At 40.3% G+C, this 72,089-nt stretch overlaps 1 protein-coding gene and 1 pseudogene across 3 annotated transcripts; one reads left to right on the forward strand and one right to left on the reverse strand.

The window, feature by feature from the left end:
- The first annotated feature begins 12,772 nt into the window (after positions 1–12,772).
- LOC148034595 (mitochondrial Rho GTPase 3-like) lies at positions 12,773–53,411 on the forward strand. Of its 3 annotated transcripts, none has more exons than XR_015691204.1 (4): positions 12,773–13,004; positions 13,160–13,292; positions 13,371–13,519; positions 53,154–53,411. XR_015691204.1 is itself a non-coding variant. In XM_087680547.1 (3 exons), exons 1-3 carry the CDS (start codon positions 12,916–12,918, stop codon positions 13,449–13,451), a joined length of 303 nt encoding a protein of 100 aa, XP_087536673.1. In that variant the 5' UTR covers positions 12,773–12,915; the 3' UTR covers positions 13,452–13,804. The 3 variants fall into 3 exon arrangements, 1 of the variants encoding a protein (XP_087536673.1); XR_015691203.1 differs by having other exon boundaries at positions 53,157–53,411; XM_087680547.1 differs by lacking the exon at positions 53,154–53,411 and having other exon boundaries at positions 13,371–13,804.
- Positions 31,801–32,378, reverse strand: LOC148034596 (uncharacterized; annotated as a pseudogene).
- Positions 53,412–72,089: the final 18,678 nt, after the last annotated feature.

A 72,089-nucleotide genomic window follows, 5' to 3' on the forward strand; every position in this document is an offset into this window, starting at 1 on the left:
CAAATGCACCTTGCGTTTTTGTGAACTTTCTATACCTAGAATTACATGTCAACCAAAATTTCAAATAATGTGGATACAATGAGAAATAGATATATGTGCAAGCCATACAAATGCAACAATTACACACTCATGTACATCCCACTCATTTCTTTACATATACATTGAACTAGTAGCATAAATGCCCCTATAGCATACACTGCTATCAATACTAGATTTTAAGGCTATCATTCCAAATTATTAATATATATAGATCATTGAGATATTTACAAATATTAACCAATAGCATAACTTTTAAGATTTCAAAATTGTATCCAAGAGATATGCAAATAAGCAAAAAGAGAGATGAAGCAAAAAAAGAGATAGGGAACTCACCTAGCGTTGTTGAAATTTCAAATGCACCACCATAATGATATGCAAAGTGACAATACTCAAAGTTGTGCTTGCACATGAAAAACCCGATACTTAAACATTGAATAAGCATGACAATCTTAAAAAATCAATACTTAAATATATTTTAAAAATGTTGGTTTGAATGAAACTAAAAATACTAAGAGATTTACCTCTAACCATTGGTGACTAATATATCAGTAGTAGTGAGGGGAGCTTGTTGCAAGGATTTCAATGTTGATATGTAAACTCCCATGCTAACTCAAGACCACGGAGGTGACAAAAGCAAGGAGGGATGGGGAGAGAGAGAGAGAGAGAGAGAGAGAACACTTGATATATTGCCCTGGATAATGTGAACTAGAGAGATATATATTTGTAGATGATTGTGAGAGTGTGATGTTTGCATATAGGTATTAGTATTTAACATGTGATACCACATTTATTGTGAGAGTGTGATATTTGTGTGAGTGTAACATATTAATATAAGCTCATAGGTATTAGTATTTAATTGGTCCACTTCACATTTATTACCATTAAGTTTACTCACTTATAGAATATCAAAGAAGATTTTAAGAATTAAAGTCAAATTATTATTAAATTTCTACTTTTTAAAATTCTGACTTAAAAGTATTTATTATATTAAAAATATTAACTAAAATTTATTTGAAAGGTTTCATTTGAAATGTATTCTTATGTTGAAGGATGCATTTCTACTGTGATGGTTGACTACTTTTTTTTGCCTTTCCTTTGAAAGTCTATTAAAATGGCACCCTAGAAGGCCATTTTTATGAATGCCATTTCTTTTGAATGTTATGTTAGCCCTCTTGAAGGACGGTAAAACCTTATTTGAAGTGTGTTGCAAGCTTCAATTTTGAGGAGGAAATCTACGATGGCTCACCCTAGAGGAGATTGAGGTGAGATGGAGACATGAAGAAGATGAAATCAAATGGTTTATTGAAATACTTACATGTTTGAAAGAAGGGTAATCCACCTCCTATTTCACCAAAAGTGTTTCGATTTTGAGCTGCCTAAAATCTCAAGGAGGTAAATTACTTAGCCAAGGTAAGAAGACCCAAGATTATTTGAAAAGGGGTAATAGACACTTTCTCAAGACTTGGGAGTGTTGAAAGAAGCCCGCGCACCAAACTTCATACTTGGAAACGGAGGACCATGCAAATCTAGGTATACACACCCTCGACAAGACTAAACCTAGTTCTTTGGGAAACACTAATGAATAAAATTTCTAGTAGGGAGAGACTTAGCAAGGCAAGAGATATGTCTCCCCTTTGCCAATTTGCAAAATTGGATCTATGTACAAAGCAATACTAGTGTTTCTTGCATGTTTCAGCTCATAAGAGCGAAGTGAAGTTGTTGTGCTATTGCACACCAACTTTGCCTTTCTTACTTCTTCCTCGTAAATTGTATTTTGATTTTATCATATTTTTCTTGAATTTCTCTCAACATTTCTCTCTCTCTCTCTCTCTCTCTCTCTCTATATATATATATATTTATTTATTTATTTATTTATTTATTTATTTATTTATTTATTTTTCTTTATGCCTCAAAATAACAATTTTATTATGATGTTCACATACCAAAGTATAGATGCCTACCTCAACGTCGTACATTGATGGGGACTGGCATGTTCTTGGGTGACACCCTTACACCAAGCCAACTAGCCCACATGAGGGAGTGCATGCAAAAAATTAAGGTAGCCAAGGAGGAGGGCAAACTTGCCTTTTACATAGGAGGGAGAGTGGTTATCATGGAGAGGCGCCACAAATGATGGTATGAGACCTATGGGACCAACCTTGCAGTGGCAGTTTGGAGCTATAATGGGGCTCTCTGATTGGATGTGGAGCTTATGAGGAGACATTCAAAGAGAGAGATATGGTGTTCTACTCAGAGACACATTAGGGACCACATACTACACTTCCACATGTGATAGGCTATAGGTGGGAGTCAGATTGCAGGAAGGAGATACACACACACCATAGTAATCACAGGTTGGGAGGAGTGGCAGTGTTATTTAGGCAGGAGCTACAGTAGATGATCCAAGTACTCTGTAGAGATGAGAGAGTGTGTGGTGAGGAATGCACATTGTCTGTTGCCATATGCTATTTCCCCCCTATGACATCCTGATACATCCCACCCAAGGGGAAATCACCATATGTGGCATTGGATGAGGATATTTGGAAGTTCTTGAAGGAGAGAGATACTATCTTACTAGGAGACTTTAATGCCAAGATATCCTCCCATCATGTGTCTTTCTTTGATGCATGTGAGGAGATGCTATAAGAGTAGGATGTGTCAAATCTACAGTTGGAGAGGACATCTCAGGATATAGGATAAGTCACCGAATAAGGGAGGTACCTTGTGGAGATGGGCATAGCACATAGGTTGGCCATTCTCAATGGCCTGGCTAGATACCCCCTATCCGGCGCCTTTACATGTTATCCTCACCAACATGGTGCCAGCACAGTAGACTATATACTTGCTCCACTAATGCTAATATCTCACATCCAAGACCTCTCAATATCACCACACCTTCTCTAAGTTATAGTAGATCATGCCTACCTATCATTCACCATCGACCTCCGATTCATTAATACATAGACCCATTATGTAGCTCACAGACACCCAAGATACCTCTTTTCCAGAGAGACAAAAGATATCTATGAGGCAGAGATCCTTAGATTGTTACATGATGCAAACCCGGATGTACCATTACAGGAGCTGACTTAGCAGTTCAGTGGCCCTACACATCGTCATAGGTGTAGCCTTCTCACACTCACGGCCCACATAGAGAGCCTCCACTGGGGTGACGCCTTGGAATAGTTGATATGATGATGAGTGTCGTGAGACCATAGCATGGCTACAAAGAGAGATAGTACTAGGGTTCACTATCCACAATATAGGCACATATACTCTTTAGATGCCTCACACGGTGAAGAAGAGAACATTATTGGCCCAACTATTCTTGAGCCAAGATTCTAGAGAGGCTTGGAGGCTCTTCAGAGAGCATTGCTCGACAACACCTATTACATCCACCACTACATGGCTGGAGTATGCAACTCATCTTTATACTGTGGAGGCTCAGCCATCTCTTCCTAACCCACCTGAGCCTTGTCCAAAGACCACCACTTTCTTTACAGAAAGTAGGGTTTGATAGGCCATTGACTTAGCAAAGGAAAGGCATAAGATCATAATGGATTAGTAGCCGAGCACTTAATCCATACTAGAGATTTGGTGGTAGGATTCCTAGCTTACATGTTTAATGGAGCCATTTGTGAAGGCATACCAAAGAGCTAGTGCACAAACACTATTGTGCCTATCCTCAAGTCAAGGGACCCTACTTTACCCAATAACTATCAAACTATCATGGTTGGGCACACATTGGCTAAGCTATATGCTTCCATCCTCGAGCATGAGTTAAGCAAGTGGGCAGAGATGTGGGCTTAGAGCATAGGGACATGTTGGCTTTAGGAGAGACTTCTCCACATTGGATCACATCCTCACACTTAGAGCAATCATTCGGAGGAAAGTGCCAATGGCTAATAGACCTACTGCTACTTTGTGGACTTTCGCAAAGCCTTTGATGACACAATACCGAGAGATAGGCTGATACATAGCCATGGGAGTACCAAAAGAGCTTAGTTGGGGTATTTTGGCACTATATGAGAGGGTTGTGGGTAGATTATGGACACCTAAGGGCCTTTCGGCACCTATTCACTTCACCATTAGGGTGAGGTAGGGATACCCCCTCTCGCTGACATTATTTGGCCTATACATTGATGGGAATGCTCATTATATTTCATAGGAAGGATATAGAGGAGCTCACTATAGCTGGCACTTGGATACCTCTCCTATTGTATGTAGATAACATTGTATTGATAGCTGAATCTAGACAGGGCTTTTAGTGAGCCTTGGTAAAACCAAGGTAATGGTATTTAATACTACACCACAGTGGGTCAGGAGATCAGCACCTAAGTTCACATATGGACTTGAGGAACTGGAGTATGTGGACTCTTATACATACATGGGAGTCTTATTCACATGCCCATCTTTTCTATGCGAGAGACATCAAACACTAGATTGACTCGTGGATACATATCATTTGGTGGTTTGGAAAGGATGTGCTCACATGTGCAATTCTAGGAACCCCACACCAAGTATGGCTCTTTGATACACTGGTCACATCCACACTACTCTATGGAATACAGATATGGGGAACCAGTCTTGACCACCGTGATTTGTATGACAGATGGAGGTCGATGGAGAAATTCCTAGTGTCCATGATATCCAAGATGATCAAATGTAAGGCTTCAGTTCCACATAAGATCATCAGAGCTGAGCTAGAAGTTACACCGATTGTGGTGGAGGACCTCGCCCGATCAGTCGCATACATACATTTCCTTTGGGACTTACTCAGGCATAGATATACATGGTCAGCTCTTGAGTCCTCTAAGAAGCTTGCCAAAGAGGGTGATACTTCATGTTGGTATGCACAGATGTCAACTAGGTTTGAGCTACATGGCTTTATTATGGGCAAGTTACCCCCCTTCCAATACTCCCTTGATGCACCATCTCTTGATTTGGGCACGATTGATCATGCCATTTAGCTTAGCCGATCTAGATGTCCTAGGTCTCAACACAAACACCACAATGACACCTTTATAGGCGGATACAATGGATTATTGCTTGAGCTAGAGTTAGGCTCTCCATACCCACATGAGATTGTACCATTTGGAGCTCATTTTTGTTACTAGATAGAGCTCTATGTTTTACACATAGACATAGTTAGTTTCCTTTCTTATTTTGCTTTATGCTGCATATTTTGCCTAGAGAGTTATACCATCATACACATGATTGTAACTCATGGTCTCATAGGCCATTTTGGCATTTTGTAGATGTCAATATATCATTTCATTCTCTCTCTCTCTCTCTCTCTCTCTCTCTCTCTCTCTCTCTCTCTCTCTCTCTCTCTCTCTCTCTCCTCTCCTCTCCTTGTGCAATTGCAAGGGCTACAACTTCGTGGGCTAAGGGTTAAGACTCTCTCTGTCTATGTGTGGAGTTTGTCTCATAATAATGGGTATTGAACGCACTATATTAAATTATGCACTTGTGTGTGTGTGTGTATCTGTGTGTGTGTGTGTGTGTGTGTGTGTGTGTGTGTGTGTTCAAGGGTCATACTTATAAGGTAACTGTCTCATGCACTCAACACTCACTTCATATTTGTGGATGTGGGGGATTGTCTACATGTATCTGTGTGCATGTTTAATCTATTGAGTCATATGCCCTGAAAGAGGTACACACACACACACATTCCCCCACTCACATGTGTTCTCTCTCTCTCTCTCTCTCTCTCTCTCTCTCTCTCTCTCTCTCTCAAGTGCTTCTCTTGTAATAAGTAGAATATAGTGTATTGTCTAGTGCACTCAACACACTCTAGTTTGTGCGTGTGTATTTCATTTATCAATAGGTATACCTTAAAGGAGGCAAGGCTCATAAATGAACCCCCCCCCCTCTCCCTCTCCCTCTCCCTCTCCCTCTCCCTCTCCCTCTCCCTCTCCCTCTCCCTCTCCCTCTCCCTCTCCCTCTCCCTCCCTCCCTCCCTCCCTCCCTCCCTCCCTCTCTCCCTCTCTCTCTCTCTCTCTCTCTCTCTCTCTCTCTCTCTCTCTCTCTCTCTCTCTCTCTCTCTCTCTCTCTCTCTCTCTCTCAAGTGCTTCTCTTGTAATAAGTAGAATATAGTGTATTGTCTAGTGCACTCAACACACTCTAGTTTGTGCGTGTGTATTTCATTTATCAATAGGTATACCTTAAAGGAGGCAAGGCTCATAAATGAACCCTCTCCCTCTCCCTCTCCCTCTCCCTCTCCCTCTCCCTCTCCCTCTCCCTCTCCCTCTCCCTCTCCCTCTCCCTCTCCCTCTCCCTCTCCCTCTCCCTCTCCCTCTCCCTCTCCCTCTCCCTCTCCCTCTCCCTCTCCCTCTCCCTCTCCCTCTCCCTCTCCCTCTCCCTCTCTCTCTCTCTCTCTCTCTCTCTCTCTCTCTCTCTCTCTCTCTCTCTCTGTGAATGCTTTAAAATTCAAGTTGTCTTTTATATGTGAATTTTGGGGATGCTTGGGAGGTTCAAATGCAATAGTTAGGCCATAGAAAATAAACTGTGAGTAGTTTATTTTGTCAAGTTGTCTTTTATATGTGAATTTGGGGATGCTTGGGAGGTTCAAATGCAATATTTAAGACATAGGAAATAAAATGTGAGCATTTGGGTCTTGCTCATCACTTTTCTTTACATTAATAAGTTACATCCATTATCTAAGCTAGCCAAAAATGAGGAAACATTGCTTTCTAATTCCTTCATTGAAAGGTAGATCCACTATACACCAACATTCTTGTGTGCTTCAAAAAAGAGCCTCAAGTATGCTAAGAAAGCCATAAGCCACCTTGTAGCCATATTAGAATTTGCCAATTCTAGGGAGTGCCCAGTGTAATTTTTGTGGTGTGTGCACTTATTAAAGTGTCAATGTAGGATGTGTACACCTAACGTCTCAGGACATTAAAGTAGTGACATTCTACTCTAGAGTAAATAAACATAACTCTAGCTAGTTGGTGGAAGTGTGGTTAGGTCAACCTTAGACCTAAAACTTAATTGTACTTTCACCTATCTTTTTTCAGTCAAGCAAGAAATTTAGACTCTCTTATTAAGCTCTCACACTGCCACTATCTACTCTCTTGTTTCTCTCTCCACCATATATAGATGGCAACTGTTCTTTGGATCAGAGCATTCGATTCTCATTGCTGCTTATGGTTTGTTTAGCTGCTATCTCATCTTGACTCTTGTGAAGGAGGAAGAATTGCTAAGAAATAGCACCACCTCAGCACTAGTTAGCCAAGCAGCAATATGCTTGTTGCTATTGCCACCTGGGCTTGTCCCACTTACCTACTACATGTCCATGTCAGCTATGCCACCTATCTCCCCAACACTGCCACCTCCAATTGCCACAATGTTGCACGCCACCCAGCTATTACTACAGCCCAATGCCAAGTTCGCCAATAGTGCCATGTTCGCTAGCTAGCCAGGCTCCAACCTATCCTATGCACTATCACAACACTATAGAAGTAGCATCTCTACTATGTGCCCGGGGAGTCCACCTTATAGACATGTAAGATACCACATGAGTTCAAAAGAAAGGGCATATTTATCATGTTGACTTACAGTTTTCAAAAAATAGAAGAGGCTTATAAATGTGCTCAATGTACATTCGCATTATGGGTCAATTTATTCCAAATTTCTCAGAGGCACAATGGGGGGGTAATGGGAAGGGGGGTATGCCCAGGATGTATCTATTTGAGAGCCCCAAATAAAAGCCCTGTCTCCTTTACCACCACTCTCTATATTGGTATACAAAGTGTTGGTTTAATTTCAAATCACTAGCATGTTTGTTTGGGATCTCCCTACACATAAGAAGCCTATGCCTCTTTCAACATCCACTGCTAGCTATTAATTTGTACCTTTCTCATTCAAACCAAAAGCATATGGTCTATAAGAAAAAAACTAATGCTTTCTCTTTGTAAACTCCTCAATAATGGACAAAGAGCATTGTACCTTTTTTTCACAAAAAGACAAAATAAAAAGCTATGCCTACAAAATCCTACCATACGGTTTTGTTGAGATAGGCCTCACTTTTACCAATGACTTGGTGCTTTCTCTTCTAATCACCTTATCATCCTTTATATGCTAAGTCCACTTGCTTCAACCTATGAGGATACATCCCCCTCTATGATCTCTCTACAAGGATCAAATTGAAGATTGAGACCCAATATCCTCCTCATAGCCATAGATGATTTTAGTGGCTATATGTCACCAAACGACTATACTTCTATTTTTTCAGATTTTTTTTCTCAAAACTCGAGTAGGTTGAGTTATAACTCCAAAAAAATTTATTTGCCAACATTTCTAAGGTATATCAAGATTTTGAAGGCTCTTTTGCCATTCATGCAAAATAAATATTGAAAGAAATATATTAAATTCACCACATTATTTATAAGTTATGGGATATATATAGAAACATTTGCCACATGTACATATGTACTCATACACATAGTACTTATCCTTGCTCCTTCTTTACATACTCAGACACATGACTCGCACACCACTCCGCCATACATATAGACAATTCTTAGAACCAAAAGGTTTGAGGTACTCATGGACCATGGTCCAATAACTTGAGCTAGTCAAAACTTTGAAGCATGCATCTTGAAAGTTGCAAAGCAAGATAGAGCTCTACCTAAAACCCATAAATGTTAAGGGACTTCCTCTCTTCATAGACTTGAGCACAAATAATATCTCCCCTTCAATGAATGGTTTATCCAAGAGTAAGCTAAATTTAGCAAGGTGCCATGGACGCTCTCCATTTCCACATCTAAGATTTTAGCAACACACTAGGACCAATCAACAACACTCTTGGGCTCAACTTTGACTAGCACTGAGAGACGCTTGTGGAAAACATTAACATATCCTAGTCATTAGTAAAGGTGCATCTATTTTCATCCTAAATAAATGTGCATCTCTCAGGAGGTCCCACCTAACTTAGCAAGAGGATCCAAATTGAATGTTTGAGCTGCTAACACACAATGATAAGTAACAATGTCGATCAAGAGGTTAGGACCCTCAAGGTGGTTAGCTATGTGCAACTCCTTCTCGAGTAGGGTTGTATACAAGAGGGGGTAATGCTCAAATTCTAGACCAGGTTACATGAGAGAATGATGGAGAGAAGAGAGAAGTTGTTGCACTAAGTTGGATTCGATTGAATTGTTTTGGTGGTACATTGCTACTCTACATTGTTCGTGATTTGACAATCCCTACATGCACTGTCAACTCAATGCATATATGATTTCTTCTAAAACAGGCATTGAGAGTTGCATTTTTATTTGATTTTGTTGACTTGGGATTGATCTTGAATTTCTGTGGCAAGTGCACAACTAGGGATAAGCCTAAGTGCTCTAACATTCTTATTGGGCAACATCTTTAGTATGACTCATCATGACTAGCAGTTGTATGGGGCATCCTTCATGTGGTTCACAAGCAAGCGTATGATGCCTTGATTTTTAGGAAGGATGCCCATCATTTTTTTCGCATTGGCCATTTGGATTGAGACAAACTTTTGCGGAGTACTAGGAAACTACCTTCTTATGCACATACTTCAAGCTAAGTTGAGTAACACCTTAGTAGTAGGATCGAGATTCATGCTCTATGCTAGGGTGATAGTTGTGTGAACATAAGCATTTGTAGTACATGGTGCAAGTGAAACTCACAAGTCACTATATGGTCTAGGGACTAAAATAGATGTAGCTAGTTTTCCAAGCAACTCAACAAGATAGAGGTACTCCAGTATTACCTTTTTCAATGACATTTGTATACGTGGTGGTATTACTGTTTTATAATAAGTCACTTGTGGATGAGGGAAGAAGAAATTTGACACAAAAGAAAAAGGCTTGTAGGTGATAAGTCTAGCAAGAGATGTTGAAGACTTTTAGAGCTAGTAATGCGGGTCGAGGGCTAGAAGTTGTACTTTAGGTGTGAAGCACAAACCTGGGTGCATAGAGCTAAGTAAAAGCATTTGCAAGTCTAATCTTTATGTGAAAAAATCTTGCATGACTATTGATTAATAGCTGTGTGCACCCATAATGTTATCCTAATGATAGTAACTCCATGGATTCTTTGTGATCAAAGGCAGAAATATCTTCTACATATGCTTCCTATGGGCCTTAGAGTGTAGGAGCTCATAAGCGAGTAATACTTATACATGGTAAAAGTAATGATCATGGTGATGCCATTTGCTAATCATCTTGAAATGTGGTGTACTCTCTCAAGTGCCTCTTGTTGGATATAAGAAATGACCACAATAGCAAAAATGACATTTGAAATGTTGTGTAGTTACTTCAAAGCAACATTGCACCTTATTTTCCAAAGAGTAATGTTTATGTAGATTTTGATTATACAAATGGAAATGATGATAGGCAAGAGAATGTTTATGTAGATTTCGATTATACAAATGGAAACAGTGATAAGTAAGAGAATATGGGTGAGTTCAAAGCTTCACAAGAGACAAAGTAAGCATTTTATGAGCTAGATTGCTATTTTTGGATTATGCCAGCACAATTTTTGATGCATTTCTCTTGAGATAATGAATATTCCCATGTAGTGTTGCCACCGTACTTTTATCTAAGTGTGAGTTGATAAGGCTTGATGTGGATATGAGACAAGTGTGATACAAGCTAAGGTTCATATGTTGGGGCTAATAGAAAAATGGTGATTTTGTGCTAGGCATTGCATTATAGAGAATGTATGCTAAGTGTGCTACACTTGTAAAAGTGCAAGAAGTGTTCAAAAAAAGCTTATAGCACCACATGTAGTCTCTTGGATTGTCCTAACTACTCGATATTTGGACGACATGGACATTATGATAAAGCTTTGAAATGCTCTGGGCACATTCAAGATGAAGGTCTCTCTCTAAATGCTCTTGTGCAGGTTTACGCATTTACACATGTTTAGGTCTATGAGTCAACGAACATAAATACGCTTTGTCTACATTAGTGCTCAAAAGCGGGAAATGCAAGGAGAGAGAGAGAGAGAGAGAGAGAGAGAGAGAGAGAGAGAGAGAGAGAGAGAGAGAGAGAGAGAGAGAGAGAGAGAGAGAGAGAGAGAGAGAGAGAGAGAGAGAGAGAGATATATATATATATATATATATATATATATATATATATATATATATATATATATATATATATATATATATATATATATAAGTCTATGAATCAATGAATATAAATACACGTTGTCTAAATTAATGTTCAGGTAGTGTGGGAAATGCAAGGGAAGATAGAGAAAGAGAAATATAGATTTAAGAAAGTGTGTATACTGAACTTGCCCACATGCGCATATAAACACACACATACACACAGGGTGTGTGTGCGAGGAAAATTTTAAATCTCTACAAAGGTGGAGAAGTGAGCTATCCATTTTTGCAAGTTGTGATGGTGGCCCTAAGGCTATTGAGCATGAAAAACCAAGATAGTGTGCAACATGAAAATTAGGTGCTCTTTTGCATTTCTCCAATCTTTGGAAGAATCTTAACAAAGATTCATCGATCAACCACCACCCAATGATAAGCTCCAACAACACCATCCCAAAGCTAACAACATCGAGTTCAAAGATCCCTCGGAACGGTGGGACAATAGCACAACAACAAGGTTAGTTTGCCCCAATATATTTTATTATGAGTCATGATGTATTCCACATATGCAAAACATGAAATATTGTGAGCTCTCATAGAGACATGGATTTTTCTTTTGCCCCACTTTAACCATCGGCAGTGCAAGGTCTCCAGTTTACAAGCAAAAAGCGACAATAGATGCCTTGTGGTTGGATTGCCGATACAATCCAACCTAGGTTTTTGAAGAGGTCAAAAAAATTGAATCAATGTCCACACATAATTTGAGTGAAGGGGAGCCTTAAGAGGAGAAGGAGCTATCTTTCCAAAGGAGACTACTCATATTGTGGGACTGACGAAGGCTTGTGCAAAGCAAAAGGATCTAGTCAAGGGCACAAGGCTACATGTGGACATTTACAAATGGGGGTTAGTTGAAAGAAGACCTTATGTTGCAAGCATGTATGTATGGCTTGTGCCTCTTCCAATCATCTCTCTCTCCCTGAAACGAGCAAGTGCGAGTAATTTTCACGCACGAATGTATGGCATGTACTTTAGCTTGGAGCACGCTATTTGAATGGTCTCCGCACAACTTTTTGATCCTGAATAAGAACTTGTGGGAGTGAGCCTATATCTAGTCCTATAAAATGAAGTAAGAAATGAAAAAAACTAGCTAATCACACCATTTAGCAACATCTGTATATAGGAAAAAAGATGCAACTCAGTGGCTTTTAAAAAAAATCTCTAAACCATGATTGTGCCAAAACTGGTGCCATGTGTGTCAATACCTTAGCCATGTATTCCAAGGAAAGCATGATAATTTATTATCTTATAATTTATTTTATTGTTCGCTTACTTCACTTTGTTGTATATTATAATCTAAGCCGTACTCTAAGCACGTTGTAGCATTGGGTCATCTTAGGGTTATTTATTTACAAGAAAATATGGTGTTATTTATTTGCACGAAGTCATGTATCTCGCTAAGGATGGCCTTAGCAAGAGTGCACCAAAGGAAGAGTACACCAAAAATGTCGAATGGCAATGCTATACTAAAGGCAACAATAACAATATGGTTTTTATTTTGTTGCTTCCTATTTTCCAACCCTGGGAAAAAACAGTGTTTTGGCGGGTTAAAGGTTTCAAACGATCGAAACACGCACGCGCGGAGAGAGAGAGAGAGAGAGAGAGAGAGAGAGAGAGAGAGAGAGCAGTGCAAGTTCCTCTAACATGAGCAGCGAACGAGTGGTTGTGGTAGAGGCGATGCAGGCACCGGCAAGTCAATTCTCATCGTTGCTGTTGCGACAGAGAATTTCAACACCATGGTGCCTCCTATCGTTCCGCTCACCCACCTTTCTCCCGAATACTATCCTGACAGGGTCCCTCTCATAATCGTTGATACCTCATCAAGGTGAGCGCAAAAATTAAGCTACACGATTGCCTGTTTGTCTTACGTTTTTCCTATGAACCTTAGACTATTCACATTGTGCTTTGAATGCCTACTTATGTGAGGACGTCTGTATTGTTCATCTCTAAGCTCGCAATAACCACCGTATCTTTTCTCAGGCCAGAGGACAAAGCCAAAACGGAGGCCGAGCTAAGGAAGGCAGATTCTATTATTATCACATATGCATGCGACAGGCCTCAGACACTACAGCGCCTTTCCAGCTATTGCCTGCCTGGATTGCAAAATCTTGGTGTAAGAAATTTTCCAACCAATGGTCAGGTTATTTAAAGCAACGGATCTTCAATCACTAGTTTATGTTCTTCTCGACAGCTGAGGGTACCTGTTACTGTTGTCGGCTCTGCAAACTGGATATTCGCAGTGATCACCAGCTTAGCCTCGAGCAAACGATGATCCCCATCATGCAGGATTTCAGGGAGATAGAAACATGCATTGAGTACTCAGCTTCTAAGAAAATCCAGGTTTAATTTCTCACAGTTCTTGCAGTCAACATTGGTCACTTAGTCAATTGTAGGTCTCAATTTGATCAGAGTATATTGGCTTATAGATTTGCATGTTGTGTACTAATCAATCCACTATGAAGCTCCTCAATCTTTTTGAACGCACGAATGCCTAGGCTTGCTACTTTGTGACCTTGATGCACCACTTTCCATCATACCCCATGAACTTTTACAATGTTAAGAAGCCACTTTTGATACTTGTTTAGGGGTAGAAGCTTTGTTTTTTGCTTTGTTGAGATAAAAAATTGCACATTGCCATTTGCTTGTTAGTTTTAATGAGTAATTGTTAGTTACAACATAATTACTATTTTTCTTAGTATATATGACAATTGATTATACTTTCTTCATATTATGCACAAAATAGAGATGATGACCATCTTGAAAGAGAACAAAACTACAACTTTGCAAACCTTGCCTTCTTACCCTTTCGATAAACTTGGTATAATTTTGAAGGTCCAATGTTCTATTTTGATTCATAGTATCAGGAGTTGTTACTATATTCTACACTTGTTTATCATTAAAATAAATGTTTCTTTAGGGTAGGTCTTCATACTAGAATGCTAGAATTTGTTGGGTCTAGTTGGGCGTGCTTTGAGCTTAGCTACACCAGAATTGTCATTTCCAAAGTAAGTAATATCTTGTGGGGGAGAAAACTATATTGTGAGCTTGTTTATCATTAAAGGAACTGTTTCTGGACAATAGATATTCATGCTAGAATGTTGGAGTTAACTATGCTGGCAATCTTCTTCAGATCAGGTGATACCCCTAGCTAGTGCAATAAAACAAATGTAATTCGTATAAGGACGCTTTGATATTTTTTCTTGGTCTAGTCTATTTCAACTGACTAAAGATGGACGAGTGTGTAGAGTGTGCAATAGGACTAGAGGCTTAAGTGGGATGCTTCGATATTCTTTCTTGATCTGGTCTATTTCAACTGACTAAAGATGGACAAGTGTGTAGAGTGTGCAATAGGACTGGAGACTTTAAGCACAAGCAAAAGGTTATCCCAATTTGCCTTAGGTTTAAGAGTAGTTGAGAAGAAGTATCCTGGTGAAAGTGATACAGCAAGAGTTGTACACTGTATGGTGAGAAAATCATAACTTAGTTTGCTACATTTTGGATCTCTTATGGTAGCATATGGGTTGGATAAGGTGGCTGTGTGATCTACTAAATTGAGCTTTCCAAGCATAGATCTTCCAAGGTAGAGAGGGGGTTCTCAAAAGTCTTGTTGCCTCAGAATTTTTCACAAACTGCAAGTTTAAAAATTTGAATTAACAACAGCTAAGATCATGTGTACAGTAGTGAATCTGTGCACTGTAGTAGGTCTATGAGCATTTATATGAGCAAAGGCTTTGTATACATCAACAAAACCCTTGTCGGCAAGCAATAGAGGAATCACAGGTCTTGAAGGTTAGTAGGTATTGCCACTAGCAATGAGAGGTCAAAATGTCTCTATCATGAAAGGAAAGAAGCAGTTGTAGATATGTAGACAACATTAATAGCAAAGAACTAGACCGCTAGAGTAGAAATTATAGGTATGGATGATGCGGTAAGGAGTAAGAGAGATCATGCCATGTCCAAGGGAAGATTGAAAGCTCAGTGCAGCAATAATAGTAAAATTGCAGGTCTATATGCACAAGCAGGCTCATATCATAATAGCAACAGCAATGACAATGCTTTACAGAGGAGGGGCTACATCAAGGAGTACACCCAGGCATGCAATTTCTTTTTACAAAAAAGAGCTTGATTTGAAACTTCTGCATGAACTACAATAATTCTAGGGTGACTCATAATGTAGAGAAGAATTAAATTGGTTTACACTAGTACTTTTAAATTTCAGGTTTGAAATGCTTTCCATTGAATCTCCTCACATTTGTCATGATGGGTATGCATGTTTAGATCAAGGAATTAATGTTAAATCACTACTTGCAAATGCATTTCACTGATACTATTTTTGCATTTGAACTATCAAGTAGCCTGTTGCTATTATGCTCATTTCTTGAATGAATATATGCAGTATGCCACAACTGACTTGGAAATAGGATAGAAGTTGTACCTTGAGTGTACCAACTGACTTGGAAATATGATAGAAGTTGTTACTATTGGACCTTGGCTTGTAAGTAGTACAACTCCTGCATTCAAGTTCAGTGTGTGAGCTTGGTGGGACATCAGTCAAGGATCATCATACACTGCAGAGCTCTTTAGACTCCCGGCCTAGTGGGACTTCTTGTTGGAGTCCAAAAGTTTTGGAGAGGTATGCTGTTTCATTGGGCCTTTCTGTTTTCCTTTCCATTTAAGTTTAAATACTGTTTAAAAATAAAAACAAGTTAAGATGTTTGGTTACTTTGGCAAAAAAGGTTCTGGGAAAGGTTAAGATGTTTGGTTACTTTGGTTACTTTTGCAAAAAAGGTTACCAGCTTAGGTCTATAGCAGGCAGCATTGGAGATGAGTTTGATCAAAGAGATGTCCGATAGCAATCAACCATCCAGGAATGTCATTGATGGAAAAGTCAAGCCAGACAATCAGAATCTGGAGATTGGTCTTGAAACCCGTGCTCCACTCGTTTATATGGTAAACATAAGAAATGGAAGGGCATTAACTGTTTTTAACAATCCAAAACAGCTAACTCAGAAACATAATCTGGAATCAACATTTGAGAATGAGGTGATAAGTGGAGAGCTCTAAAAAGAAACTGTTACAACTATTCCAATGATGCAAACCTCTTTAGTATCAAGCTTTTCAAGTTCATGCACCTCGTCACAACCTGTTCCAAAGCTTGAAAGTCCACCTCATCTTGAAAAATTTAAGGATTTAGGAATACAAGAGAAATAGGCGCTTGGAATTGGGTAAACAAATCATCTACTTAATTCTCAAGAAAATTAAGGTATTGCAAGTATTGCAAGGCCCTGGGGTAACTGAGGGGGACTTGCTAAAGGCACAACGGACTGAGCGGGGTAGTAGAAGCTCAATAAGAAGCCAAGATAGGTGTATGCATAACTAACAAGACCTCACAGAGGTTGCTGTAAGGCCGAGACAAGTGTCAACTCAGATTTTTACCCAAATATAAAGGTCAAATTTTTGCCATAGCATAGTCAAACGTGTGGTAGCAATGGCTTCCAATGTAATCCCCAAATGGCATAAGTGCTTCAATACATAGAGTTGCCCAAGTAAGTGATAGGTTGGAAGCAATGACCAGCAGTAGAAATCTTTGTATAAATTGACATATGTCAACCCAACATGAAGCTCAAAGCATATCCAAGCCTTATCATAACATCCAACATCATAGCCATGTCCACGAAAAGTGTTAATGAAGCTCGTGACATGAATTAGTGGTGGTTGTCCTTGTGAATAACCAGTATGCTGCCTCGCTTTCAGCAATGATATTTGTGTAAGATTGAGCCGAATGTGGGCTTCGATCAGTCCCAAAAGCATGGAAAAACTTTACCATAATATCCTGTCATCAAGGAAATTGTATATGGGGGGCAATGGCATCATTATATGAGCTCCAAACATGGAGAAGTGTACTTCTTCTGATAGGTTTCAGCAAGGTAACTGTTGTATGCAACAGTGTATTGAAGTACAGGAGCTCAAAGTTAATACATATAATGCCAAAAGCCCAAGACTCAATGCCCAAGAGTACTAACCAATGCTTAAAGGTTTCACAAACTATTAGTGATGAGCAAGAGCTGCAATTTATAACCAGGAGGATCAGTTGAACAGGTACAAGTTTCTTAGCTCACACTGATTGAAGCATGTCATAGAGTATGCTGAAGAGTAGGGAGGGCACAAGGGAGGGCCAATGTGGACTCCAAACAAGCCTTCGGGTGAAGACAAAAAGTTTGAGCAGCACAAATGTCAACCAAAGCAATTGCAGAATTCTCTTGTACTGTCCAATGATTAGGCACCAACAACTTGAGAACACGTTGAGCTGCTGCTATGCTGGCTGGTCATAGGGATGCTCAAGAAGGCTTCAAAGTAGCCTCAACAATGGCGTGAAGCAATGCCAAACAAGTTGGGGAGTGGGGAGGGTAAACACAGTGTATTGGATTGAAGCCATGGCTGCCATGAAACCTCTATTGTAGATATTTGAATGCTAGCTGAGAGGAGGTCGAGTTAAGTTCTGCAATCTTGCTCTGATACCAATTGAAGGGAGGGTGCCCTGAAATGGAAGCTTTAAAAAAACTGTCCTACAGGACCACCCTGCAAAAAACTGCTCGTATCTTTTGAACCATAACTCAGATTGCCAAGATTTAAAAAACAAAAATGTAGCCTCGCTCGTGATCTACAACTTATCTGAAGACACCTGGACCAAATTCCGAAGATTTCAGTCCCTAAAATTTTCTGCGCAACCTGCAACTGTTCATTATAGCATGTAGTCCTAGCTAGACATCGACCTTTGCGACTCTGTATCTCTTGCATACGAACTCGGATGTTAGTACCGGGGTTGTTCTACTAAAATCTTAGTATGCATTATGGCACGTCTTTTCATCCATTTGTTATTTTGAAAGCAATACTTTGAAAGGCTTCTTCCATCGTCATCCATACTAGAATACTTACTGCCAAGATTTCTTTCGTAAGGGGCATCCCATCATTTAATTGATGCTTTGCGTATGCATCCAATTTTATTCCGGTTCTGTGTTTTCAAAAAAGGTAGAAATGTTTGTTGAAATATGTTTGTGATTTTGTTTTCATAGTCATTACAAGTGTCAAAGAGTCGCGCACGTGCAGGCTTGCCATGAAAAGCTAAAATTGAAATTCAGAGTTACGTTCTTTCTTTACTGACCATACAAGATTGAAGCATGATTCTGCATCCCAGACTTCTTGTGATCTGTCACCATAGCATGATTTTGCTGTCCATACAAGAGTGAAGCATGCCAATGGAGTGGAGTTCCTAGCAAAAGCGGTAAGTTGGTTAGCAGGGATGCAAGCAACACAACTAGCATACAAGCAATTGTGTGCTATGTTGCTCGAGTATGTTGGAGATGAAGCACTTTCAAAGAGAAGTGACATCTTCAGTTTTGAGTTCTTGTGCTAGTTATTTTGTCATGTAGACGCCCTGTTCAGGTGATAGTGTCACCTATGAAGGAGTTTGAGAGGGCTAGCCTTATTTCCTGGGCTTGGACCTTATCTTAGCCAGGAAAGCTCCTCGATGTGATGGATGAAATGCCTCACAGAGACTCTGATCAAAGAGTAGGCAATTTTATGCATTAGTCTAGCTTTATTATGCTTGCAATGGGTGGTGGCCACAAGGCCTTTTGAACTGCATATCTACTGCTGTGAATACCTTATTGCCAACCATGCTGACCTCCCCTCCATCATTGCTCAAGTGCAGGGAGAAAGTGAAAGAAGAATTTGCTGTTCGAAGGGCCATAGTAGGAGTTGCAGGCTACAAGGGAAAAGTTGGCGGGAGAGCACTAACAGTGTTGAAGTGAAGACGAGAGTAGGCTGTTGGTTAGTTGGGCTGAAAGAGGCAACAAATCCGGTTTTGCAACAAAGGCGAGAAGAGGAGGAGCGTCTCAGTTGTTTGTTGGGTTGAAAGAGACAGTAGATTTGGTGCTTTTTGAACAATATTTTAGAAGGGGAGTGGGGGATTTAAAAAAAACCCTCCATGTGGCCTTGTTTTTTGGCCAGAAGCTATTTTGTCCTGGGCACCTTTTGGAAAACTATTCCCTTTTGGAAACCGTTGCTAGAATGGCTTCTTGGTGTGGGAGAAGCATATGCCATACTTGCATTTTGAGGAATCGAAGCAATTGAAGACGGGATGGACCTGTGACAAGTTTGATACCGGGGGACAAGTCAAGCAACAGGGGAGGGGGAGGCAGTGGGGCGGACGAGGCGCCATGTGGTCCACCCTAATCATACGCTCATCCAAGAACTGATTATTCATTTTCTATTGTGGACATCTGCTTGAACCTCCTCAAGGAAGGTGACAAGTTTGAAGCCCTTTGACCTGTTCGTCTCGCAGTCCATGATGACACGACAATTAATAATCTCGCTGCGTGCTTGGAAGGCCTTATGGAGGGACTCCTCATCAATGCTGTATGCTAGGCTACTAATAAAGAGGCGGGACATGGCTCGTATCTACTCAAAGCTAAATCCATGTCTGAGGGCTTGGCCTCGCATATTTTGATCCATCTCTTCTCTTGCATATTTTGATCCTCTTTCCTATCCTTGGTACCGTCATGTAAGTCTCAAACATCTTTGTCAAAGCATATGTCACATGTAATAATTTACATCCATCAGATGCAGTCTTATCTTATCTAGAAAACTGTCCTACAAGATCGCCCTGCAGAAAACAGCTCATATCTTTTGAACCATAACTCGGATCACTAAGCTTTAAAAAGCAAAAATGTAGCCCCGCTTGTGATGTACAACTTTGTTGAAGACACTGTGATCAAATTTTGAAGTTTTCAGCCCCTAAAAATTTCCACGCAACCTGCAACTGTTCATTATAACATGCTGTCGCTGCAAGATATCGACCTTCCCGACTTTGTATCTCCTGCATATGAACATGGGTATCAACCAAACTTGGTAGGACCCTTCCTAAGGTATCAAAGCCCATTTTGGATGCATCAGTCACTATTAATCCTCTCCCAATTCAAACAGTTTTACACATCTTCAGTTTAGTTGTGTGTCTGTCCACTATAGTCTCCAACAGCCATATCGCCCTCCTGGGTCGAACATCCACTAGATAGTTGACCAATAAGGCATAAATACATGCAAGACATCCCCTTCGGCTTTAAATAACTTGTATATCACACAGAATATGCCAAGATCAAAGATCCATGTCATTAGCCCACTTAATTTGTTTAGGTTGTCTTTCTTTGCATCTTGAACGATGGTATCCTCTATAACATGCATCAATGTCTCTCTTATATTTTCTATTATTTGTTTACCCTTAATATTATCCACATTCTCTTTCTTAGTATCATTCATTCTTTCGAACCATGTAGCATCTACATCTTCAATCTTCATATTTGCATCATCAAACTCTGTAGCATCCACATCCACAAACTCTGCGTCATATTCGAGCTTGGCTTCACATATTTTGATCCTTTTTCCTATCCTTGGTGCCGTCATGTTAGTCTCAAACATATTTGTCAAAGCATATGTCACATGCAATAATTTACATCCATCAGATGCAGTCTTATCTTATCTAGAAATTGTCCTACAAGACCACCCTACAGAAGACAGCTTATATCTTTTGAACCATAACTCGGATCACTAAGCTTTAAAAAGCAAAAATGTACCCCCTCTTGTGATGTAGAACTTTTCTGAAGACACTGTGATCAAATTTTGAAGTTTTCAGCCCCTAAAATTTTCTGCGCAACCTGTAACTGTTCATTATAACATGCTGTCCCGGCCAGATATCGACCTTCCCGACTTTGTATCTCTTGCATACGAACATGGGTATTAACCAAACTTGGTAGGACCCTTCCCAAGGTATCAAAGTCCATTTTGGATGCATCCGTCACTATTAATCCTCTCCCAATTAAAACAGTTTTACACATCTTCAGTTTAGCTGTGTCTATCCACTATAGGCTTCAATAGCCATATCGCCCTCTTGGGTCAAACATCCACTAGATAGTCGACCAATAAGGCATAAATACATGCAAGACATCCCCTTTGGCTTTAAATAACTTGTATATCACACGGAATATGCCAAGATCAAAGATCCACGCCATTAGCCCACTTTATCTGTTTAGGTCGTCTTTCTTTGTATCTCGAATGATGGTATTCTCTGTAACGTGCATCAATGTCTCTCTTGTATTTTCTATTATCTGTTTACCCTTAACATTATCCACATTCTCTTTCTCAGTATCATTCATTCCTTCGAACTCTGTAGCATCTACATCTTCAGTCTTCATAGCTTCATCATCAAACTCCGTAGCATCCACATTCACAAACTCTGTGTCATATTTGAGCGCTTTTTTCATCCTGAATATCTATATCATCTACAAGATTTTCCATTGTTTTCTTTGCATCATCAAGTTTTTCTGCATCTTGCATGTCATGTGCTCCATTTGCTAATATTGCATCTATAACTATCATTAATGCATTTGTATTGTTAAGCAAGAGTCGAAATCTCTATATCTTTGGTATTCTCCTGTAATGTTTTTAGTGATGTTGGTACCTTGCCTCTATTGTTTGATTGTTCATTGAGCTTTGTTTTTGAGGCCCTACTTGTTCTTGACTTGGGCTTCTCTTTTCTCTCAATTCATGGTCTTCCTAGTCTTGGGACTCGTATTGTATCACAAGACTGTGACAACTATTACCTTTTTGTTGATTTCTTTATTACATATTTTATTTGGTTTTTCTTTTTGGAAGGATCCCTCTTGAAATCTAAACGCCTGAGTTGCATGGCCAGTATGTGAATCGGACAAGAATGTCTAGTGAGTCAAGATTGGACAGTTAAGGTCCAGTACAAGTCTGGAAGAGACTGATGGCACTGTAGATTGACAAACCTGGAAGAGACCTGTGAAAGTGTATATGGACAAGTGTGTTGAAGAACTAGCCTGGAAGAGACTAGTTCAAAGTGAAGATAGACAAATCTTCAAGAGATTAGTCCATGTGGGGTCATCAGTGGAAATTCACTTTCAGTTGAGCTACATTACAGATTTGGATGTAGCCATAGTCTGCATAGATGGTCAGAAGACTAGTGGGGATGCAATGGAAGCAACTCCTAAAATTTAGGGAGTTACTATTTTTGGACCCCAGAATCTGTTCGCGTCATTATCTTCGTTTTTGCACGAGGATCAATCCTTTGGTCTGTGCCGAGGTCAAATTCTGCACCGAGCATGGAGAATTTTAGACCGGAAGGTTGGAACGGGAAATATCTTCCAGTGCTGCTACTTGGCACAAATTTGTGCACTTAACCTCTTTAAAGAGGGGCTGGCGTGCAGTTTTTGGGCTGGAAAGGGGCTCATTTGTGAAAAATAGCTGCAGATGGAGAGCTCTTGAGAGCTGGCCTACCTTGTCTATGATGCACAAAGGGATGGGCTTGCTCCCTACTCTCTCTCTCTCCCTGACAATATGGTTATGCTGCAGAATCAAGGGCCTTTCTTCTGATTCAGGTACAGCTGTGTGGAATATGCTGTTTTTGCATGAGGCAAGAGCCTCGTTTCTCCAGGAACAGGAGCAGTTGTTTGTTGCCCACAAGCAGGAACAGGTGGGGGTGGTAACCTCACCAAGCAAGTGTCTGAAACAACACTAAATCAGTACTGATTCTGGACTGTTCAGAGGTTATTTCAGAGCCCAATTGATGTCAGAATCAAGGGGCACTTGGCACAAATGATGCAGAACAGTGCAGGGATCAGTATGAGCTGAAAACAGGTTTAAGAACAGGTCTGAACCAGTAATTACAGTGGGCTGAACAGTACAGGGAATTGTATGAGCTGAAAACAGGGTTCAAAACAGGTCTGAACCAGTAATTACAGCGGGCTGAAAGGGTCAATTCTGCACTCCAACCAGAAGTTTCAGACTTGGGCAGAGTTTCCCCTCCTGGTCAACTTGTTTTGGGTCAGTAAATGTACTGTTATGTTGCCAAATTTCACCCAGAATAGGTGAAAGACAGCCCATTGTACTTTTTCTCTTTTTAAAAATAAAGAAATACCGCAAGGGGCGCCTGACTTAGGGGCTAACAGGCTGTCTGTGTGGTAACAGGAGCATTCTAGCTTCCTGTATTTCTTCTTGATTCTGTGTCTTTAAGTTCAGGTACAGTGGGTGACTGTGAATTGGGTGAAAGCATTTATATATTTTGGTTGTACACTACCGCCCTTCCCAGTGAACAGGCCGGTTTCATATTGTCTACATCAAGCGAGTCGTCTTTGTTGTAGATTCTTCTACAAGAGCCACTTTTGTGATAGGTTGGTAGGAGAGGGGGCTATAGCACCTCATGTCAGTCTCAAATGTCTCTATCAAAGTATATGCCACATGCAATATTTTATATCCATTAGATTCAGTCTGATCCTGTCAAGAAAACTGTCCTATAGGACCACCCTGCAAAAAACTGCTCGTATCTTTTAAACCATAACTTAGGTCGCCAAGATTTAAAAAGCAAAAATGTAGCCTGCTTGTGATCTACTACTTATCTGAAGATACTTTGACCAAATTTTGAAGATTTCAGCCTCTAAAATTTTCTATGCAACCTATAACTGTTCATTACAACATGTAGTCCTAGCTAGACATTGACCTTTGTGACCCTATATCTCTTGCATACGAACGCGGATGTTAACCAAACTTTATAGGACACTTCCCAAGGTATAAAAGCCCATTTTTGGATGTGTCGTTCACCATCAATCCTCTCCCAATCAAAACAGTTTGACATCTTCAGTTCAGCCTTGCCTGTCCATTGTAGTCTCCTACTTGGTTAAACATCCATTGGATAGTTGACCAAGAAGACACACATACATGCAAGACATCCCCTTTGGCTTTAAATAACTTGTATATCACATGGAATATGCCAAGATCAAAGATCCACATCATTAACCTATGGTCGATCACATTAGACATACATATATGGATTGAAGTCTGCTTCCATACACCCCCCTCTCCCAAAGGGGGTTGGTTCATTGGATGCTATACATCCTTAATCTAGGCATGTTAGGTTTTGGAGACCTCGCTAGTTGGGCAGAGAGGGTGTAGAAGAGGGTGCCTCGCCTTAACTACAACCTACTGACTGATTGGCCTCATCGAATTGCAGTCCCTTTTTGTGTTGTAATCCACAATCAACCCCTTTAGTAACCTCAACATTTGTCGTCGTCATTAACGATTTGTTTCCCTACAGCACCCATCAAATTCTATCTAATAACATTAGGCAAGTCTTGTTGATTTTGGCGCCAGCAAGTGAAGCAGTTTACATATCAATCAATATTGTGAATTTTCTGATTTGTTTGGTGGCTGGAAAAATGAGTACATTTGTTAATTTTGTTAAGGTAGTGTACATGTATCAGACCTTGACCTCTCACTGTGGCCAATTCTAGATATTTTTTTGATTGAACAGTGGTTCCATTTGCCCTCTTCAAAGAACTTTGGATTGCATCTTTACATATGTTGTTTCCATAGAACCCTTTTGTTTCAATTGTATAGACATAATCTCCGATCCTACAAATAGGAGTTTTCTCTAGTAGTCCACTTGTGAGGCAGAGAATCATGGCTTAGACGAGAGAGGACGATGCATGCCTCTAGCCCACCCAATGATACTCTAATCTCAGGCAGCAGCACAACTGTCAGTAGTAAGAAATAGGCTTCCCCTTTGTCAAGCAACATGGGCATGTACACTAGAGATGGGGTCTTCAACCACATGGAAGAACTACTAGCATGGATTGGAGGTTATAATCACAAGCTTTTATTAGGGCTATTTTGAAAATTCATGTGGATTCTTTATGTTTTATTTTATCACTTGTTTCTATGGTGAAGGTCGAGATGATGCTACACCTAAAGTTGGGAAAGCCGTTGGTTTCTTGAGACCCTTTCATAAAGGGGAGGCTCTCACATCATCACAAAATTCTTTAAAATTTGATCCCGAGCCATGGTCTTGGTCTTGAATGGAAAATCTATGTTTTATGTTGTGTAACTAGATCCATGGGTCTAGAAAATCCATGTAATGGGTGTTTCTTATATGGCATGTATTCACTTTTTAAAGATAGAAACTTTTACTCACATGAGAGCCCCTCCAAATCTCCCTAAAGGTATAATTGGTATCATTTCCTGTCTTAAGCTAGTCTAAAATATGTCCCTTGTATATTTTGTTGTATCTACTACTCAAGCTCATGACCTTATATCTTATCTTGGCTCTTGTACCCACGATTTAGGCCATGATTATCTATGGTTGTTGTGCATGGTTCCCAAAGAGGAGTTTACCCTCTAGTAGGTTGCTCTTGTATAGGGTTGTAAAAGTGTACAAGACTTTGCACACTAGTGTTTGGATATTCAACTCAGATTATCATGAAAAACACGACGTAAAGTAGTGTGGCATTGTGTTTTTATTTGAATTGTATAGAAGGGGTTATACGAATAAACCTCATCTCAAAATTTAGATTTACAAAATGAATATAAATATTACATTCAAAATTCACAAAAGTGGTATATAAAATGGTGCAAATTTTTTAAGAAGGGGTTTTAAAAATACCATTTGAACGCATGTTATATAGAGGGTTAACCCAAGGTGGACTCCTCGGGACTATGTGTTGCCTCTATTTTGGATGTCACTACTACCCAACTAGCTTTGCTAGCTGCATTTGGCCTCAACAGTGCTACTAATGTCTCGCCTAGTTGTGCTTGGTTCTTGCCTATTGTTGCCACAACCCGTTGTCAACTCCACCAACTCTACCTCCACCACAGATGCTCTCGGTTCCATTGGTATGCTTTCCAAGAATGTAGAAATACCCAAACCAAGATATGTATAGTGGTATAATAGTGAATTGCTACGTATTGCAGATTTGGCACCATTTTGTGTAGTCTTAGCATGCATTTTGAGACACTTAACAAATTTGGTACTTGCATTCATATCCCTTGTTGGGATCTTGGTACTCGTGAGAGTACATTTTGCAATTCAATTTGGAAGTGTTTGGTTGCGGTTTGTGCATCTATCGCACCAATGGCTCAATAAGGTCACATTGACTACATCAACATTTTGGGTGTCCTCACTCAACAGGATAAATTGGATGGCACCAACTACTCCTTATGGAGTTTTATGGTGCACAATTTGCTTGTTGCAAAGGGTCTTTGGGATTTTGTGGTTGGCGATTCAACCCAATTAGGAGGTTTTGCACCTTAGACACCTCAAAGAGGGGCTAGAGGACAACAAGCTGCCCTTGACATTCCTTCTATAGAAGAACAAATGAAATGGGATGCTAAGGATACACATGCCTTATCTTTGATTGCTCGTTTAGTTAAGAGGGCCATTGTACCTCACATCTGGTCATGCAAGACCTCAAGGGAAGCTTGGGATATCCTTGGTCAGATGTTTGCAACATGCAATGAGGCTTAAATTTCTTGCTTGAGAAGAGGATTGGCCAATGCATATATGGATGAGGGTGATGCTATGACAGATCACCTCATGTACATTCACAACTTGAGAGAGCAATTGCTAAATATTGACAAGGTGCTGATCGATAATGAGATGATGATCATCACCTTGAACTCTCTTCTAGAGTCTTATCTTAGGTTTCACACTTGTTGAATTTATCTTTGAGGGGGACACAACAACCCTCGACATTCGTGGAGTTGATTGGCCTCTTGTTGTAGGAGGAATGGACTCAAAAAGCTATGCATTTAGGTGATGCAGCCATGCTCTCTAAATAGAAAGGTAAAGGCAAAGCAAATCAACCAATCAAAAATCATCAAAGGACTGATGTGGAACAGTCATTTGGCAAGGGTGTCCATGATGTGGATAATAGGAAAAAGAAAGGAAAATCCCACTACTATAAAAAGCTCAGCCATTATATTCAAGAATGTAGAAAAAGTTTAGCCAAGGAGAAGAAGAAAAACACTGATTTGGCTATTTAAGAGACATCAACCACTCGATCTTTAGATGATGATGCTACAACCAACTTTCTTGAGGAGGACTATGCATTTTTGATATGCAGTTATGATAGTTCAATGGCTGATTCTGCATTCAATGCTACTAAAATGTAGCATACTTGGTACTTTGACAATGAGGCATCCAAGCACATCACTTCATGGAAGTTTTTGTTTATATCTATGCATTTAGTCCTCGTGGAGAAGTGAGTTACACGTGTAAATAACTCTCCCTATGATGTCAATGGCATTAGTTTAGTGATGATTACGATTGTAGATGGATCAAACTTCATGCTTGGGGATGTATTCTTTGTGCCTGGGATTACTAAAAATCCATTCAATTTTAGCATTCACTAAGAAAGGTTTTCAGGTCATCTTTGAAGATAACAAGTGCATTGTCAGATGCTTGGGGATGTATTCTTTGTGCTTGGGATTACTAAAAATCCATTCAATTTTAGCATTCACTAAGAAAGGTTTTCAGGTCATCTTTGAAGATAACAAGTGCATTGTCAGAGATAGAGAACTTGATTATGCTCTTTGGTTATCAAGCACGATATATAAGGGCCGTTTCTTTTGGATACATATGAGAGGAGATCTCATGATGATTTGGGAGATAGCACACTTATGCCCACTATGTAGAATGTGGAGCTATGGCATGCTCGTTATGGTCACATAAGTGTTGGGAATCTAATGACAGATATGGTAGATGCACTGTCTCTTGCTCGGGGGCAGGCAATAGAAGAAGGCATGCTTATGATTGCGATTGGTGTTAAGTTGTGATGCAGGGGAGAGTGGGCCTCATGGAAGACCTATAATTCCCATCGCACATTTGAAGAGGAGTGAGCATAGACAATGGAGGAAGTTTGAACCAACCAGCAGACACACACACACACACACACACACACACAGAGGAAAAGAGTTTGAATGTGTGTCACTTGTGAGATATATGTATATATAACACGTTGCAACCTATTAAAGAGTGAAGAAGGAAATTCTTTTACATTCTAATTCTAATTTTGTTAGATTTGGACATATGATAGGCTCAAGAGGTCCTTTGGAGGTTTGGGACCTCCCTTATCCACAATCCAAATAATAATATATATACATAATGCAAATAATAATATAATATATATATAGATATAAATAATATAGATAATAGTAGTATAGATATAGATACAAGGCTTAGGTTGGCTCACACAAGGGGGCAAAAGAAAAAAGGGGAGGGGTACGATCCTATGTGTGTACTTTTCATTTGAAAAGAAAAAGGTGGTTCTCTTCTAGACCCACAAAACTCCTATCATCCTCGCAGCCTCGAATAAAAAATTTGGCTTGATGGAAGATGTTCCACTTTACATGTGGCAAAGTTTGATTCAACAAAAGTGTGCATAAACTTTTGTGATTGGTTGCTTTTAACACAAAAAAATATATTTTTACACACTTTCGTCACTAGTGTGAACGTCCATAGTAAATCTCCTCTAAATTGCTAGAACTTCCGTTGCCTTGGTGTGAACCCAACCTTAGAGGAAGCTTAGCTAGATCGAAAGATTGTCCTGGTCATTCCATCGGAACATGCAAATATCTAATAATAACATCAGATCTATTGTAATTATAATTATAATAACATTAAAGTTCCTTGCCCTACGAAGATCTTTCCATCGAAAGATGCAAATATCTAACAATAACATCATATCTATTATAATTATAATTAATTATAATTATAATAACATTAAAGTTCCCTGTCCTCCCATCTGTCTGTTGTTCTACTTGTAAGAAGAAGTAGGAGGAGGACACGGTGATGACAACAACAAGGCTGACTTTGCAAACCCTAACAGACGCCTGCTCGAGCTCATCTCACCTTCGCCTCTATTTGCATCGGTTGAAGGTAAGGATGCTTTTGCCAAACGGTTATTCATCTGTCCTCCGCGCCGAAACAGTTAATTATGTTATGCCTTTCTATTTGCCCTTTACTCGGTTTGCCTGGTCGTAGATTCCAGTATGTACTTTGCATGTCATTTCTATAGTACTCGCTCAATTAGCCTGGCTTACAGGCAGAAATATGCGATGAGATGGCCAACATGAAAGTGTGCGTTGCTCAACCCTCCATCACATGGATTGTGTAACCAGCTTGTTCACTGGAAAGGGCGGTAGTGTACAACCAAAATATATAAATGCTTTCACCCAATTCACAGTCGCCCACTTTACCTGAACTTAAAGACACACAATCAAGAAGAAATACAGGAAGCTAGAATGCTCCTATTGCGACACAGACACCCTGTTGGCCCCTAAGTCAGGCGCCCCTTGCGGTATTTCTTTATTCATTAACAAAGGGATAATCCCACAATAACCTGCCTACAAGTTGTCCCTGTACAAAGTGGAGAAGGAAACACAATTCCAACCCGATTTCGACACCATAACGGCAGTACAACTTGACCTGGTCATTATCCCTACTCAATTGGTGCCTCCATACACCTAAACACACTCAATGAAGTGCCTGGTAAGAAATTCAGCACGCTGCATTTTCTGGTTTTTGTCTTTAAACTGCTACAAAATACATGTACAGTGTCCTTGGAGCTTCCTTGAAGCTTCTGGAGCAAATAGATACCAAAAATGTCCAAAAACCTAAACCTGCAAAAATTTACAGCAGGCTGTAATTTCCTGTTTTGGGCCCTGTTTTACTTGCCAATCACTTGTGTGCGTAGCCAGCGGGCTCCCGCACCTTATGGGCCACTTGCCCTTTGAATCCTGCGAGATTTCACGCGAGAAATCTCAGGAAAACAGCGTTTTCCATACAAGTATCTGAAGTGGCCCTTTGAATCCTGCGAGATTTCACGCGAGAAATCTCAGGAAAACAGCGTTTTCCATACAAGTATCTGCTTGGGAATGCAATTAGCAAACCCTGTATCTGTTCAAGAGGCTCTTGCCTCGGCAATTATGCATAAACCCACAACATTGTACATGATCCATCTGATCAGCCCACAACATTGTACATGATCCATCTGATCAGCCCACAACATTGACAGCAGGCTGTAATTTCCTGTTTTGGGCCCTGTTTTACTTGCCAATCACTTGTGTGCGTAGCCAGCGGGCTCCCGCACCTTATGGGCCACTTGCCCTTTGAATCCTGCGAGATTTCATGCGAGAAATCTCAGGAAAACAGCGTTTTCCATACAAGTATCTGAAGTGGCCCTTTGAATCCTGCGAGATTTCACGCGAGAAATCTCAGGAAAACAGCGTTTTCCATACAAGTATCTGCTTGGGAATGCAATTAGCAAACCCTGTATCTGTTCAAGAGGCTCTTGCCTCGGCAATTATGCATAAACCCACAACATTGTACATGATCCATCTGATCAGCCCACGACATTGTACATGATCCATCTGATCAGCCCACAACACTGTGCATAATCCATCTGCAAGCTCAACCTCTATACACGAGTCAGAGATGAAGAAGTACCCTCCATAGCTGATGTATTTGCAGCAATCTGCCCTCAGTCCCATGAGTTCCATGCTCCAATCTGCCCCTCATGCATTGAAACTCGTTTTTGTGCTGCTCTCTCTCTCTCTTTTGGGAATTTATGCCCAAATTGTGACACATGGCATACATGTAACAATTTTCGTGTTTAAACATTTTGGTCTAAAATTCTCTATGATCGGTGCAAAATCTGGCCTCGGCACAGACCAGAGAATTAATCCTCGTGCAAAAACGAAGATAATGACGCGAACAGATTTTGGGGTCCAAAAATAGTAACTCCCTAAATTTTAGGAGCTGCTTTCATTGCATCCCCACTAGTCTTCTGACCATCTTTGCAGACTGTGGCTACATCCAAATTTGCAATGTAGCTCAACTGAAAGTGAATTTCCACTGATGATCCCACATGGACTAATCTCTTGTAGATTTGTCCATCTTCACTTTGAACTAGTCTCTTCCAGGCTAGTTCTTCAACACACTTGTCCATATACACTTTCACAAGTCTCTTCCAAGCTTGTCAATCTACAGTGTCATCAGTCTCTTTCAGACTTGTATTGGACCTTAACTGTCCAGTCTTGACTCACTGGACATTCTTGTCCGTTTCACATACTGGCCATGCAACTTAGACGTTTAGATTTCAAGAGGGATCCTTCCAAAAAGAAAAACCAAATAAAGTAGTAATAAAGAAATAAGCAAAAAGGTAATAGTTGTCACAGTCTTGTGATATACCTCCCTCTCGAGATTGCAAATGTCCTCGTTTGCATGAATGTCATACATGCTTCCAGCTAACCCAGTGAACTTACACTTGGCAGCACATGTACAACACATATATGTTATCAGTCAACATTGTGTACTGAACACACTGTTAACACATGTATGTTCTAACTGTGAAACATGGCAGACTATCATCATGTGACTCCACATCATTGTTTCCAGATATAGTGGCTGGTACACCACAATGATATCCCCATAGTGGCAGATTCTCATTTGATGACTCCACATCACCTTGACTAGAGATCTAGTGGCCGGTACATCAAAATGATATCCCCATTGAGTCAATTCACAGAATACATGCCCTATCGAGTAACCATTGTTACAACATGTATTCAATTCAATAGAAGTAAAAACTGTATTCTTGCAAGCAATACTTACTTCTTTAGCATTGAGAAAACCATATGGACACAATAAGTGTTAACCTGTACAAAATCTATTTTTGTACATAATTTCTTTTTTGAGCAATTGTCACTTTGACAATCTATTTCAGCTTAGACATACAAGGGGTCAAGGTAGGTTGCAAGCGAAATGCTTCAAGGTAAAGTTCCAACACATTAGGTGTCTTTGCAAGTTCACCTTCGTCCATCCACTTAGCATCTATAGCTGGATAGTTCTTGAACTTAACCAAATACCTTCTAGCAACCTTGCCTTTCACTTTCCTTTCCTTTCCTTGTGTGCCAATACTTGTTTTGGAACAAGAATTTCATCAAGTTCCTCAACTTCGGGCTGTTCCTCAGCTGGCATATCTTCTGGCACATCACCCACATAGGGTCTAAGAAGACTTACATGGAAAGCATTACGAATCTTCCAATGGTCAGGCAATTTCAACCTATAGCTGACATCACTAATCTTCTCTGTTACTTGAAAAGGCCCATAGTATCGCATACTAAGCTTAGTGAAAAGACTTTCCTTGCCTTTCCGCTTCTTTAAGCGTGCCTTTTCAAACCACAACAATACCCAATCACCAAGTGAAAATAACAATTCACGACGGTGATGATCAACAGCTTTCTTTTGCTTTGCCTGAGTCCTTTCAAGGGCATGCTTAACTTTCTGATACATTTCATCCATACTCTGCACATACTGATCTGCCTGAAAGATCTTATCCTTTGTATGCAAAATGGGAGGAACCTTTTTACCACCTTCAACAATTTCAAAAGGGGCTTTGCATGTTGACGAATGCACAGTATTATTGTATGCATACTCAACCCAAGGCAAATACTACTCCCACTTTGACTTGTGCTCTGACACATAGTACTTAAGCAGATCCAAGACAGTAGAATTTACCTCTTCTGACTGTCCATCAGTCTGTGGATGAAATGACGATGAGAACTTAAGCGCTGTGCCCATGTTCTCAAATATGCCTCTCCAGAATAGACTTGTCATCCGTGGATCACGGTCATTGACAATAGACTGTGGCATACCATGATACTTGAAGACATTGCACATAAACAAATGTGCCATCTGATTTGGTTTTATCTTCTTCTTGACAGGAATGAAATGAGCCTGTTTGCTAAACCTGCAAAGGCGTCAGACAGACTGGCGATCAACAGGCAACTGTAGCACGACGTTATTGATCGACAGGCAGCTGCATGAGGTTACTGATCGACATGCGGCTGTTGCATGAGGTTATTGCCCGATGGGATTGGAGGCGACGTTGTTGTGTGACGGGGCTGCACGACGACCGTTGCGTGACGGGAATGGAAGGCTTCCACGTGACGGGCGACAAGGCTCTTCGGCCGCACAAACGATGGGTAGAGGCGAAAGGTCAATGGCCTACATTTCTTTGATTTACTTCATCTAATTTTTTCCCTTATACCGGGTGTTCACACATACAAGCCTAGTGTGCAAATTTGTGCAAATCTGTCTCTTAAAATTAGGGGCTTTTTCCAAATTTGGTGCCTGACACATATTGCAGTGACCTTTGGACCATAAATTGCAGACATTGAGTGCATAGGCCTCAGAAAATTTTGGAGATTCTCAAATGCAAGTGAAATATTTGCTTGGATGAGCCAATTTCTTGGAAATTGTGCACTGTTGAACCTCGAAATTTGGGGCTTTTGCAGAAATCGTGAAATTTCTGCAACATTAGCCCGCACTTGATGCTCGGGATAGGGGTTTTCACATTGGTGATGTATTTTTGAGTCGTTTTGAGACTGGACAGTGAAATTTGCAGTAGATTCATTGCTGAGTGGGAGTCTTTAGAGTTTTGGATGTTTCAAATGTTGAAAAAGGGCAGCTTCTCTTGGTACATGCATTGCTGAATACTCATTATGCAGTGAAACAGTGGTAAATACAGCATTTGGGTCATTGCATTTGGGAATTTTGGTGATGTACTACTAAAGTGGGAGCTATCCTTAATGCAAATGTATCAGATTTGATTCGTGCACATGCTGTAATCAGTACTTGAGACTGAAATTTACAGCTAAACATCTGCTTCTTGGACACTTTGAAAGTACAAGAGTGTGCACTTGCTGTTACAATTCGGAAACCTTGCTATTGGCTGAAAGCATTCAGCCCTTTATTGCAGTTGTGTATTGCTGAAGATGGTTGGCATTGCATCTACATCTGACACAAAGAATCTCTTTGAGATTCATAAATTTTATGGAAATGGTTTTGATCTTTGGAAAGATCGTATGCAAGGTATACTCTTTCTAAAGAATTGTGATGATGCTTTTGAAGAACATAAGCCTGTTGCTTTGCCAGATGAGGATTGGGCTAAAATGAATAAAAAGGCCATTACTTATATTAAAATGGCTGTCATAGATGATAACTTGGTTGATATAAAGGGGCTTGATATTGCCTATGTAGTTTGGGAAAAGCTGAAGGCTACTTATGAGAATACAACTCTTGTCAATCATGTACATCTCATGTGGAAGTTGGTTAACTTGAAGCTTGACGAGTCCAAACCTGAGTCCAAACCTGACTTAGAGCATTTGAATGCTTTCACTGGTATTTTGAGTCAGTTACAGGATGTAGGTTTGCCAGCTTTTGATCCTAAATTGAGGGCTATCTTCTTGCTCATGATCTTGCTCGATTCATGGGAAGCATTGGTTGTGTTATTGAGCAATAATCCCAACTTGACATTTGATGGTGTGCGTGGTTCTATTCTGAATGAAGAGATTAGATGCAAGGCAAGTGGGGAAAATAGTGGATCAGCATACAATGTAAGAGGAAGACCTGAAAAAAGGTATAATGCTGCAAATAAAAACAAAAATCGCAGCAAAAGCAAAGAAAAACAGCAAGATGTAACTTGTTATCAATGTGGTCGTAAACGGCATAACAGGCCCGATTGCAGGTACTTTAAAAAGGAACAAGAATGTAAGAAGCAAGCTAATATAAAATGCAAAAAGAATGACAAGGATGGCAGCTCTCCCCCTAAAGAGATAGAAAAAGCAAATGTGGTATCTAGTGTTGTTATTGAGGACATAGAAGATAATAAAGATGTTGATTTGTTGGTTGCATTTTCAAATCCGCTTGCTATGACAGTGGACGACATGTATATCACTAAAGCAGATGTGATAGATGCCTTGTTGTCAGCTCATGATGGCCTGTCATAATCGTGGATTGTTGACAACAATGCTTCTTTTCATGTAACTCCATCTTTGGAGTGTTTTTCTACTTATGTAGAAGGTAATCTTGGAAAAGTCTACCTTGGCAACAATCATGCATGTGATATTGAAGGAATGGGCACTATACACTTGGCTCTAGAAAATGGTCAGGAATTGGTACTTCATGATGCTAGGTATGTTCCTGGCATCAAGAAGAGCTTGCTTGCAGGCACTCTCTTCACTTGGAAGAGTTGATGTGAAAAGCTCAAAGCTTGATTTTTGTGATGATTGTGTCTTTGGTAAACATGTAAAGAGTCCCTACTCTCATGGAGCCTCTAGAAAGGCATGTATTCTAGATTTAGTCCATTCTAATGTTTGCACTATGCCAATAAAAACTCATAGTGGCTTTCATTATTTTGTGTCTTTTATTGATGACCATTCTAGGAAGCTATGGGTCTATTTGCTTAAGCAGAAAAGTGAGGCATTCGATACTTTTAAAAGGTTTTATGCATTGGTTGATACTCAAAAAGGCCTAAAGTTAAAATGCATAAGAATAAATAATGGGGGAGAGTATGTATCTAAAGAATTCAATAAGTTTTGTGATGACAATGGGATTAAACGAGAGCTTACAGCTCCTTACAATCCATCTTCTAATGGTGTGGCTGAGTGAATGAATCACGCGTTATGTGAGAAGATTGGGTGCATGCTGTCCACAGCTAATCTCTCGCAATCATTTTGGGGAGAGGCACTTAAAACCGTGGTGCATATTTGCAACCGATCTCCACATCGTGCACTTGAAAGTGGCATCCCTGAAGAGGTTTGGTCTGGCAAACTTGCTTCATATGACCACTTAAGAGTCTTTGGCTGCAAATGCTATGTACATGAACTTGTTGATAGCAGAACCAAACTTGACATGAAATCTCATAGAGGCATCTTCATGGGTTATGGAGATGAAGGTGAAATGGGCTATCAAGTTTGCGTTCCAAGCATAAAAAGGGTGCTACGCAGCCAGGATGCGATATTCAATGAGTCAAAGCTACTGAAAAATGTCACATCTAATGACTCAGACAAAAAGAAAGTTAAATTTCAGCATGATCAGTTACTTGAGCAGCCATCAGCCACTGAAAATTCAGCTCCTTTTGATGTTGATTATGACAATCAGCATATCATTATTGGGCCAAATGAAAATGGGCAGCAAGGGGAGGTTGAATATCAACTTGAGCACCAAAATCAGTATGCTGAAAATGAATTGCAGCAGCTTGAAATTGTATTAGAGCAACCTGAACATGCAGTTCAGCAGCCAAACAATGAGGTCATTGACATTCCCTTGGATGTGGATCCACTACCTGATAACACAGATCATTGGGTAAGAAGGTCTACACGTGTCAGAAGACCTTTAGAAAGATTTGATCCTTCTTTGGACTGCATTTTACTCACAGATGAAGGTAGCCTCTTACGTATAAAGAGGCCTTATCATGTGAGTTAAAGAAAAAGTGGGAGCTAGCTATGGAGGAAGAAATGAAGTCACTGTATCAGAATGATACTTGGGATTTGGTTACATTGCCCAAGGATAGAAAAGCCATTCCTAACAAATGGGTCTATAAAATCAAATATGTAGATGGCAAACCCAAATACAAAGCGAGACTTGTGGCTAAGGGCTATACACAAAAGGAGGGTATTGATTTTCAGGAAGTGTTTTCTCCTGTTGTCAAAACGACTACTCTTCGAGTGTTATTTGCCATTGTAGCATCTATGGATCTTGAACTTGGTCAGATGGATATTAGAACTGCATTTCTGCATGGTGATTTGGAAGAAGAGCAGTACATGAAACAACTTGAAGGCTTTGTTATACATGGAAAGGAGCATTTGGTATGTAAGCTTAAGAGAAGCTTGCATGGTTTGAAACATGCTCCTAGACAATGGTATACAAAGTTTGATGCTTTCATACTCTCACATGGTTTTAAAAGGAGTAGTGCAGATCACTGCTTATATATTAAGAAGGCTGATGATGGAAGCCTTATTATACTTGTGCTTTATGTGGATGATATGCTTATTGCTGGTAAGCATAAAAGCCAAATTAATGCATTGAAAAGACAGCTGAATTCAGCCTTTTCTATGAAGGATTTGGGCATAGTTGATCATATTTTGGGCATGTGTGCTACACGTGATAGAGAGCAACAACTCTTATTTCTCTCACAAGAAAAGTACATAAGCAAAGTACTTGATCGTTTTTCTATGTATGATGCTAAGCCTCTTGGTGTACCTTTTTCACCCTATCTTAAGCTTAGCAAAGTAGATTGCCCAAAAGATGACAAGGCAATCAGTACCATGAAGGGTGTTCCTTATGCTTTAGCTTGTGGTTCACTCATGTATGCTATGGTTGCTACTAGACTTGACATTGCTTATGCAGTGGGAGTTGTAAGCAGGTTTATATCAAATACCGAGCATGCCAAAGCTTGGATTGAGTTCGGGAGGTAAGAAGAAGAGAAGTCAAGGCAGAAGAAGACCGCAACTTGTAGACTTCATTCTCCTCATAACTTGAAGAAAGAACTTGTCTCAATCCACGATGAAGAATTCGAAAAGAATCCTCATCAAATTCGACCAAAAGACGGAGGACACAAATCTTGTGCATCGAAAGGAGATGGTACCCTAAAGTTGGCACATAAAGTATCTCCGATGTATGGGCATCACCATATCCGTCTGGAATAAGATGCATGTTGTTCCATCCCTGTATAGGAATAGACGAATTGTCTCCAATGAGAATCTGGCCACTTGAGGGTTGCAAATAAGCAACACCGGTTGAAGAAGTCATGTGCCGTGAGGCACCCCTGTCCACAATCCACTCCCGAGTGTACGGGGTTGTGAATGTAGCATCAGAAGCCGTCAAGGTTGAATCTTCAACCACCTCCAAGTGGAGAAAAGCACCTGATGAGGGAGCAGCCACTGCTTCGGAATACTTTGAAGATTTCTCCTTCTCCTCCTTCTCCTTCTCCTTTTTCTCCTTGTCGGGACAATCCTTCTTCCAATGACCTGTTTTGCCATAAACTTCTTTTCTTTGTCCCTTCTTAGATTTGTCCTTCTTCTTCTTCTTTTGGTCATTTCCTTTCTTCTGAGAGGATTGACCAACCAAGGTCTCAGATTTTGAAGCATTGGCACCTTTCAGTTGCTCCTCTTGGTCAAAACCATAGGAACTAACTCTTTCCACCGAAGAGTCTCAAACTGCCTTGAAGCTTTTGATCTGATGGAAGAGCTGGTAAAACGGGCACCTTTCGGTCCATGATTGCTCGAAACTCTGTCTCGGCTTCAAAAGATATCTTCACCTACAATGCTTGCACAAAATGCAAAGAGCAATCCCCTTTGACTGTGAGAATATAGCTTGCTAGGGATCTGGTTCGCTTGTCTTGCTTCTTTACTCGCCGGAGGCGATGAAAATGCAAAATCTACACTTGAAGACCCAAAATGCAGCCTTTTGCCTTCTCTGACAGCAAAAACCAGCAGAAGCTTCAGCAAATCTTCTCCTTTCTCGCACGCCCATGCTCGCCTCAGCCTTGTTTGATGCGCAGCCCACTTGCACACACTTGAACGCTGAAAATGCAGCCTTGTGTTGCATAGAAATCTCCTCTTCAGTTGAGTCCACCCTAGGTCAGTCTTTCAATGCTTTGATACCATGTTAGAGTGAAGCAATGCGGAAGCGAATGACCAAGACAAAGAGTGAACATAGAGAGAGAGAGAGAGAGAGAGAGAGAGAGAGAGAGAGAGAGAGAGAGAGAGAGAGAGAGTGAGTGAAACGCAGAAAATCTGCAACAAAGAATGCTGTATATGAATGCAGAAATATACATTGGTGCAGAGAGAATATCTGTGTATGTCTCCACCTCGAAGATCTCAGTCTACGTCAGCTCTGAGAGCAGTCTCCACGGTTTGCAGCCTGACATCTGTGAAAACAACTGATAGAGATTGCTGAAATCAGGGCCTATAAATAGCCTGGGAAAACCACGAAAAATAATGCAGGTCTTTAATGCAGCAACTGTTGTCCGACTACTGCAGTTCGATTGCCTGCCACGTGTCACCTGCACGTGGCTGACCTGCCACATGTCATCTGCCCTGTTGCTTGTGCTCTTGCTACGTGGACTACCTGCTGAAAACTGCGCCTGCTTGTCCAAGGAATGTCACTCTCTCACAGATTGCAATGGAAGCCTCCTTTCTAACCGCAAAGATGTTTCATGCTCAAGTAGCATCGAGGACATATGTAGAAAACTTATGGGTGTTGATGATGTCTGAGCCTTGAAAGCATTGGCTACTCCACCAAACTCCAGAGGGAGCTTGTAGAGCACAGTCCCCACAAGATGAGCCTTTGGAAGGACAGATTGCACGTCAATTGATTACAAATGTGTGCGACACAAAGTAAGAAGGACTGAATAGTATCCTTCGGATCAAACTTCATTTGCTGAAGTTGTCCATGAAGCGTAACGGCACGCATATGCAAAGGAGCTTCATACAACATCTGAAGCTTTGCCCAATTCGTTGGAGAGGTCTTGCAAGAGGTGACCACCAAAAGGATGTCTTTAGAGATGCAACAAAGAAGAGCAGAATATGCATGGGCATCACGAGTATCCTGTGTGAGCATAGCTTCTTCATAGTTGTCCTCGTTAAAATTAGCTGGAAGAGGAGTAGGATGCTCACAAGTTCCAAACACAATGTATCATAACTGCTTTTGCCCAAACCATGCTTTCATAATAGGACTCCATGCTAGATAATTAGGGTTGTGTAATTTGTCATAAGCAGAGTAGCAAGGAGGAGCCATCTGGAGAGGATAGGGAGAGAAAATTAAGAAAAGAAGAGGAGAGAGAGTACAACCAAACCAATAGCACAAACTACACTAAGCAGAGTTCACACACAATGTGCACAAGTTTATCACAAAACTGACTGCAAAAACAGAGAAAAGAGATGGATTACAGCCAACAAACATTGTCAATAGCTAGAGAATGCCGTCGCCCAGCCTGCAAAGGCATTAAATGCACTAAATGCAGCAGCTGTACAGTAAAACACAGATTTATGAGCAATAAAATAATGCAGAATTGAAAACACAGTCTGAGAAACCAAAATGCAGCATGTAGAAGGCTGGAAACATGGCGATTGGCAGCAGGCAGGTGTTGCTAGGCTGTAAATAGGTGCCAACAGTCAGGAGAAATCAATGATCAGCAATGGAAGACTTGCAATCAGCCGAAATCAGCAGCAAGAGCATAGATCCTGAAATCTAATACCATGTCAGAAGTGGATGCAACAATGGAAGCATAAATAGATGCTGAAACCAACCTTCCTTCTTGGATAGGGTGGTAATGCTTGATTAAGCACTTTGGAAGAGGTGCACTTACTCTTTTTGGACACAAGTCAATCTTTGGAGTTGAAGAGGTTTTGATTGTTGGGCATATGTGTGGGACCTATGGAAGAAGACCATCACCAATGAAAATAGATGGAATTGATAGAATGCAAGATGTATGCACAACTGTCTCTGAGGTGTGCAGATTCTTAGGTGCATATGTGTTCTATTTGATATGGATCCTTCACTTTGCACATGTAGCTAATACTCTATATCACCTCTTGAGGAAAGGTCAGACTTTCGAAAAGCCTCAAACTTTTCACGAGGAAGTGCTTGGGTAAAAATGTTTGCGACATTCTTCTATGTAGGGACATACATCAAATTGATCTCTCTTGCATAGCATCTCTCTCTAACATAATGGTAATGTACCTCAATATGTTTCGTGTGAGCATGAAACATGATTTTGTGCCATTGCAATAGCACTCTGATTGTTAGAAAGAATGGGTGTAGGACCCTCCAAAGAAATATGTAGATTAGCCAACAATCTCTGCAGCCATACACATTCCACAATTGGGGCGAAGGCTGCCGTGTAGTCAGCGTCACAAGACGAGGTAGCCATTGTAGGCTGTTTCTTACTTAGCCATGAAATACATGAGCGGCCTAGAAAGAAACAATGTCCGCTTGTAGACTGTCTAGTGTTTGAATCACCAGCCCAGTTTAAATGATTGTAAGCTTGTAGATGTAAGTCTCCCCTTGGGGAATAATAATGCATTTGATTGATTACCTTGCAAATATTTGAATGTTTGCTTAACAAGTTGCCAATGTATGGACCGTGGGTTGTGCATATACCTGCTCACTTAAGATATTGCATACTGAATGTCATGGCGTGTGTTGCAAAGATAAATAAGGCAGCCAATAGCTTGGCTGCAAATTGCAATGCGAGACTTCTCTTCACCATCATGCATAGACAGCTTTAAGCCTAGCTCCATAGGAGTGTACATAGATTTACAGTCTTGCATGATAAACTTATGTAAAAGCTTGTCAACATACTATGGCTATGACATAATGATGCCATGGTGATTTTGGGTGAACTAAATCCCCAAATAGTGGTGTAGGCAGCCCATATTTGACATAGCAAATGCATGTAGAATGATTGCCCCTTTCATTCTTAATGTATAGAGTGGGAGCAGGACTATTGTTGAACCCTTTACTCACCAAATAAGCATTCATTCTAGAGTACCATGCATGGGGAGCTTGTTTGAGACATAAAGAGCCTTATGGAACTTGCGAACCATGTGCTCTTTTCCCTTAATTACAAACCTTGGAGGTTGTGACACATAAACATCCTCATGTAGATCCCACTAAAAAATGCAGTCTTAATGTCCAATTGATGTACTTTCTGGCCATAATTTGTAGCCATAGTTGTGAGAGTGCACAACGAAAGAAGGTCTCGAAGATAGAGGAAGAGAGAGACAATTTGCAAGAGAAGAGAAGAAACTTTCACTAAACAAGGAACAAATGCTGAATATAGGAGGATTGATTAGTCCTTGCACGCAGCCCACAACGTCAGTGAGGGCACGAGATTAGGCAGATGATGATGGCAACAATGTTTCTCATGCCAAAAGCTATTGCAAGAACCACAACACAAAATCCCTAGTGTGCCAATTTGCAACGCACGCAATGCGTTGTGGTTCTTGCATTAGATACGCTCGATGATTATTACATAGATGGAGAGAATAGGGAGAACTTTTGACTCTCAAGATTGGTAGTGGTGATATTTGCTCCCCATCTGAGAAGGAGAATGAAAATGCTGTTAGCGATTGTCAGTCATCCCCTGGCGGAGCAGGCGGCCACGTAGCAGTCTGGTACAGTCGGACAGATTTGTACCAGTCGGCTGCATTTAATGCAGCCGATCTGCCATATTTGATCGCATTATTCTTGGCTATTTATAGCCGGTAGTCTGCACATTGTTCCCACTTGTGATTGCAGATTTCAAGCTGGAGATTCGTGCAAACTGCAACGTACTTCGAGGTGGACAGCAGGTTGCATCGTCGAGGTGGAGACACGCAGTCCTGCGCACTGCGCTCGTGTATATATCTGCATATCTTTGTATACAGCACACCTTATACACCAGATCTTCATCTTCCACTGTCTCTTTCTCTCTCTTCTATCTGTGTTCACTCTCTCTCTCAGTCTTGGTCCCATGCTTCCGCATTGCTGCACTTTGACATGGTATCAGAGCAGTGAAGAAGGGCTGATTGAGTGAAGAACTTGCCTGAAGAGGAGATTCCATCACGACACAAGGCTGCGTTTCCAGCGTTCGAGGGCGAGTGGGAGGGCTGGCATCGGAACAAGGCTGAAGCGAGCGTGGGCGCGCGGGAAAGGAGTCCAGTTGGTGAATTTGTTGCTGTTTGCTGTTGTTTGAAGAGGAGGAAGGTTGTGTTTTCAGCTTTCAAGTGCATGTTTTACTTTTTCATCGCCTCCGACGGTTGAAGAAGGTTGGAAAAGCGGAAGAAAGAGCCCTAGCAGGCTGCGTTTTCACAGTCAGAGGGGGCTGCTTTTGCGTTTGCGCAGGCATTACAGGTGAAGATGTCTACAGAGATTGACTTGGAGTTCCAGACGATCATGGATCGGAAGGTGCCTGTCTTACTGGCTCTTCTCTCAGATCAAAAGCTCGATGGCGACAATTACCGCATCTGGCGCGTGATGATGTTGGCTATCCTTGAGTCTTACGATTTGGCGGAGCTTGTACAGGAGGAGATCGACCGGCCCTCGGTGAGAGATGAGTCCAAACTCTCTTCCGATGCTCGTGCAGAGTTGGCCAAGGCCCAGTCTCATTGGGACAAACTGAATGCCCGGATTCGTTCTTTTCTTTTTCTGTCTTGTACTACAGCCGTGATAGCCCACATTGAGCACTTGATGGTGGCTCGAGAGATATGGCTGGAGCTTGACCAGATGTATAACCGGATGACCCTTATGAAGAGGGTTTCTTTGGAGATGCAGATGCGGACCTTGTCCGTGAATAAGTCTTCTTCGTTGCGGGAGTACATCAACAAGCTTAGACAGCTTCAGATGCAAGTTCAGAATGCGGGGAACCCGATTTTCTTTGAAGACATGGCGATCACACTCTTGTCCCAGTTGCCACCACGATTCAGTGCTTTTTACTCCGCCCTTATTGCTTCGGGGCGTGAGTTCGCTCTTTGGTGGGAAGAGCTGGTTCCTATGGTCTTGGACCAAGAGGAATAACTGAAGGGACATCATGTGTCCAAGTTGGAAGCTTTGACAGGTCAAGTCTCTCAGAAGAAGGGGAAGGACCATAAGAAGAAGAAGGAGGACAACAAGTCAAAGAAGGATAAGCAAAAAGAATCCCCATGCTATATTTGTGGTAAGACCGGCCATTGGAAGAAGGATTGCCCCGACAAAGACAAGAAGGACACCAACAAGAAGGGCTCGAAGGATTCTGGAGCGGTGGTTGTACCCTCATCAACTGCGTTTCTTCATCTAGCAGTCATTGAGGACTCTACCTCGAAGGCTTTTGATGCTGCGATGCCAGCCCCCCAGGCTCGAGAGTGGATCGTCGACAGTGGTGCCTCCCGGCATATGACTCCTTCATCAGTTGGTGTTGCCCAGTTGCGACCCTCGCGTGGGTAGATTCTCATCGGAGATAGCTCTTCGGTATCTATTGCAGGCCGGGGTGAGATGCAGCTTATTCTAGATGGACTTGGTGGTATCCATACCTCAGAGGTGTTGCATGCGCTAGGTTTAGGGTATCATCTACTTTCGGTTCATAAGATTTGTTCCCTTGGACTTTTGGTGGAGGTGAATTTGTTTCTAATGAGTTTGCTCGTTTTTGTGTAGATAAAGGTATTCGCCAGGAGTTTGCTCATACCAACACTCAAGAAAATGGCATTCTTGAACGGAAGAACCGAAGTGTGATCGAGATGGCGCGCACCATGATGGAGCACCGACAGACACCTCAATTTTTGTGGGCCGAGGCTATGGCTACTGCAGTTTACATCCTTAATCGATCCCCTAGTTCGGCCGTTGATGGAATGACACCTTTTGAGGCTTACTGTGGGACTAAGCCCGATGTTTGTTATTTTAGGGTTTTTGGGTGTGATGCCTATGTTCACATTCCCAAGGCTCATCGTGATAAAATTGAAGCAGCTTCCCGAAGACAGGTGTTTGTTGGCTACAGCTCTTAGTCCCAAGGCTATCGATTGTATGATCCCGTCAAGCGGGATATGTACACCAGTCGAGATGTGCGGTTCGTGGAGGTTCCGGCCATAGCAGCGGATGAGGAGCATCCCGTTCTTGGAGATCCCGGGGAGAGATGGGCTCTCGTGATAGCTCCTTTGGAGCCCACGCCTTTATGATACTTTTGCCCCCACTGCTCGTATGGCGACTATTCAAGCTGTTCTTGCCTTGGTTGACCATAGGAGATGGCCTGTCTATCAGTTGGATGTGAAGTCGGCCTTCCTCAATGGTGATTTGAAGGAGGAAATCTATGTCGAGGAGCCTTTTGGCTTTGGATCTTCAGATGGGAAAGTCTACAGGTTGAAGAAGGCCTTGTATGGCCTCAAGCAGGCTCCGCGTGCATGGAACGAGAAGATTGATTTGTTTCTTCAGTCACAGTTGGGATATCGGCGTTCCAAGGCCGATCCGCAGCTTTATGTACACACTTTCGAGGCTGGTTGTGTGCTTTGTGTTCCCTCAGGCTTGCTCCGCCCAGGCTCTGAGAGGGGGTGTTAGCGATCAGAGCCAATCGGACTGTACAGTCGCACTGCCACGTGGCAGTCCGACCTGCTTCGGTATAGTTGGCTGCATTTAATGCAGCCGACTTGCCTGTTTATTGTGCCCAGTTTTTGGCTATTTATAGCCGGGATTTCCAGCAATCTCCTACACACTTCTGTACGCAGGTTCCAGGCTGGAGATACGTGGAGATTCCGTCTTTGTTCGCAGATTTTAGACAGGAGATCGTGCAAACTGCAGCGGACTTCGAGGTGAACAGCAGGTTGCATCGTCGAGGTGGAGACACGCAGTCCAGCGCATTGCGCCCGTGTACATATCTGCATATCTTTGTATACAGCACACTTATACAGTAGATCTTCATCTTCCACTGTCTCTTTCTCTCTCTTCTCTTTGCATTCCCTCTCTCAGTCCTATGCTTCCGCACCGCTGCACTCTGACATGTTGTTCCTATCAATAGAACCATCTGACTTTCTTTTAATTTTGTAAACCCTTTTTGGTACCAATGGCACGCTTGCTGTGAGGCAGTCACATAGCTCCCAAGTGTCATTCTAATTGATGGAATCAATCTTTGCCTTCATTGTTTCCACCTAACGATCATCTGAGAAAACATCTTTATAACATAGAGGTTCTTGATTGCATGCTGTAGCCACCATTGCACATGCAAGAATATTACCTTGATCCTTGCAAGCAGAGGTTCGTGTGTGGGCAGCCAAAGGAAGAGGCTGTTTGCTGTCCTGAAGAGTGTCTAGCAGCCAGTGAGGGACTCTTTTAGGCTTGCTGAATTTCAGCCCTTCTATACTCCAATCGATCCAAAATAGGGGGCTGCTCTTAAGGCAAGGTATCATGATGTTGTTGTGGCTGTAATTCAAGCTGAATAGACTGCTGTAATGCATCTGTAGATGGTGGAAATGAAGGTTGAGAAGAAGGATTAGCCATAGAACCATTATGAAAAAGCGGTGTAAGCTATCAAAGATGTTTGAAGCATCAATAGTGGGCTGTTTTTGATAGTCCAACAAGGGATGGGAAGCATTTTCAGTAAAGATAATCTCTTTGTTGATAATAACCTTGTTTGTAGAGGGTTGATAAAGATTGTACCCTTTACTTTTAGGACTATATGCAATAAATATGCAGCGAACAGCCTTATAATCCAGCTTATGCCTTTTTTGAGAAGCCATATGAGCATAGGCCAATGATCCGAAAGTCTTCATATGAGAGAGAGAAGGCTTGGAGCCAGTTCATGCCTCATAAGGAGTGATGGTGCGTAAAGCTCTTGTGGAACACTTGTTAAAAAAATAAGCGGCACATAGGATAGCATTGAACCAAAAGAAATTAGGTGAATTCTTACTCTTCAGCATGCATCTTGCCATCTCCATGAGTGACCTATTCTTCAGCTTCGCTACTCCATTTTGTTGTGGGGAGCAAGGAACGGTGCATTGATGATGAATTTCTCGAGATGCAAGATATTTTGAAAGTTGTTTGAGAAGATATTCACCCCTTGTTGGTGTGAAGGGTCCAAATGTGAAAGCCGCTTTGGTTTTCCACCACAGGAATAAAAGTCTTGAAGCAAGAGAAAACTTTAGACTTAGATTTCAGCACATATACCCAGGTCAATCGGGATTTGTTATCTATGAAGGTGACAAAGTATAAAAGTCCACCAATGGATTTCGTCCACATAGGACACACACATCATTGTGAAGGAGATGCAAAATAGATGGCGAATGAACATGAGAATCCTTAGGAAAGGAGAAATGCATCAAGTAAACAACCTTCACAAATGTGATTTGATGGCAAGTGAATTTTTGGAAGATCTTTGACTATATCCTTTGACTGGAGCTTCATCAATGCTCGATAGTTTATGTGACCAAGCCTCTAATGCCATAAATGTGTATCATGAAAATATTCCTTTGTTAACAAGGCATTGTCAATAGGATTTTAGTGGCTTTTCTTCTCCGCGGTTACGGAAATTGATGTCAGTCTATAGTCTGCGTGTGATTCTTTGATTGTTGGAATTCGTCTTTGTCACAACGCAAGTGTGGACAGGGGCTTGCAGAGAGGTTAAAAGATGCACCACTGTTGAAATACCAATTAGAAGCTGAATGAGTAATAGAAAAACAAGCATCATGAATAGAAGGATTATATTGACATTGAATGAAAAAGGTATAATCCTTAAATTGCGAATAGTTTGCGGTCTCATGTGTAAGAGCAAGACCATACTTCTCCTTCTTTGATGCAATGTGCTTACGACATTTATTGATGTCCTGCCCTGCCTCCGGCAATAATTACACCTCTTAGCTTTGTTGATTGAACCCTTGGAGGGATTGGAAGAGGATGGACTAGCATGGAAGGGTGTCTTGGATATAGAAGGGGTGGAGGAAGAAGGATGACCAACAACCTTGTTTTTTAGCTTGGGTTTGGTTTTTCCATGATGATGGGTGGAAAATGTCTACTTGATTGCCATGGTATCATTGCGGTTGATACGGATTTGCTCCTCCTGTAACAAAACAGACACAAGCTGGTCGAAGCTGTAGGTAACTTGGCTGCCCATAGTTACCAACTGTAAGGTGATAGCAAAACCTTGATATGACTCTGGTAGACCATTGAGAGTGATGGAAACAAGTTAGTTTTTAAAAACTTCTCCATCAATATTTAATACTTGCTCAATAAGATCTTTTATGCTGGTGAGATAGGCATCCATATTACCTCCTTCATGCAAACGTCTTTTAGTTGGTTACGTAGGTAAGCAACGTGTGCTTCATTGTGCACTTGATATAATGATGCAAGCTTATCCCATGCTTCCTTGGATGTCTTGGATGATCGGATGTGTGGAATAATGGCTCTCTTTATGGATAAAGTAATTAGGGCATGTGCTTGGGCATCAGGGGCATCACATCGAATCTGATCTTGAGTGGGAGGTGTTGTCGAAGAAGAAGATGATTCAGCATTATGAGAGCCACCTCGCGTTGTGGAAGCCACCGGAATCCCACTCTTGTGTCTCAATCTTGAGCTGGTGTGATGATATTTTCATCTGTCCAATAGCACTACATATCCCATGAGAGAGGTCGATATTCATGTATGTTGGCCTAACAATGAATCCCTTTGTCGATGTGTGTAGGAAATGACATTGATACTGTTTCATCTTTGTAGCAAGGGGCTCTGTGGGATGCACCCATATATGGGTGATCCAAATTATACTTTGAGTGGTGGGAGTGCATCCATCTTTGATCCATGTGTCTTGAACGATGACTAGATCTTTCCATATGAGCAGTGTGTATCCCCACACTCTGTTAAGTGTTTAGAGGAAGTCAATGCCAATCATGGATGTCTATTTCTAGGGAGCTTTCATATTCTTTGTAAGCAAGTTATTGATTCAAAGAATACCTATGTGATCAGAGGTGGTACTCCAATCTCTACTCTAATAATCTCATGGGGTACATATGGTTTGCTTTGTATCTACTATTATGTGAGCAATCATAATCACTAATGGCCTCTCAATAATCTTCTAGATCATTTTGCAAAGATGTTGCTTGCATATTGGGGATCCATATATCAAGGCTACGCTAATCAATTTATCAAATAGCCATAATTTGGTTTGAGGTTCTTAGAATTGAGAATATGCACATTTTCCCTCAAATGTCCGAAGTGTTGCATAACCTCTATCCAACCTAGTAGTTGTTGCATGTTGGAATGAAAATATAGGTCTTGTAAATGTGACCATAAATATACATAGGATCTAATGCACTCAATGATATTTCCTCTAGGAGAATTGATGTCCTACTCGGTTTAGCCAAGCTTATGTGGTGTTGATTACCATCACCTTGGTCTTCCAAAGGTTTGTTATCAATTCTCTATCTATGCAAAATGCTTGCAATGCATCCATGTGTCCTTGCAATCCCTCAAGAGATTTTGTGATCAATACCACATTATGTGCATACAACAAGATGGGTATCAATATACTAACTAAGCTCACACTTGGTGCTTCTAACCTATCCACATAATCTGAGAGCTCATCAATATGAGAGAGAGAGAGAGAGAGAGAGAGAGAGAGAGAGAGAGAGAGAAGAAGAAGAAGAAGAAGAAGAAGAAGAAGAAGAAGAAGAAGAAGAAGAAAAAGAAGAAGAAGAGGAGGAGGAGGAGGAGGAGGAGGAGGAGAAGGACTGTTATCTTAACATTTACAAAAGGCCAAATTGTCCTATGAGACCAATTGTTACATTTGAAAAGTTAGGGGATTTTTGAAGTCCCAAAATAGATGTCATCTAATGCTATGACTAACTAAATGGAAATTAAACAGTAAGTAGTAAACAATTGTCAAGAAGTGAATTGGAGAGAGAGAAAGAGGAGAGAGAACTTTAGAAGAAAGAGATGGAGTGTAGAAGAGAGAGAAAGAGAGTGACGAGGAAAGAGAAAGACTAGAAATGGAGAGAGAAAGATTGAAAAGAAACAGAGAGATGACTAGAAGCCATGAAAGGACAGGAGGAGCTAGATAGAGATAAGTGACAAAGTTCTATTATTGTGTAAAATTTGATTACCTGTATATGTGTCGTTTATCCTTTTATATTCCCCTAATTCAATTCTTTACAACAATACATAGCTGATGAGTAGAAAATTATGTCGTCTAAGCCAGAGAGAGAAGAGAGCTACATTGTGAGAGAGAGAAACATGCGAGAGGCTTAAGAGAGACATTGGATGAGCTGTTAGGGTAACATGTGGAGACAGTTTAGAAAAGGCAGGAAAGTGATCATATTTGATCTTGGTTGGCAACTTTTGGTCTGCATAATAGACACTTGGGTGCAATCAAATGAGTTCATATGGGATCAAACGAGTTGTACTAGGTAGGGTAGATTGTATGCATTGACTTGTTCATCGGATGTGGAAAACACTTCGTGCAATTTGCACTTTGGGACAAGCGAGGCTAGTTTCAGTAGTACAATTTCGTTTTCCAACAGTAGCTCCAACATAGTTGATATTGACTAGTTTTCCATTGATGGTTTACATTTAGATTGCATTCTTGGTTTTATTGTTGCTGCTTTGAAGGCTTGAGTTTCAGCTTGGGAGACTCTACAAGGAGTTTTCCATGACCAAACAACTTTTTGAAGCTCATGTTGGCTTTAATATAGAGTCCTATGTTGAAGCAATAGTTTTTTTTGTCTCATATACTCTCAAATTCTGTGGAGGTTTCAGCTTGGATTTGAATGTAGATAACCTGTGTATGCTACTTCTTGAGCAAAATACTCTCTTGGTGGCTTCATGTATTGACATGGAGATATCGTTCCTTGTTCACAGGGATCTTTAATGGCCTTCTTGTTAAGGTTGCAAAATAAAAGCTGAGAGGGAGATTTAGAGCCTAGTTTTATGAGCTAGGTTGATAGATGTCTACTCTACATGCTTTTGGAACATCTTCAATGATGAGCAGTTTTTGGTGGTTCTACTATATCCTTGAGCTCTCTCTCTCTCTCTCTCTCATTATACTAGTTGAGATTTCAATTGATGACACTTGCCTAGAGTAAATTGAGCATGTCGTTCAGGATATGCAATCCTAGGTACAGAGGAGGACATATGAATACAGATTATGAGAGTTTATCGAGGATTGGTCTTATGGATTATACTTTAGATGTCGAGATGAACGTGTGTTCTTCAATGTAGATAATGTTAGGTAAGAGGGGAGACATGGATGCTCATTGGGAGAATACATTGAGGGTTGCTTTTATGGATAACACTTTAGATGACTTGATGATACATCATGGATTGATTTGAGCCATGAAGAGCCAGTGAGATAGAGTTAGAGCCATAGTGCTTGTGCCTTAGTCAACATCGATAAGCCTCTTTGATTTATGTATCCTAACCTTCCTCTTCTTTAGGCGCAGCGTCTTAGGTTAGATACGTTTTACGGACGTGGTGTTGAGACCTATCTTTGTATGGAGTGTAGAGAGGAGAGCATGCTACCTCATTCTCTTATGGAGTTAGATAATTTACTTCCAACTAGTTGAGCTTTATTTGCTTAATTTGTACTTTCTTCTTCTCGATCGTTGAGGTGGGTGGTTTTCATTTACAAGTACTTTTATTTTCAGAATTGGGCTCTAACTTACTGACTTGTTAGAGAGCTTGAATTTAAGCTAGAGTATAAGAAGGTGGTGGTTCTTACTCACAATCCTTGCATTTGGAACAAAATTGTCAAATGTAGTTATTGATGCTCAATTGCATTCTCTATTTATGGTATCTTTACTTTGTGGCCTTTCTTGATGGCTATCATTGTTCTTTCATTGGATTCTTTAAGAGCTTGTACTTATAGAGAGTAGTGTAGCTGAGTAGAGAGCTTTGTGGCTCTCTTGGCCTATATATACTTGAATGGACTTATTTATTCGTGTCACATAGAGGTCATTTCTCTTGTTGCATGTGGCGATTTAGAGAAGATGTTGAATACATGTTATCGTTTTTAGGGCTTATAATGATTTGCTTTAGAAGTTTTTTTTCAAAGTTTGTTCATGTTGATCAAGTATAGATAATCTCGTTTAAACCTACATGACTTATTTGAAAGTGACTTATCAATCCTAAGTGGATCTCTTTTAGAGATGGCGTTTTAGCTTCTATAAAAAATCTTGCTTTTTGAGTACCTCGTCCAAGATTTTAGAGGGATCTTAGTTATACATATAGTATGTCATCTCCTTGTTGTGAGCACTATCACTAAGTTAATGGGAGACATCATAGAGATTTAACATTTTTTGTCCATTTGGAATCATTGAGTTCATTGTAGCCAATTGAGTTGTGGTTGAGCATTGTAGTCTATTGGGACATTGTAAGCCCGATGTTAATCTATTTGAACATTGTTGGGTCCACTTGGAAAAATGCACTAAAGCGCAATAGATTAGTATTATTGTTGTGCAAGACTATATTGAGGCGAGTTGACAAAAACTGGGATTTTGATTGTTCTGTGTATTTTGAGTCAAAAATTACTCTGGGTAGTTGTTGAGAAGAATTATATCTTCTATTTATTGTGCGGCAGCCTTAGTTATGGACTTAAGGGGAATACCATCATATAAGAGGTGTGGATGGTATGACTTATTGTCTGCAATATTTTATTAGAGTTCGAGATTTGTTTTTTTTTCTATCTTAGGTCTTGTTAGTACTTCATTGAATATCATTCAATGAGTATGGATATGGATATGACTAAAGTTAAATGAGCCACCTAAGCTAGGTGTGATTATTAGATATTAGGTGTGTAAAGTATGTGGAGTAGAGGGTCATTGAGTTCACATTTCATGTCAAAAGAGAGGGGTTACCAATCAAATTTATGATCTAGTATTTTAATATCTATTAATCCACCTCATACTATTCTGTATGATTCATGTCCATCGTGTGATTATTGTCTCTTTTCAACAATGAAGATCTCAATTTGTAAGTCGGTTAGTTTTCTTTTTTGGGGGTGAATTCCTAGTATCAATATCCATATGGATGGATGAGGTACGCTAGTAGCCTTTCATAGACTTTCTTTCTCGAATTCAAGGAAGAGAAGTAGCATATGATTGTATTTTGAATGTGGACTGTTGTGGTGATTAACAATCTTGTTTTAATGGTGGTTGGGGATCTTGCTCGAGTAGCTAAGGTCATCAAAAGTATGTAGTATTACATATAAGTTTTCCTTTGGCTCCTAATTGCAAAGCCACATAAGAGACAAAAAGTACCAAGGGATGGTAATACACATCAATATAACAAGAAACAAGTCTGCTTGAAGAGATTCATAGATCAACATGAGATTACATAGAAACAGTCATATGATCGTTAGTTAGCTATCATGATTGCTGTTCACTATAGAGAGAAACTTGCCATAATCATAATTTTAATAAGCTATTATATTTTAAAATTGTCTTATAGTTACTTTAGATAAAATAATATTGAGGAGCATTTGCTAATGATGTTTGTCTATACTTGTAATATGGTTGTTTCTAGAAAAGTAATACTGGTATTTTTATTTTGCACATGCTAATCTTTTTTGCCTAAACCTAGGTGGTTTGATTTTGAGATACATCAGGATTTTAAACATATTTTGTTATTGGTTTTTTATAAAACTAAATTGGTGGATTACTTTTTCTTTTCGTATCTAAGTAGCTTAATAGAGAGTAATAATACAATAACATTATAATTACTGAACTTAAATAATTGAGTCTTGAGCAAAGTTGACTAATCTGAAATATTTTATCTTTTGATCTTTGTTTTGTGCTTTAGTAGAGAAGGGTTGAAGAGTATATCAAATCTAGCAATTGAGATGGAGAAAGCTATTGAAAGAGAAATATTTGTTAGATAAAAAGTTAAAGAGTTGAAAAAAAAACCGTCCCTCGTCGAGAAGGGAGAATAGTTGATATATTAATAAAATGGCCATGTTTTTCAAAGGATGTTATGGTATATTGAAAAGATATTCAGTCTTTATTAACAGATATTTCAATAGAGTAGCAAAACTTTTCTAAATGAGTTTACCATAAAAGAGATAACTTTCTAATTTGTGATGAAGTAGAGGTGAGAGAGGGGCTTGCTATGTTTCAATATTTCAGATTGTAAATATGACAGAGTAATCATTAGGTTTAGACATTCAAATTAATGTCACTTATTTTAATAAAGCTATCAAGTCTCAAGTGGATACGACAGACTTTGTGATTATAGCAAAGTGTCGATGAATATGAAGTTGTTGCTTTGCTAATAAAAGTGAATGGTCTACAACAGCTCATGTTGACTCTCAATGATCACATATTTTATATTTTTGAATCAACAAAGAGAGAAAATAACTAATTTTTATCATAGGTGTATTACTATATGATAGTAGAGGAAGTTCAATATGGTGTGATATGTACTAAGGAGTAATATATATATTTTTGAAGGAGTGCTAATCTGAGTGACAAGACATTCTATGCATCTAAAATCATAAATCATACAGATAGAAATCCAAGCATTCAACAATGCTACTTTTACATGCTTATTAAAGCAAAGGAAGGGAATATGTTGCTTATCTTCAAAGTTTCTCTTATTGAACTACCTCAGAAGTGAATCTCAGTGAGGAGCAATGAAAAGGGCAACACAATGGGAGGGTTTAATGTGAGAAGGAGAGGTATGGTTGACTGTGGAGAAAGAGTTAGTCTTAGTAACGTTAGTGCAGATTTTTCAATTAGGGTTATAATGGGATCGTACATCAAGATGTAGAAGTGAAGTGACTCGTTAATCTTGAGGAGTTTAATATGCAAGATGTGTGCCTTAGCAAAGTCATAAAGCTTTGACATAACTTGTATTGTTAGGGAGGGAAGAATAGGGGCCTTGATATATGTGTCAAGATATTTGAGTTCTTTGAAACATATGATCACTTGTTCTCCTTCAAGACTGAGGTTGATACTTATAAATACTTGTTGTCATTGCAAGGATTGACGATTTCTCACTTGATCTTCTATGGAATAATGTGGGGGCATTATATGGGCTTTTTGGCAAGAAAGAAGAGAAAAATATGAGTGCAATTGAATACTCATCTTTATAGGCTTCAGAGAGTTGTGGGTTGCATTTTGTAGTATTCATACCTACAATGTGCTACATAATGATGTGTATATCGATAACATTGTGGTCTCAAGTCCATATAATGACGTGTACTCATTGAAGATTGTTGATTTCGAGTGTAGTGTTCTAGATGTAGATGAATATGAGCTTACATGAAAGTAAGACAATGTGATTGGAAAAAAAGAAACAATGAATGTCTTGCTAAGGATTCTAAAAATTCTAGGTCAATTGAGTTCGATGTTAGTAAAGACTAGATGCTTCGTTTAGAATGTTGTATGATTGAAAGAAACACCCTTATATATGTATGTACATCTTGCATTTTGTTGTCAGGATTCAAGACATCGGTCACAATCCACCTTGAGCGTGGCCTTGCGCCTGGATAAGACCAACTGCAACTATTCTTTCTCTTATTTGTTCAATTGCTAGATTGTGGCTATCACATTCGTAGGAGGGATAGCATCTCCTTTCCAATTCCATGTATCACACAATGTCATCACATCCTTGCGGTGCATATCATGACTTAACTTTGTATTTACCACAGCAGGAATAAAACTGTTTGCATAAGACTGCCCATTTAGCGAAATATTGATATATATAGAAGGGTCACTCCTATCCCTCTCTGCATCTTTTCAGTGTAAACTTGATATTATTTTCCTCCACACGTTTACCAACTGCTATACAATCCTAGAATCCTTAATTTTCAAATTGTGGGATCCACTAAATAGAACATTAGACAAGTTATAATCACTCCATACTCTTCTATAAATCCTTGCCTTGGTAATCCAACTACTCATGATGCTGATTTGATGGGACTTCCTTCAGTATGGCTAAGGCCACGTACTGCCTTTTATCGAAATGGTTTTACCCTCATGTATCCTGTGTCCACTTGAGTTGTGACTTGTTTCTATACTTACATGGTTGGCCAATATTTTGCCTCTCTATAGCACGATAAAATCTTTTTAAAGGACTATCTCTGAACAATTATTTCCTCTAGTGCACAATTAATACTTTCGTTTCCTTTACCACAATGATTCTCAAAGGATCTGAATGTAAAGTAGCTCACAAAAATGCAAGCACTATCATTTGTATCTTAGGATGTGATATAATTTGATAAAGGAAGTATTTATGAAAATATAAAGTGACATTGATATTGTGAAAATTCCTTTTTTTTAATACTGACTATTTTTCTCAAAACACGATTTATAATCAACAAAGAATATAATTTCAATTTTAACTGTCAAACAATGATTATATCAATAATAGATTCAGAGTAAGCTTATGGCAAAAACCAATAATTCAACTCTATTTTAAGCCAATAAATCTAGTCTACTGTTTGTGAACAAATTGATATATTAGATACCTTGATACTCATTAAAGGAAACCATCAATAGGTCCCTTCTAGATATTTAGAAGTTTTAATCATATTTCCAATAAGCATTGTTTTAATGACATTTTCAATAAGCAATGTTTTAATCGTATTTTCAATAAGTAATGATTTTTTGCTGAACGTATGGTTAGCTCTTATTATTGGACATGACTTTTTGCTAAGAAATAACACAAGTGTAAAGCTTGATTTAGTAGACTTAAAAACAACGAATATTTAATTTTCTTGAGAGACTCAATACATAGAGACAACTAAAGCTAAGTAAATTTTGATTTGCAACCAACACTTATAAACCATGTCTCCTAACCTAAAGAAACGCAACTCAATCTCTCCATATCATAAAGATCATTCAAGCAATGGTAGAATTTTCGATTGAAGTTTTGAGAAAAATAAGTTTTTTAAAACAAGTTTCAATAACATGCATTAGTTTTATTACATAAAAACACCTCTTAATCCTTGGAACAAATCTAAGCAAAACATGTCGTAATATTTTTTAATTGAATCTTAGCAGCAAAATCTAAGATGTATACCTCTTAAACCTTATATATATATATAAGTGTGTTCTCTTCAATCAGGTAACATTCTAAACCAAACATCTAGTTTTTACTAATATTGAAGTTAGATAACTTGAGTTTTTTTGAATCCTTAGTAAGATATTCATTGTTTTTTTTCCTCCAAATTTTTTTGCAACACATTGTAGGTATGAATTTTAGCAAATGTAGTTGTAACTCTCGTGGAGCTCGTAAAGGTGGGTACTTAATCGAGCTCAAGCTGCTTTTTTGCACTTGTTTCTTGATAGCCAAGAAGCCTACAGAATGTCCCTATATTATTTCGTAGAAGATTAAGTGTAGAATTCTCAATCCTTGCAATGATAACAAGTATTTGTAGGTTCTCACCTCAATCTTTAAAGATGACAAATGATCGTATCTTTCAAGGAACTCAGATATCTTTACACAAATATTAAGGTTTCCTATTTTTTTTTTCCTAACAATGCAAGTTTTGCCATACTTTATGAATTTGTCGAGATACATTTTGTACATTAAACTCCTTGAGGTTAGCGAGTCACTTCACTTATATTTTGATGTACGGCCCTATTGTAACCTTGATTAGAAGATCTACCATTGTAACCTGTCCCTCTCACTTTAGATCATTCCATTATGTTGTCTATTTTACTATACGTCACTTAAATCCACTTTTGAGATGGTTTAGTGAGAGAAACTTGGGAGTGAGACACCATATCATCTTCCTTGGTCTTAGTAAGTATGTAAAGGTGGCACTATCGAAAGCTTGGGTTTCTATCTGTATAATTTATGGCTTTAGATGTATACAATGTCTTGTCACTATATATGTTGTTTCAAAAATTATATGTTGTTTTTTATTACACTATATTTAACTTCTTCTACTATTATATAATAGTATACATATGATAAGCCATTAGTTACTTTTTGCCTCTTGGTTGATTCAAAACTATCACATATATCATCATTGAGAGTCAACATGAGTTGCCATGGATTCTTTACTTCTATTGATAAGGTAATAATCTCATATTCGTCCACACTATTTGCTACAGTCACAAAGTATGCCATGTCTACTTGGGACTTGACAACTTTATTAGAAGAAGTGATATTAATTTGAATATCTAAACCTAATGATTCTATTGCCATGCTTACGATCTCAAATATTGACATGAACATGCTTCTTTTACCTCTGCTTTATCACAAATGAGAAAGTCACATATTTCATGATAAGCTTGTTTAGGGAAGTTTCTCTTGTCTTTTGGAATCTTTATCAATTGAGACTGAATATCTTTTCCGTATGCCATAACATCTTGTAAAAAACTTGGCCATTCTATTAATGTATTAGTTGTTATTCATTTTCTAATGGGGATAGTTTTTGTTTGATTCTTTTACTTTTCATCTGGTAAATATTTATCTTTCAATGGTTTTTTCATCTCAATTGAAAGATTTGATATGCTCTTCAATCCTTTTGTTGAAGTATAAAAGAAAGATCAAAAGATAAAAGATATTAGATTACTTAAGTTTTCTCAAGACTCAATTACTTAAGTTTAGTAATTATAATTTTGCTTATTATATTATTGTTCTTAGTTTAATTACTAAGGGAAAAAAAACAATCTACCAGTTTAGTTTTTTGAAAACTAATAGCAAAAGATGTTTCAAATCTTGATGTAATTCAAAACCAAGCCAATTAGGTTTAGACAAAAATTACTAGCATGTGTAAAATAAGAATGTCAATATTACTTTTTTAGAAGTAACCATAATATAAGTATAGACATACATCATTAGCAAATTCTTCTTGATGTTTTTTAATCCAAAGGAACTATATGACAATTTCAAAATATAATAGTTGCTTAGAATCATGATCGTGGCAAGTTTCTCAAATCAAAGAGGAGATGGCTTAACAGGTGCAATAATAGAAAAATTAAATATACAAGGAGATTACAATACACATCACCTCTTGGAAGGCAGACATTGAAGCCTCTCTCCAAGAGAGAAATAGGGTGATAGAAGAACTCTGGCACGAGATTAGGCATGAGATCACTCAATACTGGAACTCCCTTGACCTCCTTAAGAGGGAGGAGAAGTAAATCACCGAAGCAATGCCCAACATCATGCAAACTGAAATAGATGAGCTGAAGGCACACGAGGAAGGAGATCAATACATGGGCAACCATAGTGAAAAAAACACAAGCAGAGATGGCTGAAAACTCCAAATGGATTGAAGTGGCGAAGAAGACGCCAACAGTGAAAAAGGATCTTCTGAATGCAACACTTGAAGAGGAGAAGAGAAGGAAAATTAGAGCCATGTATGCCTAGGTGGTTGGGTGGAAAGAGTGAGCTAGCCCTCTACAAGATATCAAGAGCATATGCGAGCAAATGGAAGTGGAGGATCCCTCTAAGGTGGACAACGCATGGCATGTAGGAAAGGATCGAGAAAAGAGCAGATCCCTTATCATCAAATTTGTTGAGTCGAAGTCACGATGTGCTTGCCTCTCCAAAAGGAAGGCTCTCAAAGGAGACAAAGTATACCTTAAGGATAATCTCACACCGGCCCAAGTAGCCCACTGCAAGGAGTACATGCCGCAGATTATGGAGGTCCACAAAGCAAGAAAATGGGCAATATACAGAGATGGGTAGATCATTATCATAGTTAGGCACCAATGACGAGGTGTGTGTTGGGAATAAAGGGCCATCATGCCTTTTATATGTGCACGGGTGTGAACACACCACACCCTTAGTACATTTGTACTTTCATATATATCTATCCGAAACCTAAAGAGGTACACTAGTCTTTTGTACTGAACATGAGAGGTGTCGTGCTCACTCTCTCCTTTCTACTGCTCTCTACTCTGTGTGTGTTATTTGTCGCATTCACTCTTAGCTCCGTCAGGCTCCATCAAACTGGCATCAGAGTGCAAGGAGTGTATACTTCTTGAAGCTGGACAGTCATCAGCTGTCAGAGTCTGATACATGCAAAAGAGACGGCAGGGGCAACAATCACAGACCAGGCAGCAGGTTTGACAGTAGTAGGTAGGTCGTGGGCTGCAAGAAATAGTCGCAGGTAACCAAGTTGTAGTCGCAGGCGACCAGACTGCAAGCGAGGCGACCATGCATAGGAGAAATGGAGCACAGCTTGTGAAATAGGTTGCAAGCCACAACACGCGACAGGACGGGATGGGCTTCAACGGGCGCTCCAACGGAAGGGCAGTGACCTGTCCAACAGGTCACATGTGAGGGCTGTGACCAAGCGGGCCGTCACGAACCTGACGGTCAACTTTTTTTTTTTTTTTTTGAAATCTAAAAGAAAAAAAGGAGGTTTCCTTCCCTTGCCCTACCGGACGTTTGCGTGTACAAGCATAGAATACGAATATGTGCACATTTGCTCCTGAAAAATTGGGGCTTTTTCTAGATTTGGGGATTTTAATGCAGAATTGGATAATTTGACTCAAAAATGGCAAAATCAGTGCACATTTGCCCGTGAATTTTGGGGCTTTTCACATTTTAATGAAAATTTTTCAATTTCATTGAAATTTGTACACACCGGACCCGAGAAATTTGGGGATTTGTCCAGATTTGATGCAAGCAAGACACATTAGTGATATTTGTCTCAGAAATTGCAGGAATTTGTGGCATTTTGCCTCCGACATTTGGGGCTTTTTATGTACATGCAAGAATTGGGCTGAAATTTACCCAATTTCTCCACATTGATGCACATTGGACCCCGTGCAATTTGGGACTTTTGCTGTTTGGGCGAAATTTGTGCCCCGTTTGGTCATTTTATGTACATGCGGGTTTAATCCCATGCAATTTGGACATCGAGCACTTGGAAGAATTTGGGGGTTTTGCTGAAATTGCTCTATTTTGGCAAAATTGGCCTATTCTATGCATGTCAGAGACAATGCAGATGTATGGTTGATGCTTCGAGCACAAAAATTTTGGGGCTTTTGACTGTGCGTGTCAAATTTTGTGCCTGTGGGTGCATGTACAACAGAAATTGCAGCTAAAATTTGGGACTTCTCATGTAATGTGATGTATTTGTCCTTGGAATAGCTGTAATTAGTTGTGGAGTGTTGTAGCACAAGGTTTAGTGCTTCTGAAAATTGATTTGCAGATCTGAAATTTTTGCTTTTACGTGGTTATTTATTGTTGGTCGGTACTTGTTTGTACCTTGGTCACTTGTGCCACAGTTTGGGTCTGCAGTTACTGAATTTGTTGGTCCCATTTGGGCTGAAAATCATGGCTGGCAGTAGAATAGTGACAACAGTCATCTCATGCACATTAAGAAGCTTGAAGAAGCACATAACTTTGCAGTTTGGCAAAAACAGTGCTATAATATCTTGTTGCAGAAGAAGCAAGCAAGGCCGATTAAGACCAAAGGGGCAAAGCCCGCATATATGAAACAGGAAGATTGGGATGAGTTAAATGAGCTTGCATGCTCAACCATCGAGCTATCGATTTCTAATGCCTTACTGTTTAACATTGAATGTTTGGATTCTGCCTATGCTATTTGGATCCCATTGGAAGAACTATATGCCAAGAGGAGTGCTGCAAGCAAAGTTTACTGGCTGAAAAAGCGTATGGATTTGCGTATGAAAGAAGGTATAGCAATGTCTACTCACTTGAGTGAGTTTAACTCTATTTTCAGCTTGTTGGTTGCCTTGGAGTTCAAGATTGATGAACAATTTAAGGCTACGTTCTTGCTTTGCACTCTGCCACCGGAGAGTTGGAATACATTGAGGACTACTTTGGGCAATTCTAATGCGATGCTTTTGTTTGTTGATGTAGAGAGTGCTCTACTCATGGAAGAAATGAATCGGCAGAACAATGCATCCAATAAGTCTTCCAGTGCTTTGCATATTAGAGGCAGATCACAATAGAAAGCCAAATCTGATAGCAAGGGATGTAGTAAATCACGTGGTACGGATGTTGAATGCCATCATTGTGGCAAAAAGGGTCACTTTAAACGCGACTGTTACAAATGGAAGAAAGAGAAAGGAAAGGGCAAGAAGACATATGGTAGCAAGGAAGAGAAGAAAGAGAGTCAGCCTAAGAAGAGTAGTGTCAAAATTGAAAAGGTGAATGTGGTTACTTATGACAATGACAGTGGGAATGGCGTACTCTTTGTCTCTTTACACTTTAGTACACATGCTTGTTGATACAGATGATGACATGTACACTTGGATTCTAGATTCAGACGCTTCCTTTCATGTCACCTCTCATTGTGAGTGGTTTTTTGACTATACAGGGGATCGACATGGTGTTGTCCATCTTGGGGACAACTATGCATGTATTAGCAATGTGTAGTTGCAGTTTCAGCATGGTTCTGTCTTCACACTTCAGTATGTAGGGCATGTACCTCAGCTCAAGAATAGCTTGATTAGCATAGGGCAGCTAGATAACGATGGATTTTGCACCACCTTTAGTGATGGGAAATGGAAGATCTGTAAGGGATCTAGAGTGATTGCCAGAGGTTATAAAAGTGATACTTTGTATCCCCTCCATATATCTAGTGTGCATGACCATGTTGTTGCCGTGACCGAGCAACCAAGTGTTTCTATGTGGCATGGTTGGTTGGGACACATGAGTCAAACTGAAATGAAAGTGCTTTCTCATTTGGGTTACTTGCCTTGTCTTCATTATGTTGATTTTGAGCATTGTGATCATTGTGTTTATGGTAAACATGCACAAATGTCTCATAAGAAGTCTCTTTCACTGAAGTCTTCTCCTCTAGAGTTAGTACATTCCAATGTATGTCAGATGCTAGGGTTATCTTTAGAGGGGAAGAAATACTTTGTCACCTTTGTCGATGATGCTACACGGAAGCTATGGGTTTATCCTATTTGTAGCAAGGACAAAGTGCTTGACAAGTTTTGAAAGTTCTTGACATTGGTTGAAAATCAGACTGATAAAACACTTAAGTGTCTTCGCTCTGATAATGGGCGGGAATATATGTACAAAGCTGAAATACATATATCTATCCAACTCCCATCATCTGTCGGCAATGAGCAAACCGCTCTGTTGGAAGACCCTTCGTGAAGAGATCTGCAGGGTTATCATCTGTATGCACTTTGACAAGCTCAATGCTCTTGCTGTTAAGTACATCTAGTCGTCTTCTAGTCGTGTGCGCCTTTGGACGTCTGGTCGCGATTGCTATCCGTCACGTCTGTTGCGTGGCCTGGCAACTGTTGCTCCCGCTACCCACATGTCACGTCTGCTGGAGTTGCCTGTATTAGGCCGTTGCCTACTCGCCTAGCCTGTCACACGCCTGCTGTTACCGTGGCCAAGGCTGGACCGTCTGCAGCTCATGACTTGCTTGCTTGTCTTGTTCGAACTCCGAGAGGCACGAATGCCTCAACCGCAGCTCGGATACCAGTTCGTAGGGACCGGTTAGGTACGGAGATCGAGACAGACTGTCGTTACGCGCAGTGAGAGACAAAGAGATTGAGAGAGAGCAGAGTAGAGAGTGAGCATGTTTGTAGGTACAATGACAAGTGTGTACCTTTAGGTTTTTAGATAGATATATATGTGTAAGTACAAGTGCTAAGGGTGTGTTCATCCCTGAGCACATTTAAAAGGCACGAGGCCATGCATAGACGTTTCATAAGAAGTCTCTTTCGTTGAAGTCTTCTTCTCTAGAGTTAGTACATTCCGATGTATGTTAGATGCCAGGGTTATCTTTAGGGGGAAAGAAATACTCTGTCACCTTTGTCGATGATGCTACACGGAAGGTATGGGTTTATCCTATTCGTAGCAAGGACGAAGTGCTTGACAAGTTTTGAAAATTCTTGGCATTGGTTGAAAATCAGACTGATAAAACACTTAAGTGTCTTCACTCTGACAATGGTGGGGAATATGTGTTCAAGGTCTTTCAGGCATTTTGTGACAGCAAAGGGATAAAGAGGGAGCTCACTGCTCCTCATAATCCACCCCAAATGGAGTTGCAGAGCGTATGAATCGGACCATACAGTAAAGGTCTGTACAATGCTGTCACATATTGCTTTACCTCATGGTTTTTGGGCAGAAGCTGTTATGACAGCCGTACACTTGATTAATCGGTCACCAAACAGGTCTTTTGGGGGGGGGAGTGGGGAGTTCCCCAAGAAGCGTGGTTGGGCAAGCCACCTTCGTATGCACACTCGATCTTTCGGGAAGACTGCATGCACAAACTACCCGAAAGAACAGAGGAAGTCCGTAGGGTTGTATTTCGGAAAGAAATACCTTTTGGACAGCAAAATGTGCTCGCTGTACAGCAACAAATAGCTGCTATAAATGAACCTGCAAATGCAGAAAATAATGTTGGAAATGATGAGCCAGCCCTTGCCCATAATGATGAGCCACTTGATGTGCAAGAACATCCAGGACAACAAGCTGTTAATGCTGATTTGCAAGCTGAAATGCTAGGACAGCAAGCTAAAATGGAAATTTCCATGTCAAACAATATGGCTGATTATGTCACGTTGACAGACTGTGGTGACCCGTCTTGCTTCAAGGAAGCAATGGACAGACATGATAGCAAGAAATGGTATAAAGCTATGTTGTGAGAGATGGAATCTCTTGAGAAAAATGGCACTTGGGACTTCGTGCATGCCGAAAGGGCAGCAAATCCTTCCATGCAAATGGGTTTACAAGATGAAGGTCACTTTTGGTTCCTCGTCAAAGTACAAAGCAAGATTGGTTGCGAAGGGGTACAAGCAGGAACATGGAGTTGACTTTGATGAGATCTTTTCTCCTGTAGTCAAGATGAGTACATTGAGAACCATTTTGGGCTTGGTTGCAGTTGAAGATATGGAGCTCATACAGATGGATGTAAAGACTGCATTCTTACATGGTGATCTGTATGAAGATATATATATGTAGCAGCCTGAAGGGTTTGTGGCAAAAGGAAAAGAGAAGATGGTATGTAAACTCAAAAGGAGTTTGTATGGGTTGAAACAAGCACCTAGAGAATGATATCATAAGTTTGATACATTTGTGCAGTGTCAAGGTTTTCATAAAAGTCAAGTGGATCACTGCTTGTATACCAAAAAGGCAGCATATGGCAGCCTGATTATCTTGGTTCTATATGTTGATGATATGCTGATTGCTGACAGGGATACTCATGCCTTGGACTCACTAAGGCAAAGTCTTCATGGCAGCTTTGACATGAAGGATCTTGGTGATACAAATCACATTCTTGGCGTGCGAATACTCAGAGATAGGTCAAAAGGATTACTCGATCTATCTCAGTAGGAGTATATCTCTAAGGTTTTGTAGCATTTCATTATGGAGGCGGGGGAAAATAATTGGGGTTCCATTGCCTTCATATGTCAAACTTAGTGGAGAGGACAACCCTACATCTGATGATGAGAAGGTTGAAATGGCCAAGATACCATATACTTCAGCTATTGGCAGTTTGATGTATGCTATGGTTGCTACACGTCCTGACATTGTCTTTGCAGTGGGAGTGGTTAGCAGATACACGGCAAACCCTGGTAAAAAGCATTGGGAAGCAATGAAAGGTATTATGAGATACCTCAAAGGCACAAAGGATTTGTGCATCTGCTTTGGAAAGCAGAAGACATCTGTCATGTAGACTATGTTGGTCATATGGACTGTAGAAAGTCCACTTTTGGATATGTGTTTACCTTCACAAGAGGAGCAGTCTCTTGGATCTCCAAGTTATAAAAGTGTGTTGCATTGTCTACTACAGCTGCAGAGTATGTGGTTGCCACTGAGGCATGCCAGGAGGCTTTATGGCTTTCATGTCTGGTGGGAGAGCTTGGCATTACAGAGTTACGTGTTCTCCATTGTGATAGTCAGAGTGCTATCATGCTAGCACGGAATCCCGTCTTTCATGTAAAGACGAAGCACATACAGGTGAAGTATCACTTCATTAGAGATGTACTTGATAGCAAGAGCATTGAGCTTGTCAAAGTGCATACAGATGATAATCCTGCAGATCTTCTCAGGAAAGGTCTTCTAGCAGAGCTGTTTGCTCATTGCTGACAGATGATGGAAGTTGGATAGGTATATTTATTTCAGCTTTATACATACCTAGACTTAGCTGATTCTTTTCTCCTCTTAAGGCACATTGCCCTTAGGTGGGAGGTTGTTGGGAATAAAGGGCCATCGTGCCTTTTATATGTGTGCGGGTGTGAATACACCCTTAGCACATTTGTACTTTCATATATATCTATCTAAAACCTAAAGAGGTACACTAGTCTTTTGTACTGAACATTAGAGGTGTCGTGCTCACACTCCTTTCTACTGCTCTCTACTCTCTGTGTGTGTTATCCGTCTGTTCTCTCTCAGCTTCGTTAGGCTCCATCAGTGTGGGCTAATGGCATACTTGAAGTTCACATTGTGGAATTGTAATGGAGCCATGAGAACAGGATGCAAGGCTATTCCAAGAGACCTTCACTGATAAAGATATCATCCTATATACATACATAGGCACACTAGAGCTCGGTTTGCGCAATTGCCAAAGGTAAGAGAATATAAATGGGAGACAAGATGCCATCTTTGAGCCCGATCACAAGGGGGGACTAAAGGGTTGGGAGAAGTAGCTATGATGTATAGGGAGGAGCTACAATGTAAATGCCTCGAACAACGTAGTATGCTTAACAATTATGATATTCGCTTGTTTTCAAGATTTAATATAAAAGAGAATGAACACTTAAAGCTAAAAATGAAAATTACTCACAAAATTATAGCCATGAAAATGTAAAAGTAATGGAGACAAGATTGAGGGTTGAAGATGGGCAACCCCCCCCCGAAGGAATGTATTTCTGCTCAACCCAAGTCCCTTAGGGAAGAGCTCAGTTACAATCAACCTGAGAGTGAGAAAAAGGTAATTCTCACTCTCACAAGATCATGCAAAGATGTACAAACACACATGCATTATCTATTATTCAATGATAAGAACTGATTTCTTTACAGTATGAGAGAAGAAAAAGGGGAAATCAGCCTTTCTCCATCGTTGATCAGCAGTACATGGATAGGGCTTGCTTCTTGTTGCTAAAATGGAAGAAAAAGCTCGAGAAGGAGGTACTGTGATAAATTTACAGGCTTGCTGTCTTGTAAACAGCAGTGATAGAAGAGGGCATATGGAGGAATTTGATAATGGAGAAGTGGGGGATGATGATGGGGATGGATGGGGCCAGTTTTTGGCTATCTGTGGGTGCTGTACATGAGTTTACAGCAAAGAAAAATGATGATCAATGAAGAAAAACGAGCTCTTATTTATAGGAGAGGGGAGAGCTAGTACAAAAGGGGAAAGTGGAGTAGCACAAGACAAGTGTCCAGCCACATGTCATGAGATGTGACAAGTGGTGGGACACTTGGAAACTTGTGTGACAAGTGTCTTGACACTTGTCTATTCTCTATGGCTTTCCTTTTTGGGTTGAATACTGTCAAGAATAGAAACAACCAAATTTAGTAAGCACAATCAGAGTATAGAACTTACTATTTTGAGAATGACATCCCTATTTTTTAGGACTAGCATTTTTAGGCTAATTCGAGACTCCTAAAATTTAGGGACCTCCTAAAATTTAGGGACCCCCCCAATATGGGTATCATATGAAAGCTTTTTCCGTGTACATCGCAAAAATGGTATCCGAATTTTCATGTGACTTTCCTATGCAAAGAAATGTGCATTTCAAGCTTTTAGCCCACACATGCACATTATACAAGCATTTCATGATCATGCCATCTTGTTGATTGTAACTGTCTGTTCTGGTGGATGTAGCCCACACTTCAAGGCATCAATCCTTTCTGTGTGCGAGTCTAACCCTGATATGCGTGAGTTCTAGTCACAGGCGCCCAATCGGGTCATATTGGTGGAAGTGTGAACTATCTTTTCTCTAACCCACCGCGTGGGTCCACCATAACCTGTGACCACTCATCAGTGGCCAGCTCCAATGCACTTTTCTTTCTATCTAATTAGTGCAAAGGAAATAAATTTAATAAATCATTACATAGACAAATTAATGAAAAAGGATACAAATTCTGTTTCTATAGAGTTGTGACATACAACATGTGGTATAGGTCATGTAGAGAGATGAGAAGGCTTGCTTCATGTGGATTTGAATATATACAGATCACCCTCCTGATATACATATGGCAATGTGCTACTTTTCCCTAACACATTCTCCATTTGCATTGTAGGGGAGAGAGTCACCATATCTAGCATTATATGAGGACATTATACATTATTCCAGCATTGGAGATGTCTTGTTGGTAGGGGACTTCAATGCTTGTATAGCATAGAAATAGGTTCTCTTCTTCAAGAGTGAGGATCATACGTATAGAGAGAGAGGACCAGAGGAGATATGGCTTGGTCGGACATCACAAGACACAATTGAGTGTACAAATTATGACGACCATCTCCTAGCCTTGGGAGGTGCACATGGATTAGCTATCCTTAATGGCTTGGATCAAATGCTCTTAGATGCTTTTCACATAAGCATGCATCTAGACGTACAAAAGGATTCCTCTTTTGAGGATCCATTCAGAGACTAGGAGCAAGAACAGTGGACTATGTTCTAGGGTCCTTATCCCTCATCCTTGACATACGGTCCTTCAAGGTGTCCCTTCATCCCCTAGCAACAATAATTGACTATGCCTACCTACAGTTTACTATCACCTACAAATATGAGATGATCCCTCTAGTGAGCATTGACTCGAGATTCCCAAGGTACCACTTCTCCAGATTAACTCTGGGTGCTTACTTGGATCATATCTATTGGAGCTTATAGGAGATGGATTCTCACATGCCCTTGGAGGATTTTACAACACAGCTTGTAGGAGCACTTCACACCTCAACTGCTATGTGTTTTTCCCACACACACCGCAATACCACCCCCCAAAGCAAGAATGTCCCACAAAATAGCTAGTATGATGAGAAATGCAAGGATACTCGTCTTTGTCTCCAACAAGACGGAGCACGAGGGACCTATACACAAAGCTAGACACACTCCATCTTTCATTACCTAGTATGACGGAAGAAGAAGGCATTTCTATCTAGATTGGAGTACGAGTTTTATTAGCTATTCTTAGATACGATTGCAAGGAGGCATGGAAAGCATTCAAGGTGCCCCGAGCTGATACACTCATCACCTCCCTTGACATGTGGCATGCATATGCTACCTCATTATACCACGTACATGGGGTGCCTTGCTGTCCCAACCACTGTGGAGAGATCCACATCATCTACCTTCTTCAGCACAGTGATGGTTCATGATGCCATCGATCGACTCCAAAACGATCGTGCCCATGACCATGATGGACTAGTAGTAGAGCACCTATCACATGCCAGAGGCATTCTAGCACCCTTCTAGACCACCTATTCAACAAGCTTCTATGTGATGGCTTCCCTACTAGTTGGTCAACTAATGCTATAGTACCAATCCTGAAAGCTGGAGACCCCTCTGGTTCCTAAGAACTATTGGACGGTCATGGTTGGCTAAGCTTAATGGATTGATACTAGAGCATGATAGCTGAGTAAATGGCTAGAGAAGCACCAACTCTTGATCATATACTCACACTCCGAGCCATCATCAAGGAGAGCAGTGCACAAGGGAGGTGGGTATACTTCTACTTTGTGGATTTTTGTAAGGCCTTTGACACAGTAGCACGTGCTAGGCTCATGCAGAGACTATAAGAGTTGGAGGTCTCGTTGGAGATGAGATGGGGATATTAGCACTATGCGCGTCTGTTATAGGGCAAGTATGAGTACTGAGAGGGCTATAGGAGGAGATCATTAGCACCACTGGGGTGAAACAAGGATGCCCACTCTCATGTACTCTATTCGGCCTCTATATTGATGAGATATCAGACTGCATTAATGGACTTGGAGGGGAGGGAGCTAGCCTAGGGGGGACATTGATACCCATACTACTGTACGCCGATAACATAGTTCTTATCTCTAGCACATTGGAGGGATTGCATTGCCACAATCAAAATCAATTCTAACACTCATTTAAGCCATTGGTAAATGTGAAAAAAAATTAATTTACAAAAGGACCATCATTGGGTGCAATCTCCCTTTCCACATCCTCAAATCAATGTTAGAGGATGGTCAAAGCCATTGCTATTGTTGGTCCATGTAAGGGATGGTATGTAGTAACTCACACACCATGATATGTGCACAAAGAAACTTGATATATGTGTGTGAGAGAGAGAGAGAGAGAGAGAGAGAGAGAGAGAGAGAGAGAGAGAGAGAGAGAGAGAGAGAGAGAGAGAGAGAGAGAGAGAGAGAATAAAAAAACCGCATGGCCCGTTTAGGTGTGACGTCGGTTGCGGATGCTACCCTTGCCACTCGCAATGTCCTCGTATCATTTCGTACTGCTAGGAGACTTTTCAAGATCCCGCGCGGATACCGTGATTTATGGGGAAAGCTTTCGTCGGAGCTTCAGGGTAGGCAACCCTTTCCTGCCCTGACTGTGGATCGCCCTTGGCAGGACTGGGACCTTGCAGGCCGGTTGAGTCTGGAAAAGGCCTCTACTAATCAGGTGTATCATCTTCTCATTCAAGATCACCAATGGCTGGGTGAGAAAGCTAATACAGTTTGGGGACTGCGGAAATCGCTGTCATGGTGGCAGACAACGCTGATGGAGGGCTGGCTGAATAAGGCACCTTTCAAATGCAAGGTCTTTCTTTGGCGGGTAATGATTGGTGGTCTTCCTCTTGCCTCGGCCCTTGCTAAGCGTCGAATCTCGCATGGCAATTGTTTCTTCTGTATCACTACGGCGGAATCGGCTTGACATCGTTTTCTTTCTTGCCCGCTCGCCAAGAATATCTGGTCACTCTTGTCGCAAATTTGGGGCGCTGTGGTGGGGTCCTCACTAACTCCTTTCGACTGGGTTTTTGTGCGCCCGAAGTATCCCACACCGCCACAGTTGCATATGAAGATCTTATTTCACTTTTTCAGATACTGGGGATGCTGGCACATTTGGACCACCCGCAATGCTTTTCTCTTTGATTCGGCCTCTAATGTACCGAGACATATTGCCAGGCTTAAAGGGCTCTTGCATTGGCAGCTAGATCTCATCCGGCACTCCGACTTGCTCCCTCGGGAGGATTTGCATCCTTGGCATATGGCAATTGCCTCTGGGTCATTGCCATGATTGGTGTAACCTTTTTAGTGCATTACTACGGGGATTTCCCACACGTTGGCCTAGGGCCCTCGTGTCTCTTGTAATCAGAGAGAGAGAGAGAGAGAGAGAGAGAGAGAGACAGAGAGAACCTCTTCACATGATGGCTTAGTGTCATCGTGTATCTTGTAATCAAGTAATCTTGTATTTTTTTCGTAATTAATACAATTACCTTTTGCGAAAAAAAAAAGAGAGAATCAAAAAATTGCTTGAGCTTGTTTTTGCAGCTTGGGCTAAGTATAGATGCTACATTCTATCCGATGGATGAAGCCTCTACAAGAAAAGAGGGATTATCAATGGTTTTGGTTTTTGCCTACTCGGTACTTATTTTTCAGGAGTGGTGGATATGGGCAGAAGGAAGAAGCTAAGCCACAGGCTCCTTCATGTATTGGATTAACAGTATTGTCAGCTCATGAGTGAGTTTGGGTTGTGCTATGCATTCAAGTGTTATTTAGGTTTTGTTTAGTGATCATTGTGGTGATTATTTTAGCATTTTTATGCTAATTGACTAGCATTAAATGATGGCTAGTCAAACCACTTTGTTGCCACTATTTTGTCCTATTTATTTGGGCTCCTTCTCCACATTCAGTCATTCATCACTTGTAGATTCCAATGCATGCCCTATTGAAGAGGAGCGGGTGCCTGTGCCCACACAACCAGTGACTCACTATTGTATGCGATTGTCTCATATTCGGTATATGGATTCCATTTCTTGAGCACATCTCTGAATTCTTCTTTCCAGTGATCTCGTGTTTTCTCTTTTTTTTCTTTTCTATAATGTATTTTGTAGTTATTTCAACATTCTTTCATGCTTCCATTGTTGCATCCACTTCTAACTTGGTATCAAATTTTGAGATCTACGCTCTTGTTGCTATTTTTCTATTGATTACTGATCCTCTTTGTCTGCTATAGGTGGGTGACTGGTTTTAGGTACTTTTCAACTATTAGATATGTTGTTTTTTACTGCTGCAGCCATCATTGACTACATTTAATGCTCTTGCTGTCTGCATTTATAGATTTTCTGCCTTCTTTTAGGGCATGCACTGCAGTTAATGCTTCCTTTGCTGCATTTTTTATCTGCAGCATTTGCATTTTTAGCCCCTTGGGCTTGTGAAGGTTGGGCAATAGGATTCTTTGTCCATCTTTTCTTGGCTGATTCTTCCTGTTTTTTTGCAGATTTTGTGATCTGACACTGTGTGAATTCTGCTCAGTACAACTTGTGTTGTGCTTTAGCTGTATTCTCCTCCTCTTCCTTCCTTCCTTTATTTTCTTTCTCGATCCTATCTAGATGGCTTCCCCCTTGCTGTTCTACTAATGACAAACTCCACAACCATGAGTACCTAACATGGAGTGCTATTACGAAAGCATGGTTTGTGTAGAAGTGATTATGCTACATTGTTTTTGGAGCCTTTGAATGTTCTAAGTGTCCCACTCTTCTAGCTGATTCCTACAAGGACAACTATGAAGAATTTGTGCTTACATGGGATTCTGATGATGCCTTTGCATATTTTGTTCTTCCTCATCGTATCTCTAGAGAAGTTCTTCCGGCGGTTACCTTCTGTAGGACTACTTTGATGATATGGGCGAAGCTTCA

This window comes from Lygodium microphyllum, chromosome 6 (genome assembly GCF_053477565.2).
Source record: "Lygodium microphyllum isolate KBCC chromosome 6, Lygodium_microphyllum_v1.1.10, whole genome shotgun sequence".
Taxonomy (NCBI): domain Eukaryota; kingdom Viridiplantae; phylum Streptophyta; class Polypodiopsida; order Schizaeales; family Lygodiaceae; genus Lygodium; species Lygodium microphyllum.

Excerpts from the sequence above, each read along its gene's own strand:
- LOC148034595 (XM_087680547.1), top strand. The coding sequence starts at position 12,916 with ATGGTGCCTCCTATCGTTCCGCTCACCCACCTTTCTCCCGAATACTAT. Across the intron at positions 13,005-13,159 it reads ATCGTTGATACCTCATCAAG|GCCAGAGGACAAAGCCAAAA; the intron begins GTGAGCGCAAAA and ends ATCTTTTCTCAG. Across the intron at positions 13,293-13,370 it reads CTGGATTGCAAAATCTTGGT|CTGAGGGTACCTGTTACTGT; the intron begins GTAAGAAATTTT and ends TCTTCTCGACAG.